The sequence below is a fragment of the Neofelis nebulosa genome, chromosome 12, assembly GCF_028018385.1.
Source record: "Neofelis nebulosa isolate mNeoNeb1 chromosome 12, mNeoNeb1.pri, whole genome shotgun sequence".
Lineage (NCBI taxonomy): Eukaryota > Metazoa > Chordata > Mammalia > Carnivora > Felidae > Neofelis > Neofelis nebulosa.
The window spans coordinates 95,492,799-95,564,622 of record NC_080793.1 but is presented as its reverse complement, the minus strand read 5'-3'; the positions used below and the strand labels follow the sequence as shown (position 1 = coordinate 95,564,622).

General features: G+C 49.6%; 1 long non-coding RNA gene across 1 annotated transcript; it reads left to right on the top strand.

Moving 5' to 3' along the window:
* The first annotated feature begins 42,599 nt into the window (after positions 1-42,599).
* Positions 42,600-68,591, top strand: LOC131492234 (uncharacterized). The gene is made up of 3 exons (XR_009251945.1): positions 42,600-42,692; positions 45,224-45,313; positions 68,453-68,591. It is a non-coding gene; the product is annotated as an uncharacterized LOC131492234 (long non-coding RNA).
* The last annotated feature ends 3,233 nt before the right edge of the window (positions 68,592-71,824 follow it).

Genomic DNA, 71,824 nt, shown 5'->3' with positions numbered 1-71,824 from the left:
CCCAATGACATCAATGGAGAGATCATTCCATCAGAAAATCAACAAGGAAGTAGTGACTTTGAATGATAGAGTAGACCAGATGGACTTAACCGATATATTTTAGACATTCCATCCTAAAACAGCACAATACACATTCTTTTCATGTGCACATGGAACATTCCCACACTCGATAAAAAATTAGGTCATAAAACAAGCCAAAACAAAATCAAATTGATCGACGTCATACCGTGTGTCTTTTCAGACTATAATGCTATGAAAGTAGAAGACTACAACAAGAAACAAAAATCTGGAAAAGGCACAAAACATGGAAGTTAAATAACATGCTACTAAACAATCAATGGTTCAACCAAGAAATCAAAGACAAAATCCAAAATGGCATGGAAACAAAAGACAATGAAAACACAGCAATCCAAACTTCTGTAAAGCAGGAAAACTGGTTCTAACAGGGAATTTTACAGCAATACATGTCTGCCTCAAGAAAAAGAAAACCCTGAAATAAACTCCATGAGCTTATAATTATAAAAGCCAGACAGAGGACAACAACACAACCCCCAAAGAGAAGAATGATGAAAATAATTAAAGACAGAGGAGAAATAAATGATATAAAGATTAAAAGGATGCACCCCAAGGACCAAAATTGGATGAGGCAGTAAGTGAAATCCTACCACACCGAGAGAGGGCAGGGTGATGGCGTGAAACACTCCACACCCAAGCTGGAGAGGGGCGAGGCAAAAACAATCTCCAGTGCAGGAAGACAGGGGCGATATAATGAACACAATCCCTCATGATGGAGGGCGGTGTCCACACATGAACATCCTCCCACTACATTTGGGAGTGCAAACATGACCTACTTCTTGCTGTAGCCCTAACGCTAACACTAACCCAAATCCCACACCTAAACCTAGCAGCTAACGCTAACCATGGTACTAATTCTAAACCCTGCCCCTATCCCTAGGTCTAAACCCAACCCTAACCCAACCGAACTGTAAAAGTAAACATATCCCGTACTAACCCTAACCATCTTGCCAGAATCCTACAACTCTAATCCTAAAACCCTAACCCTAATGCTCTAACTCTACCTGCTAACACTAAAATTATAAACCCAAACACTACCACTAACCCTAATCATAAAATCCTAACACTAACCCAAACGCTAACCCCTGATCCAATCCCCTAACCCGTAAGCGAACCAAAGTCCTAGACCTAGATCTCACCTTATCCCTAAACCTAAGGCAAACCCTAACACTAACGCTAACATCTAACCCTAACCCTAACTCTCAAACCCAAACAATAACCCTAAACCTAAGCCTAATCCAAGTCCAAAGCTAACACCTAAACCTAACTCTAACTCAAAACCCTAACCCCTAACCATAACCCTAAACACTAACCATAACCCTAAACCCAACCCTAAAGCATAAACCTAATTCTAGCCCCTAACACTAACACCTAACACCAACCCTAACCGTAACCCTGACCCCTAACACCGAACCCAATCCCAAACCCTAAGCCAACACACACGACACACAGGAATGGTGTCACCTCGGCACTGGTGAAGTCCCTGAACAGAACATTAACCCTAGTTAAGGATCTCTCTGGATGGGGACCCAATTCCTATCTCTGAGAACACCACAAACAAATGGCCCAAAGCGGTGCAGACTTACTTGGCATGGAACATCAAACATCATCATGACATTTCCAATGCCCTCATGATGCTGCACAAGGGGGTTGATGAAGCCCAACTGAAGATGCCACACACAGCTGGCCCTGGCTCACAAAGACTAAGCCTGAACAGCCCACTCCAATGAGGCCTACGCTCAATCCTCTGGGAAGACCACTACCCTGCAAGAGTTTCAGCGCTTGGAGCTTCGTGGGACCTAACCCTAACCTTAACTGTGACACTCACATACCGCTCAAACTAAACCTCACCCCAACTCAAACCTAACCCTACACATGACCCACACCCGCACATGGACCCTCATCCAGACTTCCAGGGTGATCATGGCAATGGTGTCGCTTCGGCCCTGGCAACGTCCCTGGACCAAAACTTAACCTTGGCTAAAGCTTTCTCCTAATGGGGACCCAATTCCTAAGTCTGAGGACATGACGGACATGGGCCCCAGAAGCGGAAGAGGATTACTCAGCATGGAACCTGGAATATCACAATTTCATTTCCAAAGACTAGAAGGAGCTCCACAGGGGACTTCTTGAGGTCTAACCAAGGAGTGACCCTGGCACCCAAAACTCAGCCTGACTGGGACCCTCCTTAGACCCCTCTACTCAGCCCTGCGGGGGGACAACTGCCCTACTGGGGGTATAGTGCCACGAACCTCCTGTGCCCAAGCCCTAATCTTAACAGTGACCCACAGTATATACGTGAACCTAAACCTCACCTCATCTTTAACACTCACCCAAAACCTGACTCGCACCATGCATGTGCCCACACATCATCGATACAGGGAGATCACAGGACTGGTGTCACTTCAGCCCTGGAGATTTCCCTGGCACAAAACCCAAACGGAGCTGAGGCTATCTCCACATGGGGACTGAATACCACAGTATGACAAGAGCACACACACTGGGTTGAGAAGCGGTGCAAGATAATTCTGTGTGAAACGTGGAACATCACCATGTCATTTCCAAAGCATGGCTTCTGATGCACAGGAGGAATCTTGAGGCCTACATCCTGAGTGCAAAAATAGATGTCTGGCCTTGGACGCAAAGACTAATGCTGATCAGTACCCTTCTGCACACCAGTCAGCCCTTCGGGGAGACAACTGCACTACTGTACAATAAGGGCTTGGAAATGCTTGGGCACTAATCTTACCCCTAAACAGAACTGTAAACTTAACCCTAAACCTAAACCTAATACAAACTCTCACACTAACTCTACACCAGACCAACAACCGCCCAAGTGCCCACATTTTAGCCCTCCAAGGAACTCATGTGAATGGTGTTACTTTGGCCCTGGTGATGTACCTAGACTGAACACAAACCCTAACTGAGGCTCTCTCCCCATTATGGACTTAATACCAAAGTCTGACAACACTACACGCCTGGGGTCCAGAGGCGGTGCAGGATGCCTCAGCATAGACCAGGAACCTCACCATATCCTTTGACACAACCGGCAACAGCTTGCCGAGAGGATTCCTGAGGCCTACCCGACCAGGGGCCCATAGAGTTGTGTGGCCTTGAAAGCCAAAGACTAGTCCTGACTGGGACCTTCCCATCTGCAATCAAATCACCATTCGGGGAGACAACTACCCTGCTGTGTGTTCAGCATCTGGAGCCGCACAGGACTTAACAAAAACACTAAACCTACAGAACCCTAACCAGAACCCTAAACCAAATATAACCCTATATAGGACACTAACCCTACATTCCCCAGCCCCCAAGTAACATGGGCCCAAACTCAGCGCTCCAGGGAGATCACAAGACTGGAATCGCTTCGGCCGTGGTGACATCCTTGGACCGAATCCTAACCCTAGCTAAGGCTCTCTCCCCATGGGTACCCAATACCAAAGTCTGACAACACCATGCACCTGGGGTCCAGAAGCAGTGCAGGCTCACTCAGCATGGAACCTGGAAGCTCACCATGTCTTTTCCCAGGCCCGGCAGCAGCTGTCCGAGAGGATTCCTGAGACCTCCCCGACCAGGGGCCCAAAGACGTGTGTGACCTTGGCAGCCAAAGACGGATCCTGACCGGCAGCCTCCCTTGTGCCCTCAACTCAGCCCTTCGGGGAGACCACTGCCCTGCTGTGGGTTCAGCGCCTGGAGCCTCCTGGGACCTAACACTAACCCTAAACCTATCCCAAAACGGGACCGTCCACCGAAACATAAACCGGCCTCGAAACCTAACCCTACACTGGAGTCGCCCCGTCGCAGGAGCCCTCAATTCAGCCCTCAAGGGAGATCATGAGACTGGGGTCACTTCGGCCCTGGCGACGTCCCTGGACCAAACCCTAACCCTAGCTGAGGCACTCTCCCCATGGGGAACCTATATCAAAATCTGACAACACCACGCGCCTGGGGTACATAAGCGGTGCAGGCTGACTCGGCATGGAAACTGGAAGCTCACCATGTCGTTTCCCAGGCCCGGATGCAGCTGCCCGAGACGATTCCGGAGGCATCCTCGACCAGGGGCGCATCGACGTGTATGGCCTTGGCAGCCAAAGACGGATCCTGACCGGCACCATCCCTTGTGCCTTCAATTCAGCCCTTCGGGGAGAACAATTCCCTGCTGTGGGTTCGTTGCCTAGAGCCTTCTGAGACCTACCCTAACCCTAACCCTACGTTGAACCGGGACACTCCACCGAAACATAACCGGGCCTCGAACCCAAAACGTACACTTGAGCCTCCCCATCACCTAGGCCCTCACTTCACCCCTCGAGGGAGATCACGATACTGGAGTCGCTTCGGACCTGGCGATGTCCCGGGTCCGAATTCTAACCCTAGCTTAGGCTCTCTCCCCATGAGATCCCAATACCAGAGTCTGACAACACCACGCGCCTGGGGTCCACAAGCCGTGTAGGCTCACTGGACATGGAACCTGGAAGCTCACCATGTCCTTTCCCAGGTCCGGCTGCAGGTGTCCGAGACAATTTTGAGGCATTCCCAATCAGGTGCCCATCGACGTGTGTGGCCTTGGCAGCCAGAGACCGATCCTGACTGGCACCCTCCCTTGTACCTCAACTCAGCCCTTCAGGGAGACTACTGCCCTATTTGGGTTTGGTACCTGGAGGCTCCTGGGACCTAACCCTAACACTAACCCTACCTTGAACCGTGTACTTCCACCGAAACCTAGGCGGACCTCGAAACCCAATGCTACACTTGAGTCATGCTTTCGCATGAGCCCTCATGTCTGCCCTCGAGGGAGATCACGAGACCAGAGTCACTTCAGCCCTGACGACGTCCCAGGACTGAACCATAACTCTAGCTAAGGCACTCTTCCCAGGGGACCCAATACAGAAATCTGATAACACCACGCGCCTGGGGTGCACAAGCGGTGCAGGCTCACTCGGTATGGAACATGTAAGCTGACCATGTCGTTTACCAGGCCCAGCTGCAGCTGCCCGAGGGGATTCCTGAGACCACTCTGACCAGGGGCCCATCGACGTGTGTGGCCTTGGCAGCCTAAGACTGATCCTGACAGACACCCTCCCTTGTGTCCTCAACTCACCGCTTTGGGGAGACCACGGCCCTGCTGTGGGTTCGGCGCCAGGAGCCTCCTGGGACCTAACCCTAACCCTAACCGTACCCCGAACCGGGACCTTCCAACGAAATATAAGCCGGCCTCGAACCGTAAACGTACACTTGAGCCGCCCCATCGCCTGGGCCCTCACTTGCCCCCCCCCCCCGAGGGAAATCACTAGACCAGAGTCGTGTCGGCCCTGGCGACGTCCCTGGTCCGAACTGTAACACTAGCTAAGGCTCTCTCCCCATGTGGTCCCAAACCAAAGTCTGACAACACCATGTGCCTGGGGTCCACTAGCAGTGCAGGCTCAGTCGGCATGGAACATGGAAGCTGACAATGTCGTTACACAGGGCCCGGCTACAGCTGCCCGAGAGCATTCGTGAGACCTCACCAACAAGGGGCCCATTGACGTGTGTGGCCTTGGCAGCCAAAGACGGATCCTGACCGTCACCCTCTCTTGAGCCCTCAACTCAGCCCTTCGGGGAGACCATTGCCCTGCTGTGGGTTCGGCGCCTGGAGCCTCCTGGGACCTAACCTTAAGCCTAACACTACCCCGAACCGGGACCCTCCACCGAAACCTAAACCGGCCTCGAAACCTAACCCTACACTTGAGCTGCCCAATCTTAAGAGCCCTCACGTCCGCCCTCGAGGGAGATCACAAGACCAGAGTCGCTTCGGCCCTGGGGACGTCCTAGGAAAGGACCCTAACCCTACTAAGGCATTCTCCCCATGGGGACCCTATACAAAAAATTCACAACACCACGCACCTGGGGTCCACAAGTCATGCAGGCTCTCTCAGCATGGAACCTGGAAGTCACCATATCGTTTCCCAGGCCCGGCTGCAGCTGCCTGAGAGGATTCCGGAGGTCTCCTCGACCAGGGGCCAATCAACGTATGTGGCATGGGCAGCCAAAGACTGATCCTGACTGTCACCGTCCCTTGTGCCCTCAACTCAGCCCTTTGGGGAGACCACTGCCCTGCTGTGGGTTCGGAGCCTGGAGCCTCCTGAGACCTAACCCTAACACTAACCCTAAACGGGCCCTCCACCGAAATCTAAGCCTGCCTCAAACCCTAACCCTGCATTTGAGCCACCTTGTCTCATGGGCCCTCACTTCAGCCCTCGAGGGAGATCATGAGACCGGAGTGGCTTCGGTCCTGGCGACGTCCCTGGACCGAACGCTAACCCTAGCTAAGGCTCTATCTGCATGGGGACCCAATTCCAATATCTGTCAACACCTAGCGCCTGGGGTTCACAAGGGGTACAGGCTAACTCGGCATGGAACCTGGAAGCTCACTATGTTGTTTCCCAGGCCCGGCTGCAGCTGCCCGAGAGGATTCCGGAGGCCTCCTCGACCAGGGCCCATCGACGTGTGTGGCCTTGGCAGCCAAAGACTGATCTTGACTGTCACCGTCCCTTGTGCCCTCAACTCAGCCCTTCGGGGAGACCACTGCCCTGCTGTGCATTTGGCGCCTGGAGCCTCCTGAGAACTAACCCTAACACTAAACCCTGCCCTGAAACACGATCTTCCAACGAACCTTAAGGTGTGCTTGAACACTAACCCTACACTTGACCCGCCACGTCGCATGGGCCCTCACCTCAGCCCTGAGGGAGATCAAGAGAACGGTGTCGCTTCGGCCTTGGCGGCGTCCCTGGACAGAACCCTAACCCTACCTAAGGCTATCTCCCTATGGGTATCCAATACCAAAATCTGACAACACCACATGCCTGGGGTGCATAAGTGGTGCAGGTTCACACGGCATGGAACGTGGAAGCTCACCATGTCATTTCCCAGGCCCGGCTGCAGCTGCCCGAGAATATTCCTGAAGCCTCCCAACCAGGGGGCAATCGACGTGTGTGGAATTGGCAGCCAAGGACTAATCCTGACTGGCACCCTCCCTTTTGCCCTCAACTCAGACCATCCGGGACACCACTGCTCTGCTGTGGGTTCGGCGCCTCGTGCTTCCTGGGACCTAACCCTAAACCTAACCCTAAACCGATCTGGGACCCTCCACCGAAACCTAAACCGGCCAGGATCCCTAACCTTACACTTGAGCCGTCCAGTCACATGGGCCCTCACTTCAGCCTTCGAAGGACATGAAGAGAACTGAGATGCTACGGCCCTGGCAACGTCCCTGGACAGAACCCTAACCATAAGTAAGGCTCTCTCCCTATGGGGACCCAATACCCAAGTCTAACAACACCACGCGCCTGGGGTGCACAAGCAGTGTAGGTTCACTCGACATGGAACCTGGAAGCTAAACTAGTCATTTCCTGGGCCTGGCTGCAACTTCCTGAGAGGATTCCTGAGGCCTCCCCGACCTGGGACCCATCGATGTGTGTGGCCTTGGAAACCAAAGACTGATACTGACCGGCAACCTCCCTTGTGCCCTCAACTTAGCCTTTCGGGGAGACAACTGCCCTGTGTGGTTTCAGAGCTGGGAGCCTCCTGAGACCTAACCCTAACCCTACCCCGAACCGGGTCCCTCCTCCAAAACCTAAGCCAACCTCGATCCCTAACCCTACACTTAAGCCGCCTTGTTGCATGGACCCTCACTTCAGCCCTCGAGGGAGATCAAGAGAACTGAGTCGCTTCAGCCTTGGCGACTTCCATGGACCGAACCCTATCCCTGCCTATGGTCTCTCCCCATGGGGATCCAAAAGCAAAGTCTGACAACACCACGCGCCTGGGGTGCACAAACAGTGCAGTTTCACTCGGCCTGGAACATGGAAGCTCACCATGTCTTTTCCAAGGCCCAGCTGCAGCTACCCGAGAGGAGTCCTGAGGCCTCCCGACCAGGGGCCCATCAACTTGTGTGCCTGTGGCAATCAAAGACTGATCCTGACTGGCACTCTCCCTTGTGCCCTCAACGCAGCCCATCAGGGAGACCACTACCCTGCTGTGGGAACGGTGCCTGAAGCCTCCTGGTACCTCACCTTAACCCTACCACGAACAGGACCCCCACACCGAAACCTAATCTGGCCTCGAACCCTAACCTACACTTCCTGGGACCTAACCCTAAACCTAACCCTTAACCAATCTGGGACCCTCCACCGAAACCTAAACCGGCCAGGATCCCTAACCTTACACTTGAGCCGTCCAGTCACATGGGCCCTCACTTCAGCCTTCGAAGGACATGAAGAGAACTGAGATGCTACGGCCCTGGGCTCCCCGTCACATGGGCTCTCACTTCAGCCCTCGAGGGAGATCACAAGAACGGACTCGCTTCGGGCCTGGCGACGTTCCTGGACCTAACCCTAACCCTATCTAAGGCCCTCTCCCCATGGGGACCCAATACCAAATATGAGAACACCACGTGCCTGGGGTCCAGAAGCAGTGCAGGCTCACTTGGCATGGAACCTGGCATCTCACCATGTCGTTTCCCAGGCCTAGTCACAGCTGCCCAAGGGTATTCCTGAGGCATCTTCGACCAGGGGCCCATCGACTTGTGTGGCCTTGGCAGCCAAAGATTGATCCTGATCGGCACCCTCTGTTGTGCCCTCAACTCAGCCCTTTGGGGAAACCACTGCCCTGCTGTGGCTTCGGCGCCTGGGGGCCCCTGGGAACGAACACTAACACTAACCCAATTCCGAACCAGACCCCTCCACTGAAACCTAAACCGGCCTCAAACCCTAACCCTCAGTTGAGCCGCCCCTTCACATGGGCCCTCATTTCAGCCCTCGAGGGAGATCATGAGACCGGAATCGCATCAGCCCTGGCGACGCCCTGGACAGAACCCTAACCCTAGCTAAGGCTCCCTCCCCATGGGGACCCAATACCAAAGTCTGACAACACCATGCGCCTGGGGTCCACAAGCAGTTCAGGCTCACTCGGCAAGGAACCTGGCAGCTCGCAATGTCATTTCCCAGGCCCGGGTGCAGCTGCCCGAGAAGATTCCTGAGGCCTCCCTGACCAGGGGCCCATCGACGTGTGTGGCCTTGGCAGCCAAACACAGATCCTGACCTGCACCCTCCCTTGTTCCCTCAACTCAGCCCTTCGGGGAGACCACTGCCCTGCTGTGGGTTCAGGGCCTGGAGCCTCCTGGGACCTAACACAAACCGCAACCCTACTCTGAGACGGACCGTACCAGACTGTGGGTAAGAATGCAAACTGGTGCAGCCACTCTGGAAAACATCATGGAGAATCTCCAAAAAATAAAAAAATAAAAATAAAAATAAAACTGGAAATAGAAGTACCTTACAATCCAGAAATTTCACTACAAGGTATTTCCACAAAGAATACAAAATCTTCAAAGGGATAAATGCACCGTGATGTTTACAGCAGCATTTTCCACAACAGCCAAATTACGGAAACTTCCCAAGCATCCATCAAGTGATGAATAAATTGAGATGTGGTATACGGAATGTAATATTTAGCCGTAAAACCATGAAATCTTGTCATTTGCCATGAGCTAGATGTAGCGAGAGAATGTTATCCTGGGTGAAATAAGCCTTTCAGACAAAGACAAATACCAGATGATTTCACTAACACATGGAAATAAAAGAAAGCAGGGGTAGGGGGGAGGAAACAGTGACCAACAGACTTTTATCTAGGAAAGAAACTGAGAGTTTCCAGAGAAAGTTGGAGAATTGGTGAAACGGCTGCTGGGGATTAAGAAGTGCACCTGGGATGAGCACCAGGTGATGTGTGGAAGGGTTGTTCTCTATTGTACACCTGAGAGTAATACTACACTGTATCTTTACTCACTGGAATTTAAATTAAAGTTAACGTACATTAATGACTGGTACCTACCAGGTTTTCTGTATTTTGCACTCACTTCACTAAATTGGAAAAAAAACCATGAAATTTTTTAAAAAGCATGTATGATGTGGGGGAAAGTTTGTGCCCTTACCTCGGTCTCTGGTTCCAGCAGGCCTCGGAAAGCGGGTCCCAGCTCATTCTTCTAGGAGTTCCCAAGAGCATTTCATGTATGCATGTCCTAAAGGAATGCAGCTCCAATTCTTCTGAATTTCTGTCAGGGTTTCTTCCCGGAAACAGCCTGAATCTGGAACAAACCATTGATTTCCTCGAAGAGGTGATGTCATGGGACCCTGCAATCCACGAGACCTTTAGTAAAATACGTCTTGTTCAAATACTGACCGGGAAGGGGAGGAATGAAACACTGGAACAGCCCAGAAAATGCAAGGGCCTGTGCAGCTCAGCAACCAGCTTGCCCAGGGAAGCCACCCAGTGCCCACTCCTCAGCACTCAGTACAATAAGGCAAATTCTCTCTGGCGACTCAGGAGATGCCAAGTTGCTATAAAGCTCCCAAGGTCTCCCCTGGGGCGGGCAGCACAACCTGCTGGAAATGCAGCTCTGCTCTCTGTACTGAGGCAGCGGCAGAGGTCCTGAGTCCTCTGGGAGCAATCAACGCCCTTCCTGCTCTGAGGTGCCCTGGGTCAGTAAAGCCGATGTTGCGCCCTCTGCTGGCCATCACTGCCTGGGCAGAGGAATCCGCCCCTCCGGGTCTGTGGTGCTCGAGCTCTCTCTGCTGGCCATTATGGGCATTCTTGCAATGTGGAAGGCCCTGGTCGCTCAGCTGAGACACTGAAGGTGCTCAGTGCAACTAAATCTGTTCTCCATATTGGGAAAGGTTTTAATGACAGGGCCTGGGACACAAAGAAATCTTTTCCTTCTCCTTTCTTGTGAGTGAAGAATGAAACCGAACTTATTAACGTAATGACATCATTTGTAATGTTTTAAGCAATGTTCACAGAAAAATAGACCGCCAATTTACACTTGCTGAGCAAGAGATAATTGTGTTTACCACCAAAATACTTAGGTTAGATAAAGAATGAACACCTTTGAGAGAGATACCAGAGTCAGCTATGGAATGAATGAGTCCTAGGGATACAAGGGACAGCCAATGTAAGGGGTCAACCCTGTAATAATACTGTTGCATGGATTCACAGGATAGCTACACTTGTGCTTAAGTACAATATAATTTATAGACATATGGAATGACTACAATATATGCCTAAAACTCATACATCGAATGTGTGAACAATATTTCAATTAAAAATAGACATCCTTTACACTACCTTTAATTTATCCTTCTTTGCCAATAAACTATAATTCCTGGGGCGCTTGGGTGGCTTAGTTGGTTAAGCGTCTGACTTTGACGCAAGTCGTGATCTTGCAGTCCATGAGTTTGAGCCCTGCGTCAGGCTCTGTTCTGAGAGCTCAGAGCCTCGAGCCTGCCTCAGATTCAGTATCTCCCACTCTGTCCCCACTCCCCAGCCAGGGTTCTCTCAAAAAAAAAAGAAAAAAGAAACATTAAAAATGAAAAATCATTCCTAATTTGGAATCTGTGAAATTCCATTTATACCAGATTCTCTAACATCACCATCTTGATGTGGAGGGCTTATCTGAAAAGTCACTAATAATATCTTTGATGACACATATGTGACAAGGTCAGAATGAAACTTACAGGGAGCTATGAATCAGTTGTTAATTTATAGTATGTATCCTTGGATAATATTTCCAATGAAACATGCTTTAGGGACACGGATGGATGAAATAATGTCTACCAGTCATATAGGTAATTACCGTATAGGACCATTATGCCTTCAGTTACTAATTGCCATCTCTTCAGAATTAAAGGAAAGCTGGGACAAGAAAATGTCTTTGAATTTGATGTAAGAGAAGACTAGAGTGTTTTAAAGTGTTCACTTACCTTCTGGAATCCTCAGATAGTTGTGTGGAAAGGAGGATAGCAACCCACGATTGGGATGCAAACCGCTAGTCCCAGAGGGAGGATATGGACTTTATTGTCAATTTTTTTTTATCAATATCAGCATTCCACCTCTTCCAGGTACAGACTTCAGGACCTGGGAGCAACATGATGCCTGATGCCTGGGTTCAGAACTTGAGGAAGGCTGGCTGGTGGGGGAGAGGGGAAATCCAACAGGGCCTGGGGCAGTTAGGGAGATGTCCCCAGGACACCTCCCCACAAGGCAGGCTTGGAGTTTACCTGCCAAAGAGCAGCACAATCTCTTGCCTGAGTCACTCCCAGTGACTGAAGTAAAAGTCACACTCAGTGTCTGCAGTTACTCCTAGTGACGGCAGTCGTCATTCCCAGTGACTGAAGTCGGCACTCCCAGTGCTGAAGGAACTGCAAGGGAAGGACAGAGAGACAGGAGACACAGAATCCCAAGCAGCATCCAGGCTCTGTCGCCTCAGCACAGAAATTCCAGGGGAAGGTCAGAGAGAGAGGGAGACATAAAATCCCATGCAGCCTCCAGGCTCTGTGCCACGAGCACCGTGCCTCCAGGTTCTGTGCCACGAGCACCAGGCATCCAAGCTCCGTGCCGCGAGCACCAGGTTTCCAGGTACGGTGCCGCAAGCACCAGGCCTCCAGGATCTATGCCATGAGCACAGATCCTCCAGGCTCTGTGCTGCGAGCCCAGAGGCTCCAGGCCCTGAGCCGCTCACCATGGAAGACTGCACTCCCCATGCCTGAAATGCACAGGCACACTCTGAGGATGCATGCCATGCCTGAGAGTAGTCTCTCTGTCTCCTTGAGTTCCCTGTGCATGATGGGCCACCCCTTGTTGAAAGACACATATGCTCCCCTTTCCGGAATGGCACAGGAGCTCGCCGTCCTGAAGTGTGCCCCATGCCTCAAAAAGCTCCCAGTGCCTGAAGGCAAGCCCCTTGACTCAAGGCGCTCCCCTTGACTCAAGGGCACAGGCACTCCCTGAAATAGCCCCATGCCTGACTGCGCACCCCTTGCCTGAGGGTGCCCTGAGCCTGATGGCGAGCACAGTGCCTAATGGCGCACCCCGTGCCTGAAGAGCACAGAGGCTCCCCTTGCCTGAAGTCACGCCCTGTGCATAAAGCAGCTCACTGTACCTGAAGGTGCACCCAGTGCCTGAAGACAAGCCCCATGGTTGAAGGTGTGCCCCATGACTCAAAACGCTCTGTGTACCTAAAGCCGCCCCCTGTACCTGAGAGAAAGGAGTCACAGAATCCTAAACACCCTCCGCACCCTGTAGACTCAGCTCAGAAACTCCCGGGGAAGGTCCGAGGAATGGGAGACACAGAATCCCAGGCCCCCTCCAGAGGCTGTGCAGCGAGCACAAAATCCCAAGCGAGACACAAGCGAGAATCCCAAAGAATCTCCAGACCATGTGGTCTCAGGTTAGAACCTGCCAGGATAGGTCCGAGGGATGTGAGACACAGAATCCGAAGCAGGCCCTGCGAGCCCCAAGCCTCCAGGCCCTGTGTCACCTACCATTACTAACGGCATTCCCCGTCAGGGAGCTGAAGCCACTCCCTGTACCTGAGAGAAAGGATTCACAGAATCCCAAACAGCCTCCAGACCCTGTGGGTCAGCTCAGAAACTCCCGGGGAAGGTGGGAGGAATGGGAGACACAGAATCCCAAGCAGCCCGTCCAGGGGCTGTGCAGCGAGCACAAAATCCCAAGCGAAACACAAACGAGAATCTGAAACAGCCTCCAGACCCTGTGGTCTCAGGTCAGAAACTCACAGGATAGGTCGAAGGGATGCGAGACACGGAATCCGAAGCAGCCCCTGCGAGCCCCGGGCCTCCTGGCCCTATGTCACTTACCATGGCTGATGGCATTCCCCGTCAGGGAACTGGAGCTGCTCCATGTACCTGAGAGAAAGGAGTCACAATTTACCAAACAGCCTCCAGACCCTGTGGTCTCAGCTCAGAAACTCCCGGGGAAGCTCCGAGGAATGGGAGACGCAGAATCCCAAGCAGCACGTCCAGGGGCTGCTCAGCGAGCACAAAATCCCAAGCGAGACACAAGCGAGAAACCGAAACAGCCTCCAGACCCTGTCGTCTCAGGTCAGAAACTCCCGGGAGAGATCCGAGGGATGCGCAACACAGAATCCGAAGCAGCCCCTGCGAGACCCAGGGCTCCTGGCCCTGTGTCACTTACCATGGCTGATGGCATTCCCCTTTCAGGGAGCTGAAGCCGCCCCATGGACCTGAGAGAAAGGAGTCACAATATCCCAAACAGCCTCCAGACCCTGTGGTCTCAGCTCAGAAAGTCACGGGGAAGGTCCAAGGGATGGGAGACACAGAATCCCAAGCAGCCACTCCAGGGGCTGTACAGCGAGTAAAAATCCCAAGCAAGACACAAGCTAGAATCCGAAAAAGCCTCCAGACCCTGGGGTCTCAGCTCAGAAACTCCCGGTATAGGTGCGAGGGATGTGAGACACAGAATGGGTTGCGCCCCTACGAGGCCCAGATATCCAATCCAGAGTCACTTACCATGGCGTACCATGGCTGAAGCCGCTCCCTGTACCTGAGAGAAAGGAGTCACAGAATCCCAAACAGCCTCCAGAACCTGGGGTCTCAGCTCAGAAATTCCCGGGGAAGGTCCGAGGGATGGGAGACACAGATTCCCAAGCATCCCCTCCAGGGGCTGTGCAGTGAGCACAAAATCCCAAGTGAGACACAAGCTAGAATCCAAAAAAGCCTCCAGACCCTGGGGTGTCAGCTCCGAAACTCCCAGTATAGGTCCTAGGGATGCGAGACACAGATGGGTAGAGCCCCTGCGAGCCCCGGGCCTCCAGGCCAGAGTCACTTACCATGGCTTACCATGGCTGAAGCCGCTCCATGTACCTGAGAGAAAGGGGTCACAGAATCCCAAACAGCCTCCAGACCCTGGGGTCTCAGCTCAGAAACTCCAGGGTAAGGTCAGAGTGAAGGAAGACACAGAACCCCAAGCAGCCTCTCCAGGGACTATGCAGCGAGCACAAAATCCCAAGCGAGACAAAAGCTAGAATCCCAAAAAGCCTCCAGACCCTGGGGGTCTCAGCTCAGAAACTCCCGGGATAGGTCCGAGGGATGCGTGACACAGAATCCCAAGCAGCCTCTGTGAGCCCCGGGCCTCCAGGTCCTGAGTCACTTACCATGGCTCACCATGGCTGAAGCCGCTCCATGTACCTGAGAGAAAGGGGTCACAGAATCCCAAACAGCCTCCAGACCCAGGGGTCTCAGCTGAGAAACTCCCGGGGAAGGTCTGAGAAATGGGAGACACAAAATCCCAAGCAGCCCCTCCAGGGGCTGTGCAGCGAGCACAAAATCCCAAGCGAGATACAAGCCTGAATCCCAAAAAGCCATCAAACCCTGTGGTCTCAGCTCAGAAAATCCCGGGATAGGTGCGAGGAATGCGAGACACAGAATCCCAAGCAGCCACTGCGAGCCCCGGGCCTCCAGGCCCTGAGTCACTTACCATGGCTCACCATGGCTGAAGCCGCTCCCTGTACATGACAGAAAAGAGTCACAGAATCCCAAACAGCCTCCAGACCCTGGTGTCTCAGCTCAGAGTCCCGGGGAAGGTCCAACGGATGGGAGACACAGAATCCCAAGGAGCCCCTCCAGGGGCTGTGCAGCGAGCCCAAAATCCCAAGCGAGACACAAGCGAGTATCCCAAAAAGCCTCCAGACCCTGGGGTCTCAGCTCAGAAATTCCCGGGGAAGATCCGAGGGATGTGAGACAAAGATTCCCAAGCAGCCCCTCCAGGGGCTGTGCAGCAAGCCCAAAATCCCAAGCGAGACACAAGCGAGAATCCCAAACAGCCTCCAGACCCTGTGGTCTAAGCCAGAAATCCCCGGGATATGTCCGAGGGATGTGAGACACAGAATCCATAGCAGCCCCTGCCAGCCCCGGGCCTCCAGGTCCTGAGTCACTTACCATGGGTGACAGCATTCCCTGTCAGGGAGTTGAAGCTGCTTCCTGTACTTGAGAAAAGGGAGTCACAGGATCCCAAACAGCCTCTAGACCCTGTGGTCTCAGCTCAGAATCTCCCGGGGAAGGTCCGAGGCATGGAAGACACAGATTCCCAAGCAGCCCCTCTGGAGGCTATGCAGCGAGCCCAAAATCCCAAGCGAGACACAAGCGAGAATGCCAAAAAGCCTCCAGACCCTGTAGTCTCAGCTCAGAACCTCCTGGGATTGTTCCGTGGGATGGGAGACCCAGAATCCCAAGCAGCCGCTGCGAGCCCCGGGACTCCAGGTCCTGAGTCACTTACCATGGCTTACCATGGGTGAAACCGTTCCCTGTACCTGAGAGAAAGGAGTCCCAGAATCCCAAACAGCCTCCAGACCCTGGGGTCTCAGCACAGAAACTGCCAGGGAAGGTCCCAGGGATGGGAGACAAAGAATCCCAAGCAACCCCTCCATGGGCTGTGCAGCGAGCATAAAATCCCAAGCGAGACACAAGCTAGAATCCCAAAAAGCCTCCAGACCCTGTGGTCTCAGCTTAGAAACTCTCGGGATAGGCCCGAGGTATGCGAGACAGAGAATCCGTGGCAGCCGCTGCAAGCCCCGGGCCTCCAGGTCCTGAGTCACCTACCATGGCTTACCATGGCTGAAGCCGCTTCCTGTACCTGAGAGAAAGGAGTCACAGAATCCCAACCAGCCTCGAGAGCCTGTGGTCTCAGCTCAGACACTCCTGGGGTAGGTCCGAGGGATGGGAGACACAGAATCCCAAGCAGCTGCTGCGAGCCCCGGGCCTCCAGGTCATGAGTCACTTACCATGGCTTACCATGGCTGAAGCCTCTCCCTGTACCTGAGGGAAAGGAGTCACAGAATCCCAAACAGCCTCCAGACCCTGTGATCTCAGCTCAGAAACTCCCAGGATAGGTCCGAGGCATGCGAGACACAGAATCCGTAGCAGCCCCTGCGAGCCCCAGGCCTCCAGGTCCTGAGTCAATTCCCAAGGCTGATGGCACATCCCGTCAGGTAGATGAAGCCGCTCCCTGTACCTGAGAGAAAGGAGTCACAGAATCCCAAACAGCCTCCTGACCCTGTGGTCTCACCTCAGAAACTCCCGGGGAACTTCCGAGGGATGGGAGGCACAGAATCCCAAGCAGACCCTCCAGGAGCTGTGCAGTGAGCACAAAATCCCAAGCGAGACACAAGCGAGAATGCCAAAAAGCCTCCAGACCCTGTGGTCTCAGCTCAGAAACTCCCGGGATAGGTCCGAGGGATGTGAGACCCAGAATCCCAAGAAGCCCCTGCTAGCCCAGGGCCTCCCTGCCCTGCTGGGCTGTGAGCCCAGGGCCTCCAGGCGCTGCTGGGCTGAGAGCCCAGTGCCTCCAGGCGTTGCTGGGCTGCCAGCCCAGGGCCTCCAGGTGCTGCTGGGCTGCGCACCCAGGGCCTGCAGGCTCTGCTGGGCTGCTAGCCCAGGGCCTCCAGGTGCTGCTGGTCTGCTAGCCCAGGGCCTCCAGGCGCTGATGGTCTGCCAGCCCAGGGCCTGTATGTGCTGCTGGGCTGCGAGCCCAGGGCCTCCATGTGCTGATGTTCTGTGAGCACAGGGGCTCCAGGTGCTGATGGTCTGCGAGCCAAGGGCCTCCAGGCGCTGCTGGGCTGCGAGCACAGGGGCTCCAGGTGCTGATGGTCTGTGAGCCAAGGGCCTCCAGGCGCTGCTGGGCTGCGAGCCCAGGGCCTCCAGGCGCTGCTGGGCTGCGAGCCCAGGGCCTCCAGGCGCTGCTGGGCTGCGAGCCCAGGGCCTCCAGGCGCTGCTGGGCTGCGAGCCCAGGGCCTCCAGGCGCTGCTGGGCTGCGAGCCCAGGGCTTCCAGGCCCAGGGCTCCGATCCCAGGGCCTCCAGGTGCTGGGCTCGCAGCCCAGGTCCTCCAGGCACTGGGCTCGCTGCCCTGGGCCTGCAGGCCCTGGGCTCGCAGGCCAGAGCCGCTAGGCACAGGGCTCGTAGCCCAGGCCCTCCATGCGCTGGGCTCCTAGCCCAGGCCCTCCATGCGCTGGGCTTGCAGCCCACGGCCTCCATGTGCTGGGCTGAGAACCCACGGCCTCCAGGAGCTGGGCTGAGAGCCCACGGCCTCCAGGCGTTGGGCTGCGAGCCCAGGGCCTCCAGGTCCTGAGTCACTTCCCATGGCTGACTGCACTCCCCTTGCCTGAAATGCACAGGCACACTCTGAGGATGCACGCCATGTCTGAGGGTAGTCTCTCTGTCTCCTTGAGTTCCCTGTGCATGATGGGGCACCCCTTGTTGAAAAACACATGTACTCCACTTTCCTGAATGGCACAGGAGCTCCCCGTCCTGAAGCTGCGCCCCATGCCTGAAAAAGCTCCCAGTGCCTGAAGGCAAGCCTCATGCCTCAAGGGGCTCCCCTTGACTCAAGGGCACAAGTACTCCCTGAAGACTTGCCCCATGCCTGACTGCACACCCCTTGCCTGAGGGCGCCCTGTGCCTGATGGCGAGCACAGTGCCTGATGGCGCACCCCGTGCCTGAAGAGCACAGAGGCTCCCCTTGCCTGAAGTCGCCCACTGTGCATGAAGCATCTCCCTGTACCTGAAGTTGCTCCAAGTGCCTGAAGACAAGCCCCATGGTTGAAGGTGTGCCCCGTGCCTCAAAATGCTCCGTGTGCCTGAAGCCGCTCCCTGTACCTGAGAGAAAGGGGTCACAGAATCCCAAACAGCCTCCAGACCCTGTGGTCTCAGCTCAGAAACTCCCGTGGAAGGTCCGAGGGATGGGAGACACAGAATCCCAAGCAGCCACTCCAGGGGCTGTGCAGCGAGCACAAAATCCCAAGTGAGACACAAGCAAGAATCCCAAACAGCCTCCAGACCCTGTGGTCTCAGCTCAGTAACTCCCGGGATAGGTCCGAGGGATGCGAGACACAGAATCTGTAGCAGCCCCTGCGAACCCCGGGCCTCCAGGCCTGGAGCTCGCAGCCCAGGGCCTCCAGGTCCTGAGTCTCTTACCATGGCTGACAGCACTCCCCGTGACTGGGTTCACTGCAGGCTGCCGTGCGGCGGGAACTGGGTTCACTGGATGGTGCAGTGCTGCAGTCACTGCGTGAACAGGAGGGTGCAGTGCACTCTGTACTAGCTGCACTGGAAGCTACATTGTCGCGGGCACTGGGTTCACTGTAGGGTTCAGGGCCTGGCGGTCAGGCTTCACTGGAGGCTGCAGTGCTGTGGGCACTGGGTTCACTGGGGGCTGTAGTACCGCGGGCACTGGGTTCACTGCAGGCTGCAGTGTACCAGTCACTGAGATGAGTGGAGGCTGAAGTGATGCAGACATTGGGTTCACTTGATCTGTAGTGCTGTGGGCACAGGGTTCAAGGCTGGCTGCAGTGCCATGGGCACTGGGGTCACTGGAGGGTGCAGTGCCACGGGCACTGGAGGGTGCAGTGTCGCGGGAAGTGGGTTCACTGGAGGCTGCAGATCCGCAGGCAGTGGGTTCACAGCAGCCTGCAGTGCCACAGGCACTGTGTTCACTGGAGGGTGCAGTGCCGCGGGCCCTTGGTTCACTGGAGTGTGCAGTGCCACGGGCTCTAGGATCACTGCAGGTTAAATGGCCGCGGGCACTTTGTTCACTGGAGGCTGCAGTGCCGCGGGCAGTGGGTTCCCTGTTGGCTGCAGTGCAGTGGGAACTGGGTTCACTTGAGGGTGCAGTGCCATGGGATCTAGGTTCACTGGATTGTGCAGTGCTGTGGGCTCTGGGTTCACTGCTGGGTGCATTGCCATGGGAACTTTATTCACTGGAGGCTGCAGTGTTGTGGGCACCGGTTCACTGCACGGTTCAGTGCCAGGGGAACTGGGTTCACTGGAGGCTGGAGTGCTTAGGGCACTGGGTTCACTGGAGTGTGCAGTGTCGTGGGAAGTGGGTTCACTGGAGGCTGAAGTTCTGCGGACAGTGGGTTCACAGCAGGCTGCAGTGCCACAGGTACTGGGTTCACTGGAGGGTGCAGTGCCGCGGCACTGGGTTCACTGCAGGCTGCAGTGCCTCGGGCTCTGTGTTCACTGCAGACTGCAGTGCCGCGGGCACTGGGTTCACTAAAGGGTGCAGTGCAGCTGGCACTGCCTTCACTGGAGGGTACAGTCCGCGGGCAGTGTGTTCACTGTAGGCAGCAGTGCAGTGGGAACTGGCTTCACTGGAGGGTGCAGTGCTGCGGGCACTGGGTTCACTACAGGCTGCAGTGCACCGGTCACTCAGATAACTGGAAGTTGCAGTGCTGCGGGCACTGGGTTTACTGCAGACTGCAGTGCCACGGGCACCGAGGTCACTGGAGGTTGCAATGCCACGAGCACTTGGTTCACTGCAGGGTGCGGTGTCTCAGGCAATGGGTTCACAGGCGGCTTCAGTTCCGCAGGCACTGGGATCACAGCAGTCTGCAGTGCCACGGGCACTGGGTTCACTGGAGGGTGCAGTGGCGCGGGCAGTGGTTTCACTGGAGGCTGCAGTGCCGTGGGCAGTGGGTTCACAACAGTCTGCAGTGCCACAGGAACTGGGTTCACTGGAGGGTGCAGTGACTTGGGCACTGGGTTCACTGTAGTGTGCAGTGCCACGGATTCTGGGTTTACTGGAGGCTGCAGTTCTGCGGGCACGGGGTTCATGGCAGGCTGCATGCCGCGAGCACAGGGTTCACTGCACACTGCCGTGCCGCCTGCTCTGGTTTACTGGAGGCTGCAGTGCCATGGACACTGGGTTCACTGGAGGATGTAATGTATCAGACACTGGTTTCACTGCAGGATGCAGTGCCTCCGGGACTGGGTTCCCTGCAGGCTGCAGTGTGGCGGGAACTGGGTTCACTGGAGGGTGCAGTGCTGCGGTCACTGCGTTAACAGGAGGGTGCAGTGCACTCAGGACTGGCTTCACTGGAGGCTGCAGTGCTGCGGGCACTGTGTTCACTGCAGGCTGCATTGCCGCGGGCACTGGGTTCACTGCAGGATTTAGTGTTGCTGACACTGTGTTCACTGGATGGTGCAGTTTCGCCGGCACTGTGTTCACTGGAGGCTGCAGGTCCGCGGGAACTGTGTTCACTGGTGCCTGCAGTGCCGCCGGATCTTTGTTCACTGGAGGCTGCAGTGCTGCGTGCACTGGGTTCACCGGAGGGTGCAGTGCGGCAGGCACTGCCTTCACTGGAGTGTGATGTGCCACGGGCAGTGGGTTCACTGGAGGCTGCAGTGCAGTGGGAACTGGGTTCACTGCAGGCTGCAGTGCCCTGGCACAGGGTTCACAGCAGGATGCAGTGCTTCGGACACTTTTTCACTGGAGGGTGCAGTGCCGCGTGCACTGGGTTCAGTAGAGCCTGCAGTGCTGCCACCACTGGGTTCAATGGTTGGTGCAGTGCTAAGGGTACTGTGTTAACTGGCGGGTTCAGTGCACCCAGCATTGGCTTCACTGGAGGGTGCAGTGATGCAGGATCTTGGTTCACAGGTGGCTGCAGTGCCGAGGGCACTGGGTTCACTGGAGGGTGCAGTGCCACGGCACTGCATTCACTGGATGCTGCAGTGCCGTGGGCAGTGTGTTCACTGTAGGCTGCAGTGCCGTGAGCACTGAATTCCATAGAGGCTGCAGTGCAGTGGGAACTGGGTTCACTGGAGGGTGCAGTGCCGCGGACACAGGGTTCACTGCATGCTGCAGTGCACCGGTCACTGGGATAAATGGAAGATGCAGTGCTGTGGGCACTGGGTTCACTGGAGGATGCAGTGCAGCGTGCACTGGGTTCAATACAGGCTGCAGTGCCTCGGGCACTGGGTTCACTACAGGCTGCAGTGCCGCAGGCAGTGGGTTCACTTGAGGCTGCAGTGGTGCGCACCCTGGGTTCACTGGAGGGTTCAATGCCCCAGGCACGGGGTACACCGGAGGATGCAGTGCCTAGGGCACTGTGTTAACTGGTGGGTGCAGTGCCTTGGTCACTGCCTTATCGGAGGGTGAAGTGCCGCGGGGACTGGGTTCACTACAGGGTGCAGTGCCGAAGGCACAAGGGTTCACTAGAGGGTACAGTGCCACAGGGTCTGACTTCACTGCAGTGTGTAGTACCACGGGCTCTGGGTTCAGTCGAGGGTGCAGTGCCACGAGCACTGTGTTCACTGGAGCCTACAGTGCCGTGGGCTTTGCGTTCACTGCAGGCTTCAGTGCCGCAGGCACTGGGTTCACTGCAGGCTGCAGTGCCCCATGCACTGGGTGCACTGCAGGATGCAGTGCCGCGGGCACTTTGGTCACTGCAGGGTGCTGTGCCGTGGGCACTGGATTCAGTCGAGGGTGCTGTGCCGTGGGCCTGGGTTCACTGTAGGCTGCAGTGCAGTGGGAACTGGGTTCAATGGATGGTGCAGTTCTGCTGGCACTGCATTAACTGAAGGGCACAGTGCATCCAGCACTGGCTTCACTGGAGGGTGCAGTGCCACGGGCTCTGGGTTCCCTGGAGGCTGGAGTACCATGGGCACTGGGTTCACTGAAGGCTGCTCTGCCTCAGGCACTGGGCTCAATGGAGGCTGCAGTGCAGTGGGAACTGGGTTCACTGGAGGGTGCAGTCGTGGGCACTGGGTTCAATACACGCTGCTGTGCACTGGTCACAGGGATAACTGGAGGCTGTAGTGCTGCAGGCAGTGGCTTCACTGGAGGCTGCAGTGCCGCTGACACTGTGTTCACTGGAGGCTGCAGTGCCTAGGGCATTTGGTTCAATGGAGGTTGCAGTGTCGTGGGCACTGGGTTCACTGGAGGCTGCTGTGCCACGGGCACTGGGGTCACTGGAGGCTGCAGTGCCATGGACACTGTGTTCACTGGAGGCTGCAGTGCCGTTGGCACTGGGTTCACTGGAGGCTGCAATGTGGCGGGCCCTGGGTTCTCTGGAGGCTATAGTGCCGTTGGCACTTGGTTCACTGCAAGGTGCAGTGCCGCGGGCACAGGGTTCACTGGAGTGTGCAGTGCCGTGGGCTCAGGGTTCAATGGAGGCTGCAGTGCTGTGGGCACTGAGTTCACTGCATGCTGCACTGCCTCGGGAACTGGGTTCACTGGAGGCTGCAGTGCCGTGGACACTGTGTTCACTGGAGGGTGCAGTGCCGCGGGCACTGGGTTCACTGGAGGCTGCAGTGCTGCAGCCACTGAGTTAACTGGAGGGTGCAGTGCACCCAGAACTGGATTCACTGGATGCTGCAGTGCCACGGGCTCTGGGTTCACTGCAGTATGCAGTGCCGCTGGTCCTGGGTTCATTGGGGGCTGCAGTGTCGCGGGCACTGGGTTCACTGGAGGTTGCAGTGACGTGGGCACTGGGTTCCCTGGAATATGAATTACCGCGGGAACTGGGTTCACTGGAGGGTGCAGTGCTGCAGGCACTCGCGTCACTGGAGGCTGCCCTGCAGTGGGCTGACAGTTCACTCCAGACTGCAGTACCACGGGCAATTGGTTGACTGGAGGTTGCAGTGCCGCGGCACTGGCTTCACTGGAGGGTGCATTGTCACGGGGTCTGGGTTCACTGGAGGCTGCAGTGCCATTGGCACTGGATTCACTGGAGGCTGCAGAGTGGCGGGCACTGGGTTCACTGGAGACTGCAGTGCCGTTGGCACTGTGTTCACTGCAGGATACAGTGCCGCGGGCAGTGGGTTCACTGGAGTCTGCAGTGCCGCGGGCAGTGGGTTCACTGGAGACTGCAGTGCTGTTGGCACTGTGTTCACTGCAGGATGCAGTGCCGCGGGCAGTGGGTTCACTGGAGTCTGCAGTGCCGCGGGCAGTGGGTTCACTGGAGATTGCATAGAAGCTGGAACTGAGTACACTGCATGGTGCAGTGCCGCAGGTCCTGGGTCCAATTGAGGGTGCAGTGCGGCAGGCACTGCCATCACTGGAGGGTGCAGTGCCGCGGGCAGTGGGTTCACTGGAGGGTGTAGTGCAGTGGAACTGGGTTCACTGCAGGCTGCAGTGCCGTGGACACTTTTTTCACTGGAGGGTGCAGTGCCCCGGGCATGGGTTCAGTAGAGTGTGCAGTGCCACGGGCTCTGGGTTCACTGGAGACTACAGTGCCGTGGGCACTGGGTTCACTGCAGGCTGCTCTGCCTCGGGCACTGGGTTCACTGCAGGCTGCAGTGCCACGTGCAGTGGGTTCACTGCATGCTGCAGTGCCACTTGCAGTAGGTTCACTGGATCCTGCATTGCTGCGGGCAATGGGTTCATGCAGGCTGCAGTGCACCAGTCACTGGCATAACTGGAGGCTGTAGTGCTGCAGGCACAGGCTGCACTGGATGCTGCAGTGCCACGGACACTGTGTTCACTGGAGGCTGCTGTGCCACGGGCACTGGATTCACTGGAGGCTGCATTGCCGTGGACACTGGGTTCACTGGAAAGTGTAGTGCCGGGGGCACTGACTTCACTGGAGGCCGCAGTGCTGTGGGCACGGTTATCCCTGGAGGCTCCAGTGCCACGGTCACTGAGGTCACTGGAGGCTCCACTGCCGCGGTCACTGGGGCCTCCTGTGCCCCAGTTCCGCTGGCACTGGAGCCTGGATGGGCTGCTTGGGATTCTGTGTCTCCCTCTCTGTTTTTCCCCGGGTGGTCTCTGGTTTGAGCACAGACCTGGAGGCTGCATGGGATTGTGTGTCTCCCTCTGTCTCTGTCCTTCCCCAGGAGTTTCTGTGCTGAGACCACAGAGCCTGGAGGCTGCTTGGAATTTTGTGTCTCCCTCTCTCTCTGTCCTTCCCCTCCAGTTCCTTCAGGCACTGGGATTGCAGACTTCAGGCACTGGGAGTGACTTTGACTTCAGTCACTGGGAGTGACGTCAGGAGTGACTTAAGTCACTGGGAGTGACTTCGGGAGTGTTCCGTCAGTGGGAGTGACTTCAAGAGGGTCTTCCGTCACTGTGTGTGACTTCGCGAGGGACTTCCGTCACTGGGAGTGACTTCAGTCATTGGGAGTGACTGACTTCAGTCACTGGGCATGCCCTCAGGCCCTGGGCATGCCTGTGCCCTTCAGGCAGGGGGCTAGACTTCAGGCACAGGGTGAGAATTCAGGCATGGTGCAAGCCTTCAGGCAAGGGGCGTGCCTGCAGGCACTGGGCGGGGCTCCATGCTTGTGGCAAGGCTTCAGGCACGGGGCTTTCCTTCAGGCACGGGCCTTGCCTGCAGGCAAGGGGCCTGAGTACAGGCACCTGGAGCTGTTTCAGGCAAGAGGCATGCCTTCAGGAACAGGGAGCGGCTTCAGGCACATGGAGCGTTTTGAAGCACGGGGCGCACCTTCAACCATGGAGCTTGTCTTCAGGCCCTGGGAGCACCTTCAGGTACAGTGAGCGGCCTCATGCACAGGGTGCGGCTTCAGGCACGGGGAGCCTCTGTGCTCTTCAGGCACAGGGCGCGCCCTCAGGCACTGGGCGCACTCAGGCAAAGGGTGTGCCCTCACCCATGGGGTGAGCACTCAGAGAGTGCTTGTGCCTTTCAGGCAAAGGGAATGCCTTCAGGAACGGGGAGTGCATTCAGGCACGGGGAGTGCATTCAGGCACGGGGAGTGCCTTCAGGCATGGTGAGTGGCTTCAGCAACTGGAGGCTCTGTGCTGCCAGCACTGGGGCCTGGAGGCTCGGTGCTGGGAGCACCGGGGCCTGGAGGGGCTGCTTGGGATTCTGTGTCTCCCTGTCTGTCCTTCCCCAGGAGTCTCTGTGGTGAGACCTCAGAGCCTGGGGGCTGCATGGGGTTCTGTGTCTCCTTCTGTCTCTGTCCTTCCCCGGGAGTTTCTGTGCTGAGACCACAGAGCCTGGAGGCTGCTTGGAATTCTGTGTCTCACTCTCTCTGTCCTTCCCCTGCAATTTCTTCAGGCACTAGGAGTAACTTCAGACACTGAGTGTGACTTTGACTTCAGTCACTGTGAGTGACTATGACATCAGCCACTGGGAGTGGCTTTGACTTCAGCCCCTGGGAGTGACTTCAGTCCCTGGGAGTGACTTCCATCACTGGGAGAGGGACTTCGAGAGGGACTTCCATCACTGGGAGTGAATTCGCGAGTGACTTCCATCACTGGGAGTGACATCGGGAGTGACTTCTGTCACGGGGAGTGACTTCGGGAGAGACTTCCCTCACTGGGAGTGACATAGTGAGTGATTTCCGTCACTGGGAGTGACTTTGGGAGAGGCTTCCGTCACTTGGAATGACTTTGGGAGTAACTTCCTTCACTGGGAGTGACTTTGATTTCAGTCACTGGGAGTGACTTTGGGAGTGACTTCATGTACTGGGCATGACTCAGTCATTGGGGGTGACTGACTTCAGTCACTGGGCATGCCCTCAGGCACTGGGCATGCCTGTGCCATTCAGGCATGGGGCAAGCCTTCAGGCATGGGGCGTGCCTTCAGGCAAGGGGTGTGCTTTCAGGCACTGGGCGGGGCTTCATGCATGGGGCTTGCCTTCAGGCAAGGGGCTTGATTAGAGGTACATGGAGGTGTTTCAGGCAAGAGGCATGCCTTCAGGCAAAGGGAGTGGCTTCAGGCACACGGAGCGTGGGGCTTGTCTTCAGGCACTGGGAGCCCCTTCAGGTACAGTGAACGGCTTCATGCACAGGGCGCGACTTCAGGCACGTGGAGTTCTGTGCTCTTCAGGCACAGGGTGCGCCATCAGGCACTGGACTCGCCATCAGGCACAGGGCGCCCTCAGCACGGGGTGTGCCGTCAGGCATGGGGCACGACTTCAGGGAGTGCCTGTGCCCTTGAGTCAAGTGGAGTGTTTTCTGGCATGGGGCTTGCCTTCAGGCATGTGGAGCATCTTCAGGCATGGGGCCCGTCTTCAGGCACAGGGAGCTCCTGTGCCATTCAGGTAAGGGGAGCACATGTGCCTCTCAACAAGGGATGCCCCATCATGCACAGGACGCTCATTGAGACTCACAGCATACCCTCAGGCATGGGGTGCACCCTCAGAGAGTACCTCTGCCTTTCAGGCAAAGAGAGTGCCTTCCGGCACTGGTAGTACCTTCAGGCATGGTGAGTGGCTTCAGGAAGTGGAGGCTCTGTGCGGCGAGCACAGGGCCTGGAGGCTTCATGGGATTCTGTCTCCCTCTGTCTCTGTCCTTCCCCAGGAGGCTCTGTGCTGAGACCACAGAGCCTGGAGGCTGCTTGGAATTCTGTGTCTCCTTTTCTCTGTGTCCTTCCCCTGCAGTTCCTTCAGGCACTGGGAGTGCCGACTTCAGTCACTGGGAGTGACGACTGCAGTCACTAGGAGTAACTGCAGACACTGAGTGTGACTTTGACTTCAGTCACTGTGAGTGACTATGACATCAGTCACAGGGAGTGACTTTGACTTCAGTCACTGGGAGTGACGTCAGGAGTGACTTCAGTCACTGGGAGTGACTTCTGGAGTGACTTCTGTCACGGGGAGTGACTTCGAGAGGGACTACCGTCACTGGGTGTGACTTTGCAAGGGACTTCCATTTCTGGGAGTGACTTTTCCAGTGACTTCCGTCACGGGGAGTGACTTCGGGAAAGACTTCCCTCTCTGGGAGTGACTTTGGGAGTAACTTTATTTACTGGGAATGACTTTGACTTTAGTCACTGGGAGTGACTTTGGGAGTGTCTTCATTCATTGGGCAAGACTTCAGTCATTGGGAGTGACTGACTTCAATCACTGGGCATGTCCACAGGCACTGGGCATGCCTGTGCCCTTCAGGCAGGGGGCTAGCCTTCAGGCACAGGGTGAGAATTCAGGCATGGGGCAAGCATTCAGGCATGGGGCATGCCTTCAGGCAAGGGGTGTGCCTTCAGGCACTGAGCAGGGCTTCATGCATGGGGCAAGGCTTCAGGCACCAGGCTTGCATTCAGGCACCGGGCTTGCCTTCAGGCAAGGGGCTTGAGTACAGGCACCTGGAGCTGTTTCAGACAAGAGGCATGCCTTCAGGAACAGGGAGCAGCTTCAGGCACAGGGAGCGTCTTTAGGCACGTGGCGCACCTTCAACCATGGGGCTTGTCATCAGGCACTGGGAGCACTTTTAGGTACAGCGAGCGGCTTCAGGCACAGGGCGCGACTTAAGGCGCGGCGCGGGGGAGTCTGTGCTCTACAGGCACGGGGCACCCTCTGGCCAGGGGTGCGCTGTCAGGCATGGTATGCGCCTTCAGGGAGTGCCTGTGCCCTTCATTCAAGGGGAGTGCCTTCAGGCATGGAACATGCCTTCAGGCACATGGTGTGCCTTCAGGCACTGGGCGAGGCATTATTCATGGGGCGCTGCTTCAGTCAAGGGGCTTACTTTCAGGCAGTGGGCTTGCCTACAGGCATGTGGAGCTCTATCAGGCATGGGTCGTGTCTTCTGGAACAGGGAGTGGCCTCAGGCACAGGGAGAATCTTCAGGCAAGGGGTGCACCTTCAGCCATGGGGCTTGTCTTCAGGCACTGGGAGTGCCTTCAGGCACAGGGAGCAGCTTCATGCAAGGGGTGCGCCTTCAGTCAAGGGGAGCATCTGTGCTCTTCAGGCATGGGGCATGCAGTCAGGCATGGGGCGACCCATCAGGCATAGGGAGTGGCTTCAGGCATGGTGCATGGCTTCAGGCATGGGGCATGGCTTCAGGCAAGAGGAGGTCCTGTGCCATTCAGGCAAGGGGGGGCTCCTGTAACTTTCAGGCACAGAATGCCCCATCCTGCACAGGGAGCTCAGTCAGACTCAGGGCATGCCTTCAGGCATGGGGTATGCCTATAGAGAGTGCTGGTGCCTTTCAGGCAAGGGGAGTGCCTTCAGACAAGGGGAATGCCTTCAGGCATTGGAGGCTCTGTCCTGTGATCACAGAGCATAGGGTTTCTGTGCTGGGAGTACAGAGCCTGGAGGAGCTTCTTGGGATTCTATGTCTCCCTCTCTGTCCTTCCCCAGGAGGCTCTGTGGTGAGAGCACAGAACCTGGAGCCTGCTTGGGATTCTGTGTCTCCATCTCACTCTGTCCTTCCCCTGGAGTGTCTTCAGGCACTGGGAGTGCCAATTTCAGGCACTGGGAGTGATGACTGCAGTCCCTGTGAGTGGAGACTCCAGTCACTGGGAGTAACTGCAGACACTGAGAGTGACTTTGACTTCAGTCTCTGGGAGTGACTATGACATCAGTCACTGGGAATGACTTTGACTTCAGTCACTGGGAGTGACTTCAGGAGTGACTTCAGTCACTGGGAGTGACTTCGAGAGGGACTTGCCTCACTGGGAGTGACTTCGGGCGTGACTTCTGTCACTGGGAGTGACATCTGGAGTGACTTCCGTCACTGGCAGTCACTTCGGGAGTGACTTTCATCACTGGGAGTGACTTCGAGAGGGACTTCCCTCACTGGGAGTGACTTTGGGCATGACTTCTGTCACTGGGAGTGATATCTGGAGTGACTTCCGTCACTGACAGTCACTTCAGGTTGACTTTCATCACTGGGAGTGACTTCGGGAGAGACTTCCGTCACTGGGAGTGACTTTGGGATGACTTTCTTCACTGGGAGTAACTTTGTCTTCAGTCACTGGGAGTGACTTTGACTTCATTCCCTGGGAGTGACTTTGGGAGTGACTTCATTCAATAGGCATGACTTCAGACATTGGGAGTGAATGACTTCAGTCACTGGGTGTGCCCTCAGGCACTGGGCATGCCTAACCCTTCAGGCAAGGGGCGAGCCTTCAGGCATGGGGCGAGCCTTCAGGCAGGAGGAGCCTTCAGGCAAGGGGCGAGCCTTCAGGCAAGGGGACTTCAGGCAAGGGACAAGCCTTCAGGCAAGGGGTGAGCCTGCAGGCATTGGACCTGCCTTCAGGCATGGGACATGGCTTCATGCTCAGGGCATGGCTTTAGGCAAGGGGCTTGCCTTCAGGTAAGGAGCTTGTCTTTAGGAATGGGGCATGCCTTCAGGCACAGGGAGCGGCTTCAGGCAAGGGGCTTGTCTTCAGGCATGGGGAGCGCTTTCAGGTATGGGGAGCAGCTTCAGGCATGGGGTGTGCCTTCAGGTACTGGGAGCGTCTGTGCCCTTCAGGACACTTTCCATGGAAAGTAACGCTGTACCACTTCTGGCCCCACATGTGTGTGGTCATATCAGATTTAGGAATTTTGTCCTCAGAGAGAGAGAGAGAGAGAGAGAGAGAGAGTCTTAGCTAGTGTTTGGGTTTGGGCCAGGGACTTAGATAGGGCTGAATGGACAGGAGACCCGTGATCGCCCTGGAAGGCTGCAGTGAGGGCCCATGCACTAATTCGTGTAAGGTTTAGGATTATGGTAAGAGTTGGTGTGAACTTTAGGTTGAGGGGTATGGTGCGGGTCAACGTTACTGTTAGGTTTAGGTCCCAGGAGGTTGTAGGCGGTGAACCCCTAGCAGTGCAGTGGTCTCCACATAGGGTTGAATGGAGACTGCATGAAAGCCTCTAGTTCAGGCTTCGTCTTTCCATGCCAGAGCCAGCCTCCCGTGTGTGCCACTCTTCAGTTGGGCCTCAGCACCCTCCTTGTGCAACTCCATGCCGGCAGTGGAATTGACATGATGATGTTCCAATTCCATACCAAATAATACTTCAGGGTTCTGGGCCCTATGGGCATGTTGTTCTCAGAATTCGGAACTCGATCCCCATTGGGAGAGAGCCATCGCTAGGGTTAGGGTATGTTCCAGCGACATAAGCACGGCAGAAGCGACACCAGTCCCTTGAGCTACATGGAGGACTGAATAGGGCGCATGCACAGGTGCAGGTCAGATGTAGGGTTACGGTTAGAGTTGATGAGGTTGGTGTGTATAGTTATGTTCATTATTGGATTTGGGGTTAAGTCCTAGGTGGCTCCAAGCGATAAACCAACAGCAATGCAGTGAGCTTCCCGGAGGACTCAGCGGAGGGCATATTGCAGGTTGTCCGTTATGCTTAGTCTTTGTTTGCCAGGGCAAGCCTCCATCGTGCACCATTCTTTGATTGAGCCTCAGCAACCACTTCTGCAGCAACATCTGGGCTTTGGATATTACATGGTGATATTCCACATTTCACACCGAGTAATACTCCTCCTCCTCTGGACTCCATGTGTGTGGTATCCTCAGACAAAAGAATTGAGTCACCATCAGGAGAGAGCCTTACTTTGAGTTAGGGTTTGCTTCAGGGCCATAAGCAGCGCTGAAGGAACACTACTCACGTTATCTACATGGGATGTTGGATGAGGGACCATGCACATGTGAGGGTCTGGTGTAGGATTAGCGTTAGAGTTGGAGTGAGGTTTAGGTTGAGGAGTACTGCGAGGGTCACAGTTAGGGTTAGGGTCCAGGAGGCCCTAGGTGCTGTAACCCAAGCAGTGCAGTGATCTCCCTGGAAGGCTGAGGGAGGTCGTATTGGAGGGTGCCGGCCAGGCTTAGTCTTTAAGGGCTAGGGCCAGCCTCGGATATGGACCATACGTTGGTTGGGCCTCAGCCACCCCCTTGTGCAGCTCCCTCTGGGCTTTGGAAATTACCTGGTCATGTTCCACGTTCCATGCCGAGGAATCCGGCTCCTCTTCTGAACCCCACGTGTGTGGTTTGCACAGAAGTAAGTATTGGGTCACCATGGGGAGACAGCCTAAAATGGAGTTAGGGTTCAGTCCAGGGACGTAATAGGGCCGAAGCGACAGCAGTCCCGTGATCTCCCTGGAGGGCTGAAGTGAGGGTCCCTGCGAGGGTGAAGGTCAGTTGTAGGTTATGTTTAGAATAGGGGCGATGTTTAGGTTGAGGGGTACTTTGAAGGTCATGGTTATTGTTAGGTCTCACGAGGCTCTAGGTGCAACAACCCCAGGAAGGATGTGGTCTCCCAGAAGGGCTGAGTGGATCCCACATGGGATTGTGCTGATCAGGCTTTGTCTTTGAATGCCCGATCAAGCCTCTCGTGCGAGTCACTCTTCAGTTGGGCCTCAGGAACCCCCTTGTGCAGCTCCTTGTGGGTAATGGAAATGACACGATTTGCTCCAAGATCCATGCCGAGGAATCCTGCAAAGCTTTGGGCTCCATGTGTGTGGTCTCTCAGAGTTAGGCATTGGATCCCCATCGGGATTCAGCCACAACTAGGGTTAGGGTTCAGTCCAGGGAGGTAAGCAAGGCTGAAGCAACAGCAATCCCATTACCTACATGGAGGTTTGAATGAGGGCCCATGCGCGGGTGAGGGTCAGGTGTAGGGTGTCAGGTGAAGCCTTAGAGTTGGGGTGAGCTTCAGGTTGAGGAGTATGTTGATGGTCACGTTTACGGTTTGGGTTAGGTTCCAGGAGGTACGAGGTGCTGTACCCCAAGCAGTCCAGTGGTCTCACTGGAGGAATCAGTGGAGGGCAAATAGTAGGTTGCCACTCAGGCTTAGTCTTTGGGTGCCGAAGCCAGCATCAGTTGTGGGGCAATCTTCAGATGGGCCTCAGCATACCCTTTTTGCAGCTCCCTCTGGGCTTTGGAAATTACCTGTCGATGTTCCACGTTCCATCCGAGTAACGCTGCAGTGCTTCTGGGCCCCATATGCGTGGTGACTGAGACTTAGGAATTTGTTCCTCAATGGGAGAGAGCCATTACTAAGGTTAGGTATCAGCCCAGGGATGTAGATAGGGCCAAATCCACATGAGTCCGTGATCATTCTGGAGGACTCCATAGGGCCCATGCTTGGGTGCGGGTCATGTGTAGGGTTAGCGTTAGAGTTGGTGTGAAGTTTAGGTTGAGGTGTATGGTAAGGGTCAAGTTTAGTGTTAGTGTTAGGTCCCAGGAGGTTCCAGGCAGTGAACGCCTAGCAGTGCAGTGGTCTCCACAGAGGGCTGAGTGGAAGCTGCATGGAAGTCTACAGTTCAGACTAAGTCTTTGCGTACCAGGGAAGCATCCTATGTGTGACACTCTTAAGTTGGGCCTCAGCAACCTCCTTGTGCAGCTCCATCCCAGCAGTGCAAATGAGATGATGATGTTCCAATTCTATACTGAAGAATACTGCAGGGGTTTGGACCCTATGTGCATGGTGTTCTCAGAGTTAGGAACTGGATCCCCTTTGGGGGAGAGCCATATCTAGGGTCAGGATTCGGTCCAGGGACGTAAGCAGGGCTGAAGCAACACCAGTCCCATTATCTACATGGAGGGCTGAATGAGCACCCATGCAGGGGTGCAGGTCAGGTGTAGCGTTACCTTTAGAGTTGGGGTGAGGTTGAGGATGATGTGTATGGTTCTGGTCAATATAATGGTTGGGTTTTGTCCCGGGTCCTCCAGAAGCTGAAGCACCAGGAATGCTGGTCTTCCTGCAGGGTTCAGTGGTGAGCACATGGGAGGGTGTAGGTCATGCTTAGTCTTTGAGAGCCAGGGTGAGCCTCCTTTGTGGGCCACACTTTGGTTAAGCCTCAGGAACTGTTTCTAAAGCAACATCTGGGCTTTGGATATTACATGGTGATATTCCACATTCCATGCCAAGGAATCCACCTCTTCTTCTGGAAGGGAGGTATCCTCAGACTTAAGAATCGGGTCACCATCTGGAGAGAGCTTTAGATAGAGTTGGGTTTCAGACCAGGGCCATGAGGAGGGCCAAAGCTACCCCATTCCACTTACCTCTATGGGGTGATGAATGGTTGCCAGTGTGCAGTTGAGGGTCAGTTGTAGGGTTAGCGTTAGTGTAGGAATGAGTTTGAGGTTCAGGGTATGGTGAGGGTCACGGTTAGTGTTAGGGTTAGGGCCCAAGAAATTCCAGGCGGTGAACCCCTAGCATCACAGTGGTCTCCACGGAAGGCTGAGTGGTGGCTGCATGGGAGCCTTCAGTTCAGACTTATTCTTTGTGTTTCAAGGCCAACCTCCCGTGTGTGCCACTATTCATTGGGTCTCAGTAGCATCCAAGGGCAGCTCCATCCCAGCAGTGGAAACGAAATGATGATGCTCCAATTCCATACCGAGTAATACTGTAGGGGTTTTGACCTATATGCGTGGTGTTTCAGAATTAGGACCTGGATACCCATTGGGAGAGAACCACGGACAGGGTGAGGCTCTGTCCAGGGACATAAGCAGGGCTGAAGAGACACCGATCCCATTATCTCCATGAGAGCCTGTATGAGGGCCAATGCACGGGTGAGGGTCAGGTGTAGGGTTAGCATTAGCGTTGGGGTGAGGTATAGGTTGAGTAGTATGGGGAGGGTCACGGTTGGGTTTAGGGCTAGGTTTCAGGAGGCCCAAGGTGCTGAATCCAAGGCAGTGCAGTTGTTTCCCTGGGGGACCCAGAGGAGTGCGCATGGGAGGGTGCCGGCCATGCTTATTCTTTGGGTGCCAAGGCCAGCCTCTGGTGTGGGCCACTCTTCAGTTGGTCCTCAGCAACCCGCTTGTGCAGGTCCCTCTGGGCTTTGGAAATGGTATGGTGATGTTCCCCGTTCCATGCCAAGTAAGCCTGCACCGCATCTGGGCCCCATGTACGTGGTTTTCTCCGAGTTAGGAATTGGGTCCCCATTGGGAATGAGCCATAGCTAGGGCAAGCCTTTGATCCAGGGACAGGACGTAAGCAAGGCTGGAGAAACAACAATCCCTTTACCTCCATGGAGGGCTGAATGAGGGCTCATGCACGGATGCGGGTCACGTGTAGGGTTAGCGTTAGACTTAGGGTGAGGTTCCGATTGAGGAGTATGGATTGGGTCATGATTAGGGTGAGGGATAGCTCCAAGGAGTCCCCAGATGATGAACCCCATGCAGTGCAGTGGTCTGGGAGGGCTCAGTGGAGGGCACATGGGAGCGTGCTGGTCAGGTTTAGTCTTTGGTTACCAGTGCCAGCCTTGCATGTGTGCCACTTTTGGGCCTCAGCAAGCACTTTGGCACCTCCCTCTGGTATTTGGACATGACGTGGTGGTGGTCCATTCTCCATGTGGAGTAATCCTGCACCGCTTCTGGGTCACAGGTGCATGATATTCTCTGCATTAGGAATTGGATCCCCATCGGGATAGAGAAATAGGTAGGATTACAGTTAGATCCAGGAACATAAGCAAGGCCGAAGCAACAACAGTCCATTTATCTCCATTGAGTATGAATGAGGGCCATGCGCGGTAGCAGATTAGGTGTAGGGTTAGTGTTAGAATTGGGGTGAGGTTTTGGTTGAGGAATACGGCAAGGGTCATGGTGAGGGTTAGGGGTAGGTTCCAGGAGGTGCTTAAGTGCAGAAACCTAAGTAGTGCAGTGGTCTCCTAGAGGGTTGAGTGGAGGGTGCAAAGAATGGTGCCATTCCTTCTTAGTCTTAGGGTGTCAAGGCCCTCCTTGGGTTTAGGACACTCCTTACTTGGGCCTCAGCAGCGCCCTTGTGCAGCTCCCTCTGAGCTTTGGAAATGACATGGTGATGTTCCAGGTTCCAAGCCGAGTGATTTACACCATGAGCGTGCTGTTGTCAGTCATTGGAATTGGGTTGCCAGGAAGAGGGAGACTTAGCTAGGGTTAGGGTTCAGTGCAGGGACATCACCAGGGCAGAGTGACTCCAGTCTCGTGAATTTCATGGAGGGCTGAAGTGAGAAAACTTGCGAGGATACGAGTCTGGTATAGAGTTAGTGTGAAAGATAGGTTTAGGTTTAGGTTGAGTGCTAGGGTCAGGGTTCTGGCTAGGGTTGGGGATAGGTCCCAGGAGGCTCCAGATGCTGAACCCACAGCAGTGCAGTGGTCTCCCCGAAGTGCTGACTGGAGTACACAATGGATGCTGCGGGTCAGGATTAGTCTTTCGGTTGCCAGGCCAGACAACTGTTTCTGGCACTCTTTGGGTAAGCCTCAGGAATGCTCTCGGGCACAACGGAGGCTGCGGGTCAGGATTAGTCTTTGGGTTCCAAGGCTACACAAGTGTATTGGACACTCTATGGGGGAGTCCTCAGGAATCCTCTTATGCAGCAGCAGCAGCCGGGCTTTGGAAATGACATGGTGATGTTCCACGTTCCACGCCGAGTGATCCTGCACTGCTTCTCGACCCCATGTGCATTCTGTTGTCAGACATTGGAATTGGGTACCCATGGGGAGTGAGTTTTAGCTAGGGTTAGGGTTCAGTGCAGGGATGTGGCCAGGGCCAAAGGACTCCAGTCTCATGATCTCCCTCGAGGGCTGAAGTGAGGGCACATGCGCTGGTGTGGGTCTGGTGTAGAGGTATTGTGAGATATATGGTCAGGTGAGATTGAGGGTTATGCTCAGGGTTATGGTTAGGGTTAGGGTAGGTCAAAGAAGGATCCAGGCGCTGTACCCACAGCAGTGCAATTGTCTCCCTGAAGGGTGAGTCAGTGCACAATGGAGGCTGCTCATCAGAATTAGTCTTTGGGTTCCAAGGACGGACAACTCTATAAGGTCTGGTGTAGATAGGTGTGTCTAGTGTGATAGAAACTGTTAGATTTAGGTTGAGGGTTATTGTTAGGGTTACGGTTAGGTTTAGAGTTAGGTCCCAGGAGTCTCCAGGCGCTGAACCACAGCAGTGCAGTCGTCTCCCGGAAGGGTTGAGCGGAGTGCACAACGGAGGCTGCCAGTCAGGAATAGTCTTTGGTTTCCAAGGCCAGACAACTGTATCGGGCACTCTTCAGGTAGGCCTGTTGAATCCTTGAGTGCAGTGGCAGCCGGGCTTTTGAAATGACATGATGATGTTCCACATTCCACTCCAAGTATTCCTGCACCGCTTCTCAATTCCTTGTGTGCGCTGATGTCAGACTGTGAATTGGGTCCCCATGGGGAAGGAGCCTTCGCCAGGGTTAGGGTTCGGTGCAGGGAAGTCACCAGGGCCGAAGCAACTCCAGTCTAGTGGTATCCCTCAAGGGCTGACCTGAGATCCCATGCGAGGGTGCGGCTCAAGTGTAGGGTTAGGGTTAGAAATAGGGTTACGATTAGGTTGAGGGTTATGGTTAGGGGTACGGTTAGGGTTTTCTTCGTTCCCAAGGCTCCATGCGCTGAACCCACAGCAGTGCAGTTGCCTCCACGAATGACTGAGTGGTGTGCACAACGGAGGCTGCAGGTCAGGATTAATCTTTGGGTTCTAAGGACAGACAACTGTATCTGGTCTGGTGTAGATAGATGTGTCTAGTGTGAGTGATAGGGTTAGGTTTAGGTTGAGGGTTAGCATACGGTCCTGGTTAGCATTAGGGTTAGGTCCCAGGAGGTTCCAGGCACTAAAACCACAGCAGAGCATTTGTCTCCCTGAAGGGCAGAAGGGAGTACACAAAGGAGGGTGATGGTCAGGATTAGTCTTTTGGTTCTAAGGCCAGACAACTGTATGGGCCACCCATCGGTTAGGCCTCAGGAATCCTCTTGTGCAGCTGCAGCCATGCTTTGGAAATACATGGTGATGTCCACATTCCATGCTGAGTGTTCATGAACCATTTCTCGTCCCGGTGTGTGTGCTGTTATCAGTCTTTCGATATGGATCCCCATGGGGAGAGGGCCTTAGGTTTATAGTTTTAGATTTAGCGGGTAGAGTTAGAGTGTTAGGATGAGGGTTTTAGGGTTAGAGTTAGAGGCTTAGGGTTAGAGGGTTAGGGTAAGGTTAGGGTTAGTTCGGGTTATGTTTACGTTTACCGTTAGTTAGAGGTAGGGCTAGGGTTAGGGGAAGTGCGGGGGCAGGATTTAGCATTAGGGTTATGGTTAGGGTTACGTGTTAGGTTTAGGTGGTGGGATTTTGTTTAGTGATAGGGTTAGGAGTTGGGCAAGGAGTAGGTCATGCTTGCACCCCCACTTTGAGCGGGAAGGTGTTCATGTGTGGACACCACCCTCCATGTTTGAGGGATTGTGTTCTTGTTATCGCCCCAGTCTCTCTGCACTGCAGGTTGTTCTTGCCTCGCCCATTCCAGCTTTGCTCTGGAGTTTTTCACACCATCTCCCCACACTCTCTCGGTATGGTAGGATTTCATGTACCACCCAATCCTTTTTGGTGCATGGGGTGTGTTCGCACATGCGACCCTCCACACCCTCTGCGTGTGATGGTATCACCCATGAGCCTCACCGCTCCTTAGATTGGGATTACTGATGCCAGTATTAAATCTGATACTGATGCCAATATTAAATCATGAATATCTATTTTCACTTTCACAACTGAAAAAGTAGACGTTTCTTAAGGTACGTTTTATGTTTAGGATTAATATTAGGTGTCAGTTAAGGTTTAGTGCATGGTGCAATCCCCCTTGGTGTGGGATGGCTTCACGAATGTGTCCCATCTGCTTCCCTTTATCCACGATGTAGCAGTGATAGTACTTTTAATTCAGATGTTTTCCTTGGCACCTGGATGTCTCTGGGTTAAGTGTCCCACTTCGTCTTGTTTCATGGTCTCTCGGTTTCTGGTTTTGAGCCCTGGGTAGCTTCTGTGCTGATGGCTCTGAATCTGGAGCCTGCTTCAGATACTATCTGTCTCTCTCTCTCTCTGCCCATGCCCCACTTGTGTTCTTTGTGTCTTTCAAAAATTAATGTACCTAAAATCATGGGGTGCCTGGGTGGCTCAGTCGGTTGAGCATCCAACTTCAGCTCAGGTCACGATCTCACGGTCCGTGAGTTCGAGCCCCGCGTCAGGCTCTGGGCTGACAGCTCGGAGCCTGGAGCCTGTTTCCGATTCTGTGTCTCCCTCTCTCTCTGCCCCTCCCCCGTTCATGCTCTGTCTCTGTCTCAAAAATAAATAAATGTTAAAAAAAAAAACCCAAAAATTAATGTACCTAAAATCATTTTCAATCAGATATTTCCTGGATGGCTCTTTTCACTTTCATTGCTGAAGAAGCAGGCGTCTGTCTCGTTCATTGTTCTTTTGTTATCTTTGGCATAGCTGACAACATATACGACATTTCCCCAGCCAGCATCGGGGATGCTCAGCATTTCTTCTACCAGCCGGACACCTCTCATCCACTGTAACACTGCATTCCTCTAGAGCATCCCACATGCTCTCGGAAACTGGACTGTAACTGTGGATGGTAGCACTGTCCCATATTCTTCTGATGGTATTTCAGGAGGTTCTTCATTTGCATCTTTGGTTACCTGAGTGTCTTCTGACATCTCTCATATTTCCACTAGGCTGCTGCTATGATGCTCAACAGGGAACCTGAAGCACACAGGGATTCAGGAGCAGACCAACTACCGCTTGGCTCCCACAAATGGTCACCTTGGAACTCTTTATGGAAGAGGAGAAAACACCCACCAGCACTGTTTCATAACCCTGCACCGAATGTGGAGACAACAATCACCCACCCCCAAAAGGAAACTCTAGCAGGGTACATGTATCAAACCTACGGTGTTGGTTATGTATTTTGGATCAATAAGTGAGGTTGTACTTTTGACTGGTAAGTGTACATCTAAATCCCTCAGAGTGGATATTCTCTGAGGTCACCCCAACCTAAATTGTTGGCCCATGGGGAGATGTGTTGTCCCTATTGATTGTATTGATGTTGTCTCTGTAGGCCAGTGAATTAAAGCTCCATAGGGTCTTGTCCTGTTCTTGCCTCTTCACAGGAAGGTCCATTTCACTGATTGAAAGAGACAGCAAGGGAGTAGTGTTGCCACTATTAAATCTGACGTTTCATGAATGAGCCTTTTCACTTTCATGGCTGAAGAAGCAGCATCTCTTATGATGAGGGTTAGGGTTTGGATTACCCTGAGGATTAGGGTAAGGGTTAGGTCATGCTTGCACCCCCCGTTTTGGCAAGGGAGGAAGGTCACACCTGACCCCCACCACCCTCCTTGTTGAAGGGTGTTCAGGCATGCAGCCTGCCTCCCCTCCCCAAGGGAGTTGTGATGCCACTACTTAATATGTTGTTTTATGAATGGCTCTTTTCACTTTCACAGCTGAAGAAGCAGGCATTTCTTAAGGTAAGTGTTATGGTTAGGATTGCCATTCATGGTTAGGGTAAGGGATAGGCCATGCCTGCACCCTCCCTTGGAGTGGGAGGGCGTTCACACATGAGCCACGCCCCCCCTCATCTCGGGAGGGTGTTCACCAATAGGAACCAGTCCCCTTCAGCGGGGGGGATGTTGATGTATGCGCCTGCACCCATCTCGTGTGCGAGGGTGTTCATACGTGGACACCACTACCCTTGGTGAGGGAGGGCATTTGTCCATGCACCATGCCCTCCTTGGCTCAGGAGGTGTTCACGCATGAGCACAGTGCCCCCTTGGCTTGGGAAGGTGTTCAGGTATGTGCATGAACCTGCCCTCCAGCATGGGAGGGGGTTCACGCATGTGCCCTCCCCCCTCAGGCGCTGGAGGGGGTCACCTGTGCACAGCACCACTAGTCAGCAAGGGAGTAGTGATGCCACTATTAAATCTGACGTTTCATGGATGGCTGTTTTCACTTTCACAGCTGAAGGAACATGCATCTCTTAAGGTCAGGGGTAGGGTTAGCATTACAGTTAGGGGTTAAGATAAGGGCTAGGTCATGCTTGCTCTCCCCCCTCAGCACGGGAAGACTTCACGCATTACCCCACTATCCTGAGCAAGGGAGAGTGTTCACCCTTTCACCCCAACCCCTGAGAGTGGTAAAATATTGAAGCACGTGCTCCACTCCACTTCCGCTGGGGAGGGCTTTCACACATGCGTAGATCCCCCCTTTGGGACAGATTGTTCACATATGTGCATGACCACCTGTCGGGTCGGGAGGGTGTTCACTCATGGGCATACCCCACCTCTGCAAGGGAGAGGTTCATGCATGTGTCTTGCTCACTTCAGCAGGGACGGTTTTTACGCATGTGCACAGCCCCACCTTGGTGTGGGAGGAGGTCACCCATGCAGAGCGCCACTCTTCAATGAGGGAATAGTGATGCCATTATTAAATGTGACGTTTCATGAATGGTTATTTTCAATTTCACAGCTGAAGTAGCAGACAACTCTTAAGGTAAGGGTCCGGGTTAGCATTACCATTAACAGTTAGGGTAAGGGTTAGGTCATGCTTCCACACCCACCCCCTCGTCTCTAGAGTGTATTCACGCAATAGCACCGCCCCTCAGTGTGGGAGAATATTCATTCATGCGTGTGTCCCGCCCCCTTCAGCGTGGGAGGGTGTTCACACATGTGCCCCATCCTCTTCAGCTTGGAAGTGCGTTCACGCATTCTCACATTTGCACCACCCATCCCAAGGTGAGGGAGGGTGTTCACACATGTGCCCTGTCTCCCTCGGCATGGGAGGTGGTTCACACATGCTCCTCATCCCCTCGGTAATAGAGGGTGTCACCCATGAACAGTGCCACCCCTCGGAGAGGGAGTACTGTTGCCACTATTAAATGTGACCTTTCATCAATGATTCTTTTCACTTTCACAGCTGAAGAAGCATGCATCACTTAAGGTAAGGGTTAGGGTTAGCATTACATTTAGGCTTTAGGGTAAGGGTTAGGTCATGCTCCCCCTCTCCGCACGAGAGGTATTTCACTACCCCCCTGCCCCCCTTGGCACAAATGGGCACAGCCCTCCGTCCATGTAGAAGGGTGTTCTCACGCACAACCCTCCTTGGCGACAGAGGGCGTTTGTTCACGCACCCTGCCCCATTAGTGCGGGAGTTTGTTCTCGTGTATGGAAGGCCCCCCTCCTGGCGGAAGGGTGTTCACCCATGTGCACCATCCCCCCACTTTGGCATGGGAAGGTGTTGACCTATGTGATGTGACACGTCAGCATGGGGGAGTATTCACGCATCTGCCCCGTCCCCCTCTGCCCGGGAGGGTGTTCATGCATGCGCACAGCCACCAGTCAGTGAGGGATGGTATTCATGCATGCACACAACAACCCCTCCATGAAGGAGGGCATTGACATATGCGCCATGCATCCCTCAACAAGGGAATGGTTCAAGCATGTGCCCCATACCCATTTTGGCACAGGAGGGTGTTGACCTATGCACCTTACCCCCTCAGCGCTGGAGGGTGTTCATAGATGTGCACAGCCCCCGTTGTGGCGGAAGTGTGTTCACACTTCTGAACAACCCCGGCTAGGGGAGGGATGCCATTCGCACGTGGGCCCCGCCCCATACCACTGGGTGCTGTTCACACATGTGCACAGCTCTCCCTACTGGCGGAAGAGTGTTCACACATGCACAAAACTGCTCCAAGAGGTAGGGCGTTTCCACATGAGCACAATCCCCATCAGTGAGGGAAGGCATGCATGCATGCATGCTCCTTACCCACTACTGCAGGAGGCTGTACAGGCATGCGCACAGCCCCCCCCTACTGGTGTATGTTCACGCATGCACACAGCTCCCCTCAATGAGGGAAGGCATTTGCACATGCGCCCCCCTCCCCTGGGCAAGGAAGGGTGTTCAGGCATGCACAGAACCACCACCTCAGCCAGGGAGGTCGTTGGTGCATGCGCCCTGCCCCACTTAGCACAAGAGGTGGTTCAGGCTTCAGCCTGGCCCCCTGTCAGCATGTGAGTCGGTCACCATTGCACAGCGCCACCCCTCAGGGAGGAAGTACTGATGTCACTATTGAATGTGATGTTTCATGAATGGTTCTTTTCACTTTCACAACTGAAGAAACACAGCTGAAGAAACGCAGCCAGGAGGGCGTTGACGTATGCTCCCCACTCCCCTCGCCAGGATGGTGTTCATGCATGTGCAAAGCCCCCCCTCCTTGCCAAAGGGGGTTCAGGCATGCCCACAACCCCCACTCTGTGAGGCAGACCATTTGTACAGGCACACAACCCTCCTTCAGCAAGGGCAGTGTTCATGCTTGGCCCCACTCACCTCGGTGGGAAGGGTGCTCACACATGCACATAACCCCCCTCAGCATTGGAGGGCGTTCAAACTTGTGCCCCTCCCCACTTGATGCCAGAGGTGGTTCAGGATTCTGCCTTGCCCCTGGTTGGTGTGTGAGATGGTCACCCATGCACAGTGCCACCTTTTAGGGAGAGAGTAGTGATGTCACTATTAAATGTGATATTTCACGAATGGTTCTTTCACTTTCACGGCTGAAGAAACACACATCTCTTAAGGTAAGTGTTAGGGTTGGCACTGACATAAGGGGTAGGGTAAGGCTTAGGTAGTACTTCCTCCACCCTGGATATGAGAGGTTTTCAAGCATTAGCATTCCCCCCCCCTTTGGACAGGAGGGGGTTAACACATGCGCCCTCCCACATCAAGGGAGGGGGTCACCATTGCGCCACTGTCTCTGCGATGGAGGGGTGTCACTCATGTTCTTTCCCACACCTTGGCACAGGAGGGGATCATGCATGTGCCCCTTCTGCACCCCTTCATCGGCGATGTAGCCTTGATGTTCCTTTTAGGCCAGACGTATTTTGCACTGCCTCAGCCGCTCAGTGGATTAAGTGTCCCACTTCAGGTCATAGTCTCACGGTTTGTGGTTTCGAACCCTCGCTTCACCTCTGTGCTGATGACTCTGAACATGGAGCCTGCTTCAAATACTGTGTCTCACTCTCTGTCTGCCCCTTCCCCACGAGTGTTCTGTCTGTCTGTCTGTCTGTCTCTCTCTCTCTCTCTCTCTCTCTCAAAAAACAGTGAAGCTAAAAACATTTTAAAGCAGCTCCATCAGTCTATTTGTCTTCTTGCTCTATTCCCGCCTCTTCACGGGAAGGTCCATTTCACCGATTGGAAGAGACAGTAAAACCCTCGTGTGGCCATTCAAATGAATCACTATTTAGGAAACAAGTGATTATGCTACTTTTCCACGGTCAGGATACCATGGCCATTTCATGAATGTCCCTAGGCAGGCGGGGCCTCTAAAACTAGAAATGCTAGAGGTGATTTTACTGGTAATCAGGTGGGGTTTGTGTTCACTGAGTTCCTTTTACTTCCTTTCATCTTTCTTTGATTGCCTATCTGTGTTGGGTCAACAATTGGTTTGGTATTGACTTTACAGTTAGGTTATTTTTATCTCATGGTTAACTATCCATGGTTATCCGCTCTGATAGAGCTTAAGCAAGTACAAATATTTCTTGTTGCACATACTAGCATTATTGTTTCCTGTGCACCTGCAGCTGTTTCTCCCGGCCCATGGGGAGCAATCACTTCCCATCCAGCACCACCTGCTTTGTCTTCGTATGCCTAGCAGTGTACGTGCCGGTGCCTGCAGAACTTCCCTTGTTTCTCTGTCAGCTGAGTCTGAATGGGCTTCCTCTCCCACTCATCCCTACTTCTCATCTCTTTAATGGATGACACACATCGCTGAAGGTCACAGTGAAGTCTCAAACTTCAGTATGTGGATTACGTGGCACCATTTTAAAGTCTCACTTGATTACCCCCTTTCTTTAAAAATTACTTCCTTCCTCCTCCCACCATCTGGGCTGCTGCTCACCAGTGTCTGTGTTGGTAGGTCCTCATCTTCTTCCTGCCCCCCATCTGCTTTCCATCCGCCCTTACTCTGGGGTGATTTCAGCCAGCCTCAGGCTTCTATATGCCAGCATCTGGGGCCTCTAAGTCTTTATGCACTGCCCACAGCTGTTCATGTCTCCAGACACCTGACTCCAGCTGTGAACCACACAGTTGCTACCCTCCCCAGACTCTGCTACCTCCCTGTAGGCCTCTCCTATTCCCCTCCCATTTTTTACTGGGCTGCTGCCACACTGGCCCCTCCCTGTTCCCTGAGCTTGTCAGGCACATACTCCTGCTTCAGGTCTTTGCAATCACTTTGCCTCTCTCTGTCGAAGATATACTTCCACGTGCCAACAAGACATACTCCCTCATTTCCATCATAACCTTGCTCTGACATCACCTGCTCAGTGGAGTCTCTGCTAGCTCTCTATGTAAAACTGAAAACTGTTCCTTCTCCGACCTGAACACCCGATATCCCTTCCCTGCATTCTTTTTCTTCCTGGCCCTTGGCACCATCTGTTTTTCTTTCTTGCTTGCTGGATGTTGCGTACTGCAGTCCCTGCCAGATTGTCAGCTCCATGGGCTCCAAAGACCAAACTAGCTTTGTTTAGGGCGGGTTCCTTAGGGCCCTCTAACAGTGCCCGACTCCTTCAAAGGCTCACACACCATTTGCTGAGCAAGTAAATATTAGGATTTCGTATTATTTTGCTGTGTCTGCCATCACAATGTACCACAGACTGGGTGGCTTAAGCAACAGAAATTGATTTATTTATTTTCTCACACTTCAGATCAAGGTGTGGCCAGGGTGGGTGTCCTCTCTCCATGAATGGTGGATAGCCTCCTTCCCACTATCTTCACGTGGTCTTCCTTCTGTGTGTGTAGTTGCCCACTCTCTTCCTATAGGACACCGGTTATCAGACTAGAGTCCCTCCCCACAAATGAGCTCATTCGACCTCCACTTTACCTTTCAAGATCTGGTATCCAAGTACAGTCCCATGGGTAGTTAGGACTTCAATGTATGGATTTTGGGGGCAAATCCATTCCATAACAGGTTTCTGTCTGTTGTACCTAGTCACTACCTACATGGGTTTTTTTTTTTCTCTAGGCCTTTGTGGCCATTATTTGCTCACACAGTGCTAATCCCAGTTTGCCCTTAGCCCAAGTTATAACTCTGTTTGTTTATTTATTTGTATAGGCTTGCATCTTCCCTCTACCTCTATACTCCAAGTTCCTGGCTGGCACTGGAATTACATCTTTAGCACGGACATCATAACCTCCAGGTGAGGTAAGTATGATTGTTTTCATTTTGAAAATCAACAATCTGAAGCTCAAAAGAGAGTAGGTCATGTTTCTGAGATCACAGTACTAGTAAGTGCTGTCCTTTGGATAACTTTGTTCTCATGGGCTCCAAAGCCCACTTTCTTTCATCTACCATATGTCCCCAAGATGAATGGGGAAAAGCCATACTTCAGCCTGGTATAATATAAACAATGGTACGTGTAAAGCTGGTGTAACAATTCAGGAAATGGGATTAAGTTTAGTATCTGAGCAATTATACCCACAGGTTGAATTTCAATATCACATCCTTTTATTTTTTACTGCTGCAATTTCTGTTATCCTTAATGATTATATAAACGTATTCTTCCCTTTGCAAAATTTAGCCTGTAAGAATACTGAGAGAGTTTGTTTCCTTTGTAACAGGTCTGAATTATACAATGAATTCATAATGTCAAGATAATAGCTGTTATTTTTTCCTACAATATAGAGGAAAAGGTCATTGCCTTTGTTGTAAGAGTTTACCATGTGTTCTTGGTAACATGACTGAGCTGTATTGGTGAAAACCCGTCGTAGATTTTGAAAGTCAGTTATTTATAGTTAAGACAGTATCGTTCTTTCTTTGGGTGCAACTGATTGTTTGAAATAGAACTTAGGATTTTTCTGCATAGATTGTCTATTTCAGAATGAGCTCTGTTTTAAAAAGTATGTTATATTTGCATTCATGCAAGTTGTACCATCATTAAATTGACAGGAAAGCAGCTGTTAATAGTTGTCATTTGGACATGTAGATGGAAATCCTAAGGGTCATGGTGTGACTCCTTACACGTGTTGAGCTCTGGTTTCATTTGGCATTTCCAAACCATTGCCATGACCTTATGAATGTTGATCAAGTGGCCATATAATTGTTGTTTTAAATTGGCATCAGTGGTGTAGAGATGATTCTTAAGTTGTGTATGAGGAAGCTGTTGGTTTTCTGCTTCTATGTCTGTGTAGCTCCTAAAAGTAGAAGACTAGCGCATCTTGTCAAAATTACTTTTGTTCAAAGTCAATACAACTTGTGAATGAATTAAAGGCTTAGATAATAGTCAGTACTTTTGGAGTCTGATATTTGCAAATTTAAAATAGGTCTTCGGGCATCTGTGTGGCTCAGTTGGTTAATCATCTGACTTTGGCACAGGTCATGATCTCACTGCTCATGACTTTAAGCTCCATGTTGGGCTCTGTGCTGGCAGCTGGGAGCCTGGAGCCTGATTGTGATTCTGTGTTTCCTCTCTCTGCCCCTCCCTGGCTCATGCTCTTTCTCTCTCTCTCAAATATAAACTTAAACATAGAAAATAGGTCTAGAATAAATCTGTAGACCATAACATATTTATAGTGACTGCTCATTGAAACAAAGAAATAGCCTGAAATTCCAAAAATACATTACTGTTGTTTCCCTAGGCTCCCATTAAATGCCAGGTTGACCATTAAGCTGAATACAAGCAGTAAATCTTTTAGTAACTTGGAAGAGATAAGCATACTATCATAGCTAGTAAGGTTTGGTATATGTCATTTTGGTAGACCTATTTTCTTTAATGATCAAAAAATTAATTTGAGGTCTCTTTTATTTGGGTTTTCAGGATTAAGAGAAGTTACCCGAGGCAAATGAATTAAGACCATTTTAGAACTGACCTGGACTTAAAAAGCCAGAGATTGGAGTCATGATAAAGATAGTCTGAACATGCCATTTCATCAAAAAAAAAAAAAAAATACAGCTCCTGAATGACAATCATCATGTTGGAGGAGAGTTTCTGGTGTTCCCTCCACAAATGGTGCATGATTTTCAGTCAAGGATACAGCCTCACTGACTGTACTTTTACTGACATGATGGTTCAGATACCAACAATGTTGTCTGTTGGGATTGTCTTTTACAAAACTGATATCCTTTCAGTTTTCAGCTTAATTAATATACTAAGGAGAAAAAAAATGTTTCCCTCTTTCTGAAAAATAATCCCATTTGTATTTAGAGTTATCATGAAACATAGTATTTCTAAAAATGGTTAATAAATTGGAAGTCAATATAAATTTGCTTGTGAAGTTATCAAATGGAAAACTGTTGCCAAAGCAGTTATTTTATGTTTTATAGGAAAACTAAACTTTTATGTGCTTACTGCATTTATGTTATATCCTATTCACTTTTGTTTCATGCTATGTGTGTGTGTGTGTGTTTGCAACTAAGTGAAATGTGCAATATTTGGTCATTTAAAAAGATTCACTAATTTAGGCAAAGTCAGCCATAAACAAATGCAATACATTATGTCCAAAGTAGTCAAGCAGATTTTGCATCATGAGTAAAACTTGCTTTATCTCAAATGAATTTGCTTTTCTCTTTTCTTTTTAACAAGCCAAGTCAAAGGTGAATATATTCTTTCTGCTCACCTAGAGGCAGGGCAAGAGCAGATTTGTGTCAGAGCACACTGTCCGTATTTATGAGATACTAGGGAAATTAAGAAAGCCACTTAGGTACAAACCTTAGTGGGGACTCATGACTGACAGCTTTTCAACAATATTCTGTTGGGATGTCTTTTATTTACGGGGTTAATTTTTTTTTAATTTTTAGTTAATTTATTTTTTAAATTTACATCCAAGTTAGCATAATGTGGAACAATGATCTCAGTAGTAGATTACTTAAAGTCCCTTACCCATTTAACACATCAGCCTTCCCACAGTCCCTCCAGTAACCCTGTTTATTCTCCACATTTAAGAGTTTTTTAATGTTTTTGTCCCCCTCCATGTTTTTATATTATTTTGCTTCCCATCCCTTATATTCATCTGTTTTGTATCTTAAAGTCCTCATATGAGTGAGGTCCTATAATATTTGTCTTTCTCTGACTAAATTCCCTTAACATAATACCCTCTAGTTCCATCCATGCAGGTTAAATGGCAACATTTTATTCTTTTGGATTGCTAAGCAATACCCTATTGTGTGTGTGCGTGTGTGTGTGTGTGTGTGTGTGTGTGTGTGTACACACCACATCTTCTTTATCCATTCATCCATCGATGGACATTTGGGTTTTTTCTATACTTTAGCTGTTGTTTATGGTGCTTCTATAACTTTGGGGTTCACTTTTCCCTTCAAAATAGCACATCTGTATCATTTGGATAAGTACCTAGTAGTGCAACTGCTGGGTTGTAGGGTAGTCCTCTTTTTCATTTTGTGAGGAACTTACCTACTGGTTTCCAGAGTGACTGTGCCAGTTTGCATTCCCGCCAGCAGTGCAAGAGTTCCTCTTTCTCTGCTTCCTCACCAACATCTGTTGTTGCCTGAGTTGTTAGTGTTAGCCATTCTCACAGGGGTGAGGTGTTATCTCATTGTGTTTTTGATTTGTACTTCCATGATGATGAGTGATGTTGAGCATTTTTTCATGTTTCATTTGGCCATCTGGATGTCATCCTTGGAAAGTGTTTGCTCATGTCTTTGCTCATTTCTTCACTGGATTACTTGTTTTTTGGGTATTGGGTTTGATATGTTCTTTATAGATTTTGCATACTAATCCTTTATCTCATATGTCGTTTGCAAATATCTTCTCCCATTCTGTTGGTTGCCTTTTAGTTTTGCTGATTGTTTCCTTCACTGTGCAGAAGGTTTTTATTTTGATGAGGTCCTAATCATTCATTTTTGCTTTTGTTTCCCTTGCCTCTGGAGACTTGTTGACTAAGAAGTTGTGGAAGCAAACATCAAAGAGGCTTCTGCCAGGTTTCTCCTCGAGGGTTTTGATGGCTTCCTATGTTACATTTAGGTCTTTCATCCATTTTGAGTGCCTTTCATCCATTTTGAGTGTGATAAAGTGGTCCAGACTCATTCTTCTGTATGGCGCTGTCCAGTTTTCCCAGCACTCTTTCTGAGGAGACTGTATTTATTCCATTGGATATTCTATCCTTTTTGTCAAAGATTAGTTGGCCATACGTTTCTGGGTCCATTTCTGTGTTCATATTCTCTTCCACTCATCTGAGTGTCTGTTCTTGTGCCAAGAGCATACTGTCTTGGTGATTACTGCTTTGTAATACAGCTTGAAGTCCAGGATTGTGATGCCTCCTACTTTGGTTTTCTTTTTCAAGATAGCTTTGGCTATTCGGGGTCTTTTCTGGTTCCATACAAATTGTAGGATTCTTTGTTGTAGCTCTGTGAAGAATGCTGGTGTTATTTTGATAGGTATTGTGTTGACTATGTAGATTGTTCTGGGTACTATTGACATTTTAACAATATTTGTTCTTCCTATACAGGAGCATGCAATATTTGTCTTTTCTGTGTGTTTGCCATCTGCAATTTCTTTCATAAGCTTTCTATAGTTTTCGGTGTATAGATTTTTCACCTATTTGGTTACATTTATTCCTAGGTATTTTATGGGTTTTGGTGCAATTTTAAATGGGATCGATTCCCTGATCCCTCTTTCTCTTGCTTCATTGTTGGTGCAAAGGAATGCAACTGATTTCTGTGCATTGATTTTATATCCTGCCACTTTGCTGAATTCCTGTATTATTTCTAGCAGTTTTTTGTTGGACTATGGTGGGTTTTCCACATAGAGTTTCATGCCATCTATGAAGAGTGAAATGTTGAGCTCCTCCTGGACGATTTGGATGCCTTTTATTTCTTTGTGATGTTTGATTGCTGAGGCTAAGACTTCCAATATTATGTTGAATACCAGTGGCAAGAGTGGACATCCTTGTCTTGTTCCTGACCTTAGGAGGAAAGTTCTCACTTTTGCCCCTTTGAGGATGATATTAGCGTCGAGTCTTTCATATATGCCTTTTATGATCTCGAGGTATGATCCTTCTATCCCTACGTTCTTGAGGGATTTTATCAAGAAAGGATGCTGTATTTTGTCAAATGTTTTCTCTGCATCTATTGAGAGGATCTTGTGGTTCTTGTCCTTTCTTTTATTGATGTGATAAGTCACATTGATTGTTTTGTGGATATTGAACCCGATTTGCATTCCAGGTATTAATCCCACTTGGTCGTGGTGAGTAATGTTTAAGTGTATTATTGGATCTGTTTGGTTCATATCCTGTGGAAGATTTTTGTATCCATGTTCATCATGAAAATTTGTGTATACTTCTCCTTTTTAGTGGGTCTTTTTCTGGTTTTGGAATCAAGGTAATGCTGGGTTCAGAGAAAATGTTTGGAAGTTTTCCTTCCATTTCTTTTTTTGGGACAGCTTCAAGAGCATACGTGTTAACTCTTCCTTAAATGTTTGGTAGAATTCCCCTGGAAAGCCATCTGGCCCTAGGCTCTTTTTCTTGGGAAATTTTTGATTACTAATTCAATGTCTTTACTGGTTATGGGTCTGTTAAATTTTCTATTTCTTCCTGTTTCAGTTTTGTTAGTTTATATATTTCTAGGAATTTGTTTGTTTCTTCCAGATTGTCCATTTTATTGGCATATATTTGCTGATAATATTCTCTTATTATTTGTATTTCTGCTGTGTTGGTTGTGACCTCTCCTCTTTCATTCGTGATTTTATTTATTTGGGTCCTTTCCTTTTTCTTTTTGATCCAACTGGCTAGTGGTTTATCAATGTTATTAATTATTTCAAAGAACAAGCTTCTGGTTTCATTGATCTGTTCTACTGTTTTGTGTGTGGGTGGAGGGGGGTTATTTGTTGTTTTTTTCTGTGTGTTTTTGTTTCTGTTTTCAGTTTCGATAGCATTGATTTTTGCTGTAATCTTTATCATTTCTTGTCTTCTACTGGTTTTGGTTTTATTTGTTGTTCTTTTTCCAGCTCTTTAAGGTATAAAGTTAGGCTGTGTATCTGAGACCTTCTTACCTCTTTTGGAAGGCCTGGATTGCTATAAACTTCCTCTTATGACTACCTTTGCTGAATCCCAGAGGTTTAGGGCTGTGGTGTTATCCATTTCATTGGCTTCCATGTACTTTTAAATTTTCTCTTTAACTTCTTGGTTCACCCATTCATTCCTTTTTTTTACTTTTATTTTTTATGTTTTAAAATTTACATCCAAATTAGTTAGCATATAGTGCAACAATGATTTCATGAGTATATTCCTTAATGCCCCTTACCCATTTAGCCCAACCCCCTCCCACATCCCGTCCAGTAACACTCTGTCTGTCCTACATAGTTATTAGTCCATTCTGTTTTGTCCCCCTCGCTGTTTTTATTTTATTTTTGTTTCCCTTCCTTTATGTTCATATGTTTTGTCTCTTAAAGTCCTCATGTGAGTGAAGTCATATGATTTTTGTCTTTCTCTAATTTCACTTAACATAATACCCTACAGTTCTAACCACGTAGTAGCAAATGGCAAGATTTCAGTCTTTTTTATATATATCACATATATATATATTATATATAATATATTATATATATATCACTATATATATATTACATATATATTATATTATATATATAATATATATATTATATATAATATAATAAATAAATAAATATATATATATATATATATATATATATATATATATATATATATACACACCACTTCTTTATCCATTCATCCATTGGTGGACATTTGGGCTCTTTCCATACTTTGGCTATTGTTGATAGTGCTGCTATAATCATGGGGGTGGTGCATGTGTCCCTTAAAAACAGCACACCTGTATCCCTTCGATAAATGCCTAGCAGTGCAATTGTTGGGTCATAGGGTAGTTCTGTTTTTAGTTTTTTGAGGAACCTCCATACTGTTTACAGAGTGGCTGCACCAGCTTGTATTCCACCATTCATTCTTTAGTAGTATGTTCTTTAGTCTCCAAGTGTTTGTTATCTTTCCAAATTTTTTCTTGTGGTTGATTTTGAGTTTCATAGCATTGTTGTCTGATAAAATGCACGGTATGATCTAGAACTTTTTGTACTTGTTGAAGGCTGATTTGTTTTCCAGTATGATATCTATTCTGCAGACGTTCCATGTGTCCTGGAGAAGAATGTACATTCTTCTGCTTTAGGATGAAATGTTCTGAATATAACTGTTAAGTCCGTCTGGTCCAGTGTCTCACTCAAATCCATTGTTTGTTTGTTGATTTTCTGTTTAAATGATCTTTCTGTTGTCATAATGGGGTGTTGAAGTCCCATACTATTATGGTTTTATTATCAATGAGCTTCTTTATATTTGTGATTAATTGATTTATATCTTTGGGTGCTTTCACATTGCGAGCATAAATGTTTACAATTGTTAAGTCTTCTTGGTGGATAGACCCTCTCAATTATGATACAACACACTTATTCATCTCTTGTTACAATCTTTATTTTGAAGTCTAGATTGTCTGATATGAGTAAGGCTAGTCCATCTTTCTTTGGCGACCATTAGCATGATAGATGTTTCTGCAGCCCCTTACTTTCAATCTGAAGGTGACTTTAGGTCTAATATGGGTCTCTTGTAAACAGCATATAGATGGATCTTTTTTTCCCCACCCTGTTACCTTGTGTCTTTTGATTGGAGCATCTATGCCATTGACGTTTAGAGTGAGTACTCACAGATATGAGATTATTGCCATTATGTGTCTTGTAGCATTGGATTTTGTGGTGGTGTTTTTTGTGCTATCCAGTCTTTGGTACTTTTGGTGTTTTTTTATTCTTTTTTTTTTTATCTTTTCTCCCCTCAGGGAGCCCCCCTGAAAATTCCTTGAGGAATTGCTTAGTGGTCACGAACTCCTTTAAGTTTTATTTGTCTGGGAAACTTTTAATCTGTCCTTCTATTTTGAATGACAGACTTGCTGCATAAGGAATTCTTGGCTGCATAGTTTTCTGATTCAGCACATTGAGTATATCTTGCCACTCCTTTCTGGCCTGCCAAGCTTCTGTGGGTAGGTCTGCTGCAAACCTGATCTTTGTTGTCTTCCCTTGTTGGTTAAGGACTTCTTTCCCTTGCTGCATTCATGATTCTTTCCTTGCCTGAGTATTTTGTGAATTTGAATATGATATTCCTTTTACTGGTGGATTTTTGTGGAATCTTATGAGAGTCCTCTGTGCTTCCTGGACTTTAATGTCTGTGCCTTTTCCTAGGTAAAAAAAAATATCCGCTATGATTTGCTGACTTAACACTTCTACCCCTTTGTCTCTCTCTTCATCTTCTGGGAGCCCTCTGATTCTGATGTTGTCCTTTTTAATGAGACAGGGTTAGGTGTAGGTTGAGGGTTATGGTTAGGTTTAAGGTTAGGGTTAGACTTAGGACCCAGGATGCTCCAGGCACTGAAACCCCAACCCCAGGATGCTCCAGGCACTGTCTCCACGAAGGGCTGAGTGGAGTACACAAGGGAGGGTACCAGTCAGGATTAGTCTTTGGGTTCCAAGACCAGACAACTCTATGGGACGTTCTTCAGGTAGGCCTCAGAAATACTCTCTTGTAGACACACTCACACTTTGGAAATCACATGGTGATGTTTCAGGTTCCATGCCAAGTGTTTCTGCACCTATTTTTGAACCCGTGTGCGTGTTGTAGTCAGACTTTGGAATTGGGTCCCATGCGGAGAGAGCCATAGCTACGGTCAGGGTTCGGACCAGGGACATCGACAGGGCTGAGGCGACACCAGTATCATGAATTCCATGGAGGACTGAGGTGATGGCACATGCACAGCTGTGGGCCTGCTGTAGAGTTAGTGTGATAGATAGGGTTAGGAGCAGGTTGAGGGCTAGGGTTAGGATTACGGTTAGGGTTAGGGTATGTCCCAGGAGGCTCCAGGCACTGACCCCCCACATCAGAGCAACTGTCTCCCCGAAGGGCCGAGTGGAGTACACAAGGGAGGATGCTGGTCAGGATTAGTCTTTGAGTTCCAAGGCCAGACAAATGTATGGGCCACCCTTCAGGGAGCCCTCAGGAATCCTCTTGGGCAGCTGCAGCCAGGCATTTGAAAGGACATGGTGATGTTCCAGGTTTTTTAACGAGTGATTCTGTACCGCTTCATGCACCCAGACATGTGGTGTTTTCAGACTTTGGTATTGGGTCCCCATGGGGAGAGACCTTAGCTAAATTTAGGGTTCGATTGAGTGACATAACCAGTGCTGAAGCGAATCCAGTCTTGTGATCTCCATGTAGGTTTGAAGTGAGGGCCCATGTGAAGGTGCAGGTCATGAGTAGGCTTTGATTTGAGATAGGGTTAGGGATCTGTTGAGAGTTCTGGCTAATGTTAGGGTTAGCGTTAGTTCCCAGGGGGATGCAAGTGCTGACCCCACAGCAGTGCAGTTGTCTCCCTGAAGGGCTGAGTGAGGGCACAGTGGATCGTGCTCATCAGGATTAATTTTTGGGCTCAAATGCCAGACAACTGTATGGGCCACTGGTCGGGTAAGCCTCAGGAATTCTCAGGGGCAGCTACAGTGGGGCTTGGAAACAACATAGTGATGTTCCAGGTTCTATGCCAGGTGACCCTGCACCGCTTCAGGACCCCAGGCGCATGGGATTGTCAGATTTTGGTATTGGGTACCCATGGGGAGAGAGCCTTAGCTAGGGTTAGGGTTCGATCCAGGGACATCGCCAGTGTTGACGAGACCAGTCTCATGACCTTCCTCGAGGCCTTAAGTGAGGGCCCATGTGACGGTGCGCTTCAAGTGTAGGGTTAGAGTTCGAGATAGGGTTTGGGTTCACCTGAGGGTTCTGGTTAGGGTTTCTGTTAGGTTTAGGTCTCAGGAGCCTCCAGACACTGACCCGAAGGCAGTGCAGATGTTTCCCCGAAGGGCTGAGTGGAAGACACAAGGGAGGGTGCCAGTCACGATTAGCCTTTGGATTCTAGGCCACACAAATATCTGGGCCACCTTTCAGATAGGCCTTGGTAAACCTCTCTTGCAGCTGCAGTCACCCTTAGAAAATGACATACTCATGTTCCACGTTCCATGCCGAGTATTTCTGCACCGATTCTTGAACTCTTGAGCAGGCTGTTGTCAGACTTTGGAATTGGGTCCCCATGGTGAGAGAGTCTTAGCTAGGGTTAGGATTCGGTCCAGGGAAATAGACTTGGCTCAAGCGACTCCAGTTTTGTGATCTCCCTCAAGGGCTGAAATGAGGGCACATGGGAGGGTGCGGGTCAAGTGTATGGTTAGTGTTAGAGAATGGGTTAAGTGTAGGGTGAGTGTTACGATTAGGGTTATGTGTAGGGTTAGTGTTAGGTCCCAGGAGGCTCCAGGCACTGACCCCACAGCAGAGCCTTTATCTCCCCAATGGGCTGGGTGGGGGACACAAGGGAGGGTGTTGGTCAGGATTAGTCTTTGGGTTTCAAGGCCAGATGAATGTATGGGCCATCCTTCGGGTAGGCCTCAGGAATCCTCTTTGCAGATGCAGTCTTGCTTTGGAAATGACATGGTGATGTTACACGCTCCATACCGAGTATTTCTGCACCGATTCTTGAACCCATCTGCGTGGTATTGTCAGACTTTGGAATTGGAGCTCCATGGGAAGAGAGGCTTAGCTAGGTTTAGGATTCGGTCCAGGGAAGTTGCCAGGGCTGAAGCTACACCAGTGTTGTTAATTCCATGGAAGGTGAAGTGAGGGAAAATGTGTGGCTCTGAGTCTGCGGTAGACTTAGTGTGATAGATAGGGTTAGGTGTAGGGTGAGGGTTATGGTTTGGGTCATGGATAGGGTTTGGGTTAGGTCCCAGGAGACTCCAGGCACTGAACCCACAGTAGATCAGTTGTCTCCCTGAAGGGCTGAGTGCACTACACAAAGGAGGGTGCTGGTCAGCATTAGGCTTTGGTTTTCAAGGCCAGAAAAATGTATTGGCCACCCTACAGGTAGACCTCAGGAATCCTCTCATGCAGCTGCAGTTGCGCTTTGCAAATGACATGGAATTTCCATGTTCCATGCCGAGTATTTCTGCACTGATTGTCGATCTCATGTGCGTGCTGTTGTCAGACTTGAAATTTATTCCACATGGGGAGAGAGCCTTAGCTAGGGTTAGGGTTCGGTCCTGGGAAGTCACCAGGGCTGAAGCGACTCCAGTTTCATGATCTTCCTAGAGGGCTGATTGAGGGCCCATGCGAAGTTTCAGGTGAAGTACAGGGTTAGGGTTAGAGATAGGGTTAAGTGTAGGTTGAGGGATATGGTTTGGGTTACAGTTTCGGTTAGGGTTAGGTCCCAGGAGGCTCCAAACACTGATTCCACAACAGTGCTGTTGTCTCCCCGAGGGGCCGAGTGGTGTCCCCAGGGAGGGTATCAGTCAGGATAAGTCTTTGGGTTCCAATTCCAGACAAATCTATGGAAGACACTTCGGATAGTCCTCAGGAATCCTCTCGTGCAGCTGCAGTCGTGCTCTGGAAATGACGTGGTGATGGTCTACATTCTGTGTAGAGTATTTCTACACTGATCTTGAAACCATGTGTGTGCTGTTGTCAGTCTTTGGAATTGGTTCCCCACGGGGTTAGCGCCTTAACCAGGGTTAGGGTTAGGTCCAGGGAAGTCGGCAGGGCCAAAGCAACTCCAGGTTCGTGATCTCCCTCGCGGGCTGAATTGAGGGCCCAGCGATGATGTGGGTCAAGTGTAGGGTTAGAGTTCAAGATAGGATTAGGTTTCGGTTGAGGGTTCTGGTTAGGATTACGTTTAGGGTTAGGGTTAGAATTAGGTCCCAGGAGGTTCCAGGCGCTGAACGCACAGCAGTGCAGTTGTCTCCCCGCTGGCCTGAGTGTACAAGGGAGGGTGCTAGTCAGGATTAGTCTTTTGGTTCCAAGGCCTGACAACTCTATGGGTCACTGGTGTAGTAGGCCTCAGGAATCCTATTAGGCAGCTGCAGCCAGGCCTTCGAAAGCATTGGGGACCTTCCAGGTTCTATCCCGAGTGATCCTGCACCGCTTCTGGAGCCCAGGCATGTGGTGTTGTCAGACTTTGGTATTGGGTCCACATGGGGAGAGAGCCTTAGGTAGGGTTAAGGTTCTGTCCCTGGACGTTGCCAGGTCCGAAGCGACTCCAGTCTTGTGATTTCCCTCCGGCGATGAAGTGAGAGCACATGTGATGGTGATGGTCAAGTGGAGGGTTAGTGTTTGAGATAGGATTAGGTTTCAGTTGAGGGTTCTGGTTAGGCTTAGGTTTAGGGTAGTGTTAGGACCCAGGAAGCTCCAGGCACTGAACCCACAGCAGTGCAGTTGTCTTCCCGAAGGAATAAGGTGAGGGCACATGGTAGGGTGCTGGTCAGGATTAGTCTTGGGCTTCCAAGACCACACAACTCTTTGGGCCGCTGGTCAGTGAGGCCTCTGGAATCCTCTCGGGATGCCGCAGCCGGGTCTTTGAAAGGACATGGTGTTGTTCCAGGTTCTATGCCGAGTGATCCTGCACCGCTTCTGGACCCCAGGTGCGTGGTGTTGTCAGATTTGGTTTTGGGTCCCCATGGGGAGAGAGCCTTAGCTAGGGTTAGCTAGGGTTAGGGTTCGGTCCAGGGACATCGCCAGGGCTGAAGTGACTCCAGTCTTGTGATCTCCCTCGAGGGCTGAAGTGAGGGCCCATGAGATGGTGCGGGTCAAGTGTAGAGTTAGGGTTACAGATAGGGTTAGGTGTAGGGTGAGGGTTATGTTTAAGGTTATGTTTAAGGTTAGGGTTAGGTCCCAGGAGTCTCTAGACACCCCACAGCAGAGCAGTTGTCTCCCTGAAGGTCTGAGTGGAGTACACAAGGGAAGGTGCCAGTCAGGATTAGTTTTTGGGTTCCAAGTCCAGACAAATATATGGGCCACCCTTCAGTTAGGCCTAAGAAGTCCTCTAGTGCAGCTGCCATAGCTCTTTGGAAATGACGTTGTGATGTTACACGTTCCATGGCGAGTATTTCTGCACCGATTCTTGAACCCGTGTGCATGCTGTTGTCAGACTTTGGAATTGGGTCCCCATGGGAAGAAAGCCTTACCTAGGGTTAGGGTTCGGTGCAGGGACATTGCCAGGGTCAAAGTGACACCAGTGTTGTGAATCCATGGAGGGTGACGTGAGGGCACATTCTTGGCTTTGGAAATGTTTTAGAGTTAGTGTGATAGATAGGGTCAGGTGTAGGGTGAGGGTTAGGGTTAAGGTTAGGGTCAGGGTTATGTCCCAAGAGGCTCCAGGTACCGACCCCACAGCAGAGGAGTTGTCTCCCCGAAGGTTTCAGTGGAGTACACAACGGAGGGTGCCAGTCAGGATTAGTCTTTGGGTTCCATGGCCAGTCAAATGTATGGGCCACCCTTCTGGTGGGGCTCAGGAATCCCCTTGTACAGCTGTCTCCCCGAAGGGCTGAGTGGAGTACACAAGGGAGGTTTCCAGTAAGGATTTTTCTTTGTGTACAAAGTCCAGACAAGTGTATGGAATGCTCTTCGTTTAGCACTCGTAAATCCTCTGTTGTAGCTGCAGTCGTGCTTTGGATATGACATGGTGATGTTCCATGTTATGTTGAGTATTTCTGCACCAATTCTGGAACCCATGTATATGCTGTTGTCAGACTTTGGAATTGGGTCTCCATGGGGAGAGAGCCTTAGCTAGGGTTAGGGTTCGGTACAGGGATGTCGCCAGGGCTGAAGCGATACCATTCTCGTGAATTCCATGGAGGGCTGAAATGTGGGCACATGGGCGGGTGTGGGTCTGGTTTAGAGTTAGTTTGAGAGTTCGTGTTAGGTTTAGGTGTAGCGTTAGAGTTATGTTTCTGTTTATGGTTGAGATTAGTTCCCAGGAGGTTCTAGACCCTGAACCTACAGCAGTGCAGTTGTCTCCCTGAAGGGCTGACTGGAGTGCAGAAGGAAGGGTACCAGTCAGCATTAGTCTTTGCGTTCCACTGCCCCACACCTATATCCGCACTCTTCGGTAGGCCTCAGGAATCCTCCTGTGCATCTGAACCCCTGCTTTGGAAATGACACGGTGATGTTCCACGCTTCACACACAATTATCCTGCACCGCTTCTCAACCTATTGTGCCTGCTCTTGTCAGACTGTGGAAATTCCGTCTCCATATGCAGAAAGCCTTAGCTACAGTTAGGGTTTTGGCCAGGGAAATCTCCAGGGCTGAAGTGACACCAGTCCTGTGATCTCCCTGTATCGATGATATGAGGGCACATGCATGGTGCTAGTCAGGTGTAGGGTGAGTGTTAAAGATGAAGTGAGGTTTAGGTTCACGTGTATACCGTGGGTCACTGTTAAGATTAGGGCTTGGTCACAGGAGGCTCCTGGCACTATACCCCCAGTAGGGCCATTGTCACCCCACAAGGCTGAGTAGAGGGGTCTAAGGAGGGTCCCAGTCAGGCTGAGTTTTGGGTGCCAGTGCCACTCCTCAGTTAGACCTCAAGAAGTCCCCTGTGGAGCTACTTCTGGTCTTTGGAAATGACATAGTGATGTTCCAGGTTCCATGCCACATAATCCTCCTCCGCTTCTGGGCCCCATGTCCGTCATGTCCTCAGACTTAGGAATTGGGTCCCCATTAGGAGAAAGCTTTTGCCAAGGTTAAGTTTCGTTCCATGGATGTTGCCAGGGCCAAAGCGACACCAGTGCTGTGATCACCCTGAGGGCTGAATGAGGGTCCATGCGTGGGTGCGGGTCATGTGTAGGGTTAGGTTTAGAGTTGGGTTGAGGTTTAGTTTGAGCGGTATGTGAGTGTCACAGTTAAGGTTAGGGTTAGGTCCCAGGAAGCTCCAAGCGCTGAACCTCCCTGGTCTCCCCAGAGGATTGTGTGTGGGCCTCATCAGAATGGGCTGTTCAGGCTTAGTCTTTTTGTTCCAGGATCAGCCTCGTGTGTGTGCCATCTTCAGTTGGGCCTCATCAGCCCCCTTGTGCTGCTCCATGTGGGTATTGGAAATGTCATGATGATGTTGGATGTTCCATGTCTAGTAATTCTGTACCGCTTTGGGCCATTTGTTTGTGGTGTTCTCAGAGATAGGAATTGGGTCCCCATCTAGAAAGATCCTTAACTAGGGTTAATGTTCTGACCAGGTACTTCACCAGTGTGGATGTGACACCATTCCTGTGTGTCGTGTGTGTTGGGTTAGGGTTTGGGATTGGGTTTGGTGTTAGGGGTTAGGGTTACGGTTAGGGTTGGTGTTAGGGGTTAGTGTTAGGGGTTAGAGTTAGGTTTATGCATTAGGGTTATGTTTAGGGTTATGGTTAGTGTTTAGTGTTATGGTTAAGGGTTAGGGTTTGGAGTTAGAGTTCGGTTTAGGCATTAGGTTTGGGCTTGGGTTAGGCTTAGGTTTAGGGTTATGGTTTGGGTTTGAGAGTTAGGGTAATGGTTAGATGGTGGGGTTAGGGTAAGTTGATAGCATTAGTGTTAGGGTTTGCATTAGGTTTAGGGATAAGGTGAGGTCTAGGTCTAGGACTTGGGTTCGGGTTATGGGTGTGGAGATTCGATTAGTGGTTAGCGTTAGGGTTAGTTTTAGAGTTTTATGGTTAGGGTTAGGGTTAGTTTTAGGTTTTATAATTTTAGGGTTAGCAGGTAATGTTAGAGTATTAGGGTTAGGGTTTTAGGGTTAGAGTTATAGGGTTAGGGTTAGAGGTTTAGGCTCAAGGTTAGGGTTAGTTTAGGGTTTGTTTACTTTCTCAGTTCAGTAGGGTTAGGTTTGGGTTTAGGCGTAGGGATAGGGACAGGGTTTAGTATTATGGTTATGGTTAGGGTTAGCTGTTATGTTTAGGTGTTGGGATTTGGGTTAGTGTTAGGGTTAGGTCTAGGACAAGAAGTAAGTTATGTTTGCACTCCCACTTGGAGCGGGGAGATGTTTATGCATTGACACCGCCCTGCATCTGGGAGGGAGTGTGTTCATTTTTTTTTTTGCCCTTGTCTCTCTGCACTGGAGGTTGTTTTTGCCTTGCCCCTTTCTTGCTTGGCTCTGGACTGTTTCACACCATCACCCTGCCTCTCTCGGTATGATAGGATTTCACGTACTGCCTCATCTGTTTTTGATGCATCGGGTGCATAGTTTTAATCTCTATATCATTTATTCTTTTTGTATTTTAATTATTTTTCATTCTGTCCTTTGTGAGTTTTGTTTGTTGTCCTTTGTCTGGTTTTTATTTTATAAAGTTATGGCGTTTCCTTCAGTGTGTGGTTTTTTGTTTCTTTTTTTTCCTGAGGCAGACTTGTATTGTTATAAATTTCCCTGTTAGAACCAGTTTTCCTGCTTTACAAAATTTTGGATTCTTGTGTTTTCATTTTCATTTGTTTCCATGTTTTTTTGGATTTTCTCTTTGATTTGTTGATTGAGCCATTGATTATTTAGTAGCATGTTATTTAACTTCCATGATTTTGTGCCTTTTCCAGATTTTTTTTCTTGTTGTAGACTTCTATTTCATAGCATTGTGGTCTGAAAAGACACATGGTATGGTGTTGATTGGTTTGATTTTGTTTTGGATTGTTTTATGACCTAATATTTTATCGAGTGTGGGGAATGTTCTATGTGCACGTGAAAAGAATGTGTATTGTGCTGTTTTAGGATGGAATGTCTAAAGTATATCGGTTAAGTCCATCTGGTCTACTCTATCATTCAAAGTCTCTACTTCCTTGTTGATTTTCTGATGGAAATATCTCTCCATTGATGTCATTGGGGTGTTAAAGTGCCCTACTATTATTGGATGACTATCAATTTTTTAGTTTTGGACTGCTTTGTGTATTTGGATGCTCTCAGGTTGAGCGCATATATGTTTAAAATTGTTCTATCTTTTTGTTGGATTGTATCTTTTATTATTATAGTGTCTTTCTTTGTCTCTTGTTACAGTTTTATTTTTAAATCTATTTTGTCTGCTAAAGGTATTGCTACTGCAGATTTCTTTTGAAACGTTAGTTCTATAATTAGTCTCTTGTAGGTAGAAGATAGATGAGTCCTATATATTTACTCATTCTATCACCCAGTGCCTTTTATTATGAAGAGAGAGAGCACAGGCATGGGAGGGCGGGGTGGGACGAATGAGGGAAGAGAGAGACAGAGGAAGAGGGAGAGAGAGAATGAGAATGAGAATGAATCCTCACCAAGTTCCATGCTCAGTGCAGAGCCCAGTTGGGGCTCAATCCCATGATCCTGCGATCATAGCCTGAACCGAAATCAAGAGTCAAAATCTCAAGCGATTGAACCATCCAGTTGCCCCTATCTGTCACCCAGTGCCTTTGATTTGAGCATTTATTCTGTTTCTATTCAAAGTAATTGATAGACATGTACTTATCCTATTACTACTTGATATTGGTTATTTCTGATTTTTTCTGATCCTTTGTTCTCTTTCTCTTTTTTTGATTTGCTGGTTTTCTTCACAATTTCACTGTTGAAATTGTTTGTCTTTATACTCTGCATATGTATTAGTAGTGTTTGATTTGTGGGTATTATTAGGTTTGTACCTAACCACTTCTGCATATAGGAGTCTATATTAAGTTGATAGTTGTTTAAGTTTGAACCAGTTGTTTACTCCTCTCCTTCCCGTGTTGTAGCTATGTAGTGTTCCTATTTCAAAACCTTTCATATTGTGAATACCTTGACTGATGTTTTACAGATATACTCATTTTTATTGCTTTTGCGTTTCACACTTTAATATTGTCACTTTAGGTGTTTCTTTTCCACTTAAAGAGTCCACTTTAACACTTCTTGCAGGGGTGGTTTGTTGATTGTGAACTTGCTTAGTATTTATTTGGGAACCTCTTGATCTCTCCTTCCATCTGAATGATAGTTTGCTGGATAGACTCTCTTTGGTTGCAGATGTTTTCCATTCGGCACCTTTACCAAACCGTGCTGCTCACTTACGGTTTCAAATTTTCTTCTGAAATACATCCAGTGATAACTTTATGGGGTTTCCCTTGAAGGTAACTGTCAACTTTTGTTTTCTTGCTGTGAAAATGTTTCTTTATCATGACATTTTGGGTTTTAATTACTATACAACTTGGTGTGGATCTGCTTCTGTTGAATATAATGGGGGTTTTTTGTGCCTCCTGCTCTGGATCTGTTTCCTTCCCCGCATTAAGGAAGTTTTCATTTATTGTGTCTTCAAATAAATTTTCGGATTCTATTTCTCAGAGTTCTGAGAATGAGAAATAGGACAGAAAAGACCTATTGAAGGTTCTCTGATCAGTCACTGGATTTGCATGCGTGGAGGATAGATTTGAGACTCAAATGAACAACCTACCTTTAACTTCTAAGAACTGGAAGAAGAAAACAATCTATGCCCAATGTTCTCAAAAGGGAGAGATTAATCCATATGAGAGTGGAAACCAATGAAACAGACCATGAAATCAATAGAAAATATGAAGAAGACAAACAGTGGGTTTTCAGAAGAGTGAAACAAAATTGTCAGGACTATACATAGACTATGGTAAGACATAAAGAGGACCAAATTCAAAAGAATTATAAATAAAAGAGAAGATATTATGCCTTATACCAAAGAAACATAAAGCAGACAAAGTGGCGACTATGGCCGAATTAGATGACATAAAACTACCTACCTAGAAGAAATGGATAGGTTCTTAGAAATGCACGACCTACCAAGATCATATCAGGAAGATATAGAAGGTTTGCACACACCCATTAAAGGAAGACTGTATCAATACAAGAAGATAACCAATGTAAGTAAATTGAATCAGTAATCGAAGTTCTGCCAAGGAAGAAAACCCCAGGACCAGGTGGATTCATTGGTGAATTTAACCAAACGTTTGTAGAAGAACTAACAGCAGTCCTCTCACTGATTCAAAAGGAATGAACACCACCAAACTCATTTCATGAGACTAGAATTACCCTGGTAAGAAGCCAGAAAGGATACTATCTGAACATAAATCTATAGGCCAGGATCCCCGTGATGAATATAGATGAATAATTCCCAGTAACATACAGGCAAACCAAATTCAGGATCACATGAAAAGAATCATTGACCGTGATGAAGGGTTTTTTCCCTGTAAAGGCAGGATGTTTCAGAAATGCAAATCAATAAATGTGACCCCTCACATAATTGAATGAAATAAAAATCAACCAGAAACCAGACTCTTAACTATAAATAGCAAATGTAGGGTTACTATAAGTGAGGTGGGCAAGGGCATGGGTTAAATGGGTGATGGGCTATGGAGGGCGCTAGCAGTGAGGATCACTGGGTGTTGTATGTAAGTTATGGATGACTACATTCTATACCTGAAATTAACATACACTGTATGTTAACCAATTGGAATTTAAATAAAAACTTGAAAAAATAAATACTAAAGAAATGCATACATAAATTTAAACTAAACTAAATACATTTTATTTTTTTTCAGTATATGAAGTTTATTGTCAAATTGGTTTCCATACAACATCCAGTGCTCATCCCAAAGTGTGCCCTCCTCAATACCCATCACCCACCCTCCCCTACCTCCCACCCCCCATCAACCCTCAGTTTGTTCTCAGTTTTTAAGAGTAGCTTATGCTTTGGCTCTCTTCCACTCTAACCTCTAACCACCAGCAGTGCAAGAGGGTTCCCGTTTCTCCACATTCTCACCAGCATCTATAGTCTCCTGATTTGTTCATTTTGGCCACTCTGACTGGCGTGAGGTGATATCTGAGTGTGGTTTTGATTTGTATTTCCCTGATGAGGAGCGACGTTGAGCATCTTTTCATGTGCCTGTTGGCCATCTGGATGTCTTCTTTAGAGAAGTATCTATTCATGTTTTCTGCCCATTTCTTCACTGGACTACTTGTTTTTCAGGTGTGGAGTTTGGTGAGCTCTTTATAGATTTTGGATACTAACCCTTTGTCCGATATGTCATTTGCAAATATCTTTTCCCATTCCGTTGGTTGCCTTTTAGTTTTGTTGGTTGTTACCTTTACTGTGCAGAAGATTTTTATCTTCATAAGGTCCCAGTAGTTCATTTTCACTTTTAATTCCCTTGTCCTTGGGGATGTGTCAAGTAAGAAATTGCTATGGCTCAGGTCAGAGAGGTCTTTTCCTGCTTTCTCCTCTAGGGTTTGGATGGTTTCCTGTCTCACATTCAGATCCTTTATCCATTTTGAGTTTATTTTTGTGAATGGTGTGAGAAAGTGGTCTAGTTTCAATCTTCTGCATGTTGCTGTCCAGTTCTCCCAGCACCATTTGTTAAAGAAGACTGTCTTTTTTCCATTGTATAATCTTTCATGCTTTGTCAAAGATTAGTTGGCCATTCGTTTACAATAGCATCAGAAACAATAAAATTTATTGGAATAAATTTAGCCAAGGAGGTGAAAGATCTCTACAGAAAACTATAAAACTTGTGTGCAGAAATGGAAGAAATTCAATTTGCATGGAAGAAACAGAACACACAAGTCAGTGAAAAGCCACCCCATGTCCATCTGTAGGAGGAATTAATACAGATACAATGTCCATACTACTCAAAGCCCTCTAGAGATTCAATGCTATCTCTATCAAAACTCAGATGCAATTTTTATGCAATTAGAAACACATATCCTCAAATGTATTTGGAACCACAAAAAGACCCTAAGTAGCCAATGCAAGAAAGGACAAAATAGGAGGCATCACACTTCTTGATTTCAAGCTTCATTCTAACACAAAGAAGTCACTGTTATGTCACTGGCATAGGCACACACACAAGACAATGGAACGGAAATTGAGAGCCCAATCTAAACCCATGTATGCACAGTCAACTAGTATTTGACAAGGGAGTCAAAAATACACAGTGGAGAAGAATAGTCTCTTGAATAACTGGTGCTGGGAAAATTGGATATTCACATGTATTAGAATAAAGGTTAGCACCGTATGTTACACCACTCCCTAAAGAGTGAAAGGAAGAAACAGAGAGATGTGTTTAGAGAGAAACAGTGACAAAGAGGAAGGTAGACACCTGCTCGCGGTATGTGGATGGCGTTAGATGCATCAGGGGAGAGGGGATGTATGAGGTGGCTCTGAGTGCTGGGGCAGAAAGGGCTTGTATCATGGCCATCAGAGTTCCATGACCCCAAGACTCCAACATCCCTGGGTCCAAGCCCTGCAGAAGCCATTGGAATTGAACAGATGGGTAGCCCTCATTTCTTCTGGAATTGTGAGGCTCAGCCTCATGTTCTGTCATGGAGAGGGATGTCTTGAGGGAGATTGTGCTGCTCTTTGGCAGGTATACTCCAAGTCTGCCCTGTGGGGAGGTGTCCTGGGGCCATCTCTCTCACTGCCCCAGGCCCTGTTGGATTTCCCCTCTCCCCCACCAGCTGGCCTTCCTCAAGTTCTGAACCCAGGCATCAGGCATTATGTTGTCCCCAGGTCCTGAAGTCTGTACCTGGCAGAGGTGGACTGCTGATATTGATAAAAAAAAATTGACAATAAGGTCCATATCCTCCCTCTGGGACCAGCGGTGTGCATCCCAATTGTGGGTTGCTATCCTCTTGTCCACAACTAATCTGAGGATTCCAGAAGGTAGGTGAACACTTTAAAACACTCTAGTCTTCTCTTACATCAAATTCAAAGACATTTTCTTGTCCCAGCTTTCTTTTAATGCTGAAGAGATGGCAATTAGTAATTGAAGGCATAATGGTCCTATAGGATATTTACCTATATGACTGGTGGACATTATTTCATCCATCCGTATCCCTAAAGCACGTTTCATTGGAAATATTAGCCAAGGATACATGTCGTAAATTCACAACTGATTCAGAGCTCCCTGTAAGTTTCATTCTGACCTTGTCACATATGTGTCATCAAAGATATTATTAGTGACTTTTCAGACAAGCTCTCCACATCAAGATGGTGATGTTAGAGAATCTGGTATAAATGGAATTTCACAAATTCCAAATTAGGAATTATTTTTCATTTTTAATGTTTCTTTTTTCTTTTTTTGAGAGAACTCGAGCTGGGGAGGGGGGACAGAGTGGGAGACACCGAATCTGAGGCAGGCTCAAGGCTCTGAGCTCTCAGGACAGAGCCTGACACGGGGCTCAAACTCATGGACTGCAAGATCACGACTTGCGTCAAAGTCGGACGCTTAACCGACTAAGCCACCCAAGCATCCCAGGAATGATAGTTTATTGGCAAAGAAGGATAAATTAAAAATAGTGTAAAGGATGTCTATTTTTAATTGAAATATTGTTCACACATTTGTTGTATGAGTTTTAGGCATACATTGTAGTCATTCCATATGTCTATAAATTATATTGTACTTAAGCACAAGTGAAAGCATACAACAGTATTACAGGATTGACTCCATTACATTGGCTCTCCCTTGTATCCCTAGGACTCATTCATTCCATAGCTGACGCCGGTATCTCTCTCAAAGGTGTTCATTCTTTATCTAACCAAGTATTTTGGTGGTAAACACAATTACCGCTTGCTCAGCAAGTGTAAATTGGCGGTCTATTTTTCTGTGAACATTGCTTAAAACATTACAAATGATGTCATTATGGGGCGCCTGGGTGGCGCAGTCGGTTAAGCGTCCGACTTCAGCCAGGTCACGATCTCGCGGTCCGTGAGTTCGAGCCCCGCGTCAGGCTCTGGGCTGATGGCTCGGAGCCTGGAGCCTGTTTCCAATTCTGTGTCTCCCTCTCTCTCTGCCCCTTCCCCGTTCATGCTCTGTCTCTCTCTGTCCCAAAAATAAAATTAAAAACGTTGAAAAAAAAATTTAAAAAAAAAAAACAAATGATGTCATTATGTTAATAAATTCGGTTTCATTCTTCACTCACAAGAAAGGAGAAGGAAAAGATTTCTTTGTGTCCCAGGCCCTCTCATTAAAACCTTTCCCAATGTGGAGAACAGGTTTAGTTGCCTTCAGTGTCTCAGCTGAGCGACCAGGGCCTTCCACATTGCAAGAATGCCCATGATGGCCAACAGAGAGAGCTCAAGCACCACAGACCGGGAGAGGCGGGTTCTTTTGCCCAGGCAGTGATGGCCAGCAGAGGGCGCACCATCGGCTTTTCTGACCCAGGGCACCTCAGAGCAGGAAGGGCTTTGATTGCTCCCAGAGTACTCAGGGCCTCTGCCGCTGCCTCAGTACAGAGAGCAGAGCTGCATTTCCAGCAGGTTGTGCCGCCCGCCCCAGGGGAGATCTTGGGAGCTTTGTAGCAACTTGGCATCTCCTGAGTCGCCAGAGAGAATTTGTCTTATTGTACTGAGTGCTGAGGAGTGGGCGCTGGGTGGCTTCCCTAGGCAAGCTGGTTGCTGAGCTGCACAGGCCCTTGCATTTTCTGGGCTGTTCCCGTGTTTCATTCCTCCCCTTCCCGGACAGTATTTGAACAAGACATGTTTTACTAAAGGTCTCCTGGATTGCGGAGTCCCACGACATCACCTCATCGATGCAGTCAATGGTTTGTTCCAGATTCAGGCTTGTTTCCGGGAAGAAACCCTGACAGAAATTCAGAAGAACAGGAGCTGCATTCCGTTAGGACATGAATACATGAAATGTTTGTCTTGGGAACTCCTAGAAGAATGAGCTGGGACCCACTTTCCGAGGTCTGCTGGAACCAGTGACCGAGGTAAGGGCACAAACTTTCCCCAAATCATACATGCTTTTTAAAAAGTTTCATGGTTATTTTTCCAACCTAATTAAGTGATTGCAAACTACAGAAAACCTGGTAGGTACCTGTCATTAACGTACGTTATCTTGAATTTAAATTGCAGTGAGTAAAGATACAGTGTAGTATTAGTTTCAGGTGTAAAATATAGAGCAACCCTTCCACACGTCACCCAGTGCTCATCCCAGGTGCACTTCTTAATCCCCAGCAGCTGTTTCACCCATTCACCACCTTGCTCTGGAAGCCCTCAGTTTGTTTACTAGTTAAAAGTCTGTTTGTCACTGTCTCCTCCCCACGCCCCCCCCCCCGCTTTGTTTTGTTTTATATCCATGTGTTAGTGAAATCATCTGGTATTTGTCTTTGTCTGAAAGGCTTATTTCACCCAGGATAACATTCTCTCGCTCCATCCAGCTCATGGCAAATGACAAGATTTCATGTTTTTACAGCCTAATAATATTACATTCCATATACCACATCTCAATTTATTCATCAGTTGATGGATGCTTGGATAGTTTCTGTAATTTGGCTGTTGTAGAAAATGCTGCTGTAAACATCATGGTGCATGTATCCCTTTGAAGATTTTGTATTCTTTGTGGAAATACCTTGTAGTGAAATTGCTGGATCGTAAGGTACTTCCATTTCCAGTTGTTTGTTTTTTTTTTTTTGAGAAATCTCCATAATGTTTTCCATACTGGCTGCACCAGTTTGCATTCTTACCCACAGTGCAAGAGGGTTATTCTTTCCCCACATCCTTGGCAACACCTGCTGTTTCATCCTTCATTGATTTTCGTCGTTGTGACAGATGTGATGTGTTATCTCATTGTACTTTTGAATTGTATTTCCCTGAAGATCAGTATTGTTGAGCATTTTTTCATGTGTCTCTTGGCCATGTATATGTCTTCCTTCGGGAAATGTCCATTTTTGTCTTCTGCCCATTTTTAATCAGATTTCTCATTTTTTGGGTGCTGTATAACTGTATATATTTTGGACACTAACCCTTTATCCGATGTCGTTTGCAAATATCATTCTGTTGATGTTTTAGTTTTGTTGATTATTTCCTTGGTGACAGAAGGTTTTAATTTTTATAAAGTCTCATTATTTTTGCTTGTGTTTCCCTTACCTCTAGAGATATATCTACAAAGACGTTTGTACAGGCAATGTCAAATAAGATACTACCCGTGTTATCCTCTAGGATTTTTATGGTTTCGGGTTTCACGTATAGGTCTTTGTCCATGTTGGATTTATTTTTGTGTATGTTGTAAGAAAGTGGTCCGTTGTTTTTGTTTTGCTTTGCAGATTGCTGTCCAGTTTTTCCAAAACCATATGTTGAGGAGCCTTTTTTAAAATTTATGTATTTATTTTTGAGAGAGAGAGAGCATGCAGAAGAGGGGCAGAGAGAAATGGAGAGAGAGAATCCCACGCATGCTCTGCACTGCCCTGAGATCATGACCTGAGCTGAATCCACCATCACACGCTTTCGTGACTGGGCCACCCTTGTGTCCCAAGACTATCTTCTTTTCCATTGGATGTTCTTTCCTGCTTTGTTGAGAATTGATTGACCATATAGGTGTGAGTTCATTTCTGCCTTTCTATTCTATTGATCTATGCCTCTGTGTTTTGGTGTTGTTGTTGTGGTTGTGGTTGTTGTTGTTGTTTTGCCAGTACCATACTGTTCTGATCAGTACAGCTTTGTAATATAACCTAAAGTCTGGAATTGTGATGTCTCCAGCTTTGCTTTTCTTCTTCAAGTTTGTTTTGGCTGTTTGGGGACTTTTGTTATTCCATACAAATTTTGAGATTATTTGTCATTGTTCTGTCACAAATGATTTTGTTAGTGTGATAGGGATTTCATTATATGTGTAGATTGTTTTGAGGAGTGTAGACATTTTAACAGTATTTTGTGCTTCCCATCCATGAACATGAAATGTATTCCATTTCTTTGTGTCCTCTTCCATTTCTTTCATCAGTGTTTCATAGACTTTAGAGTACAGGTCTTTCAACTCTTTGGTTAGGTTTATTCCTGGTTTCTTGTGGTATTTGTGAGCCTGTCAATGGGAATGATCCCTTACTTTCTCTCAGTGTTAATTCATGATTTGTGTTAGAAATGCAATACATCTATGTAGCTTGATTTCTGTATATTGTGACTTGTGGAATTCATATATCAATTCTAGCAATTTTTAAGGGAATCTTTCATGTTTTTTATAGAACACATCTTGTCAGTTCCAAATAGTGAACGTGCTACTTCTTCCTTGCTGATTTGGATGCCTCTTATTTCTTTTTGTTGTCTGAGTGCTGTGGTTAGGGTTTCCCGTACTATGTGGGATAACACTGGTGAGAGGGGTCATCCCTGTTTTGTCCCTGACCTTGGAGGAAAATTTTTCAATTTTTCCCCATTGAGGATGAGATGAGCTGTGGGTTTTTCCTAGATGACCTTTATTATGTGCAGGTAGGTTGAGTCTCAATGTACTTTGCTGAGGGGTTTTATCATGAATGGATGTGACATTCTTTCAAATAGTTTTCCTGCATCTATTGAAAGCATTGTATTGTTCTTATCCTTTCTTCTATTACTGTGGTGCATCATGTTGATTGATCTGTGAATGTGGAACCACCCTCGCAGCCCAGGAATATATCCCACTTGATTATGGTAAATGATTCTATTAATGTATTGTTGACTTTAATTTGAAGGTATTTTAATAAGAATTTCTGCATACATAGTCATCAGGCTATTGGGCTGCAGTTTTATTTAAAAAAATTTTTAACATTTTTTAAATGTTTATTTCTTTCCTTTGAGTACATAAAAGTGAGGGAGGGGCTCAGAGATAGGGAGAGAGAGAATCCTGGCCATGCCCCACGCTGTCATGGCAGGGTCCAACATGGAGCTCAAATGCATGCACCGCAAGATAATGTCCTAATCCAAAATTAAGAGTTGGACAGTAAACAGCCCAAGGCACACAGGCGCCCCGCCGGTTTTCGGTTTTAGTGGAGGCTTTATCTGGTTTTGGTATCAGGGTAATGATGGCCTCATAAGATGAATTTATAAGTTTTCCTTCTTTTTTACTTTTCATAATAATTCGAGGAGAATACATATTACCTCTTTCTTAAATAGATGGTAGAATTCATCAGTTAAACCATCTGGCCCAGAACTCTTGTGTTGGGGGGAGATTTTTTTTATTACT